The sequence below is a fragment of the Elephas maximus genome, chromosome 3 (genome assembly GCF_024166365.1).
Source record: "Elephas maximus indicus isolate mEleMax1 chromosome 3, mEleMax1 primary haplotype, whole genome shotgun sequence".
NCBI lineage: Eukaryota > Metazoa > Chordata > Mammalia > Proboscidea > Elephantidae > Elephas > Elephas maximus.
The window spans coordinates 191,360,428-191,429,577 of record NC_064821.1 but is presented as its reverse complement, the minus strand read 5'-3'; the positions used below and the strand labels follow the sequence as shown (position 1 = coordinate 191,429,577).

The window sequence follows — 69,150 nt, the reverse complement described above, 5'->3', positions numbered from 1 at the left end:
TGTCCTAGTATTATACATTGATCTCTTAAAATGTCACTCCTTAAGCCACTTCATGATGAGCAACACCCTATAGTTTTTAAAATCACTGCTAACCCTCCTGAGTCACCTTTCTTTTTCTGAAGCTGCCCTAAGTCTCTTTCTGAGATATAGGAAGTTCCCTGGGCTTATTGGCAAGACAGAACACATCTCTTAAGTCCGGTGTTTCTGGGAAGATTGTTAATCACTTTGATTTATGTTGGTTCCTGTTAGTACCAGTTTCACAGAGCAGCATTTTTCATCCTTGGCCCTCCATTCTGGCAAGTGGCAGAGCCCGGCTTCAGACCCAGATCTGTCTGACACCAAGGCCTATGTGCTTTCTGGGCCAGCAGCCAGCCTCCAGGCTGTGGGAGGCTGCAAAGAGTCAGCAGGCTTGGGTAGAAGTGTCCAGGGCTCCTGAGTCAGGCTTTGGGAACGACAGGCCTCTGTATACTGACTCCATGTAGTGAGTTGTGGGTGGGGGAGGTAAATCCCCAAACCCGAGGTCAGACAGTGCAGGGGGATGGCCCCGAGAGTGGCTGTGCTCCTTCTAATCTGCTTTTACCTGGACAGGAATGGTGGTGGGGTGGGGGTGGGAGGTCCAAGGTTGGTGGCTCTGGGGGCACAAGGAATGGTTTCATCCTGGCCAAGTTCCCCTGAGGAATGGCACTTGTTAATGGCATAGACGGAAACAGAGGGGTCAAGAAGGAGGAGGCCTGAGTGTTGAGGATTCTTAGGATGTTAATTGTTCACATCCTTTTTACTTCTGAGTTCTGAGAAAAAGCCAAGCAGGGCTCAAAATCTCAGAAGCAGACCAGAGAATGTAATTTAGAGCTACGGCCTAAAAGATCTTTCTGGTCCTCTCCTAGGAGTCCCTGTGTGGTGCAAATGGGTAAGCACTCGACTGCTAGCCAAAAGGTTGGTAGTTTGAACCTACCCAGAGGCTCCTCAGAAGACAGACCTGGTGATCTGCTTCTGAACGTTCACAGCCTTAAAAATCCTAGTCTGCACACAGGGGATCGCCATGAGTCTTAATCGACTCAATAGCAACTAACAGCAACAGTCCTCTTCTGCTCTTCCCCAACTGACTTTCCCCACCTCATCACAGGAGCAGCTCCCAACAGCCGACCCTGTGGGGTGGTGATGTCCTCAGTGGAGGTGGGAGGTGTATGGGGAGGGGCGCCTCCTTCATGAGGTGAGGAGCAGGTTGAGAAAGAGGAAGCCACATCCTAGAAGGTGCAGAGCTGAGCCTGCTAGGAGCCAATCCATCAGTCTCACCTCCTTCTGGGGAGGAGGGGAGGAGCCATGGAGAGAGGAGTGGAGCGGCTTCTCCCTCTGAAGAACCTTTCTGAGGAATGCGGTATGAAATGGTGGGGACACCCTCCCCATAACACTGGTTTTGGCAAGAAGGAAGTTTATGGTGACATTGGAGAGAGCTGGGTCTATAGAATAGTAGGCCAACAAGTCAATAGTAGGTTCAAGGGATGGAGGTATAGGATTTAGACCCTATGTCTGGAAATGTGGAACTGAAGGGAAGGAAAAAGGATGGTGGTTCCATCTGTCCATTCACCAAACACCTGCTCTGTGTCAGGCATCAGGGATACCAGAAATAAACAACACTTAGCGTCTATTTCCCAGAAACCCAGTCTAGTGTAGGAGATAAATGAATAGTCATGATTAAGCATTAAAAATGCTATTAAATGCACAGAGACCAAAGTTTATGAGCGGTTACCGAGGTGGGAGGGAAGGGAAGAGGGGGAGTCACTGTTTAGGAGGCAGTGAGTTTCCGTGAGTGGTGATGGAAACTTTGGCAACAGACGCTGGTGAGGGTTGCACAACACGATTCGTGTAATCAGCGTCAATGAATTGTACGTGTGAAACATGTTGAATTGGTGAGTGTTGTATCATACATATTTTTACTGCTATAAAAAAAACATTTTTTAAGTGCCATTTTAGAATGATGGGCAAGAGGCTGCAGAAGCACATAGGAAGTACGCACCTAACTGTGTGTGTGTGTGTGCACGCGCACGCTTATGCACTCTCCTGTATGGGACACTGGGGAATAGATTCAGGATGCTGCATATCAATGATCTTTGAGCTGAGTTGAAAGGATGGTTAGGAGATTGACAGGTGGACAAACTGAGGAAGGGCTTTCCAGGAAAGGGAATGGCATAGGCAAGGGCTTGGAGGTGTGACAGAGCATGGCACATAGACCAGCAAAGTTGGTGTGCCCAGGAAGCTGAGCCAGGTTGGGTAGCCAGCTCCCAAGAGTTATGATGGTTCATGAAGTATTTTAAACGGCTTTTAGGAAGATCACCCTGGTGGCAGAGCCGAGAAAGGGTTAGAGTGGAGGACGAGGTTAGAAGCAGAGGGAAGGATCTGATGGGCTTGTAGTAGTCTGGGAGCAAGATGATGGGTCCAGGTCTCAGGCAGTGTGGACAGAGCTGAGGGATAGTTAGAAGGTGGAAGTAATAAGTAGACTCACTGCATATCTGGAGGGCAGTGAAGGGAAGCAGGAGGCTAGGAGAACGGCCAAGTTTCTGATTTGAGTCATTGGGTGGGTGGTGGTGCTATTTGTGGCAAAGGAGGTGGAACAGTCTGAAGAAGTTTTCTTTTAAACTAATTTTAAAGCTAGGAAAGGCCAGAGTACATTTGGAGGCAAGAGGAAAGGGGGTCGTTGAAGATGCCAGAACCAGAGTGTAGGCAGAGGGGAAAGGCTCCTGAACACCGGGTGAGGTGGAAATGAGACCAGTAGGCTGGGGTGAGGTGGGGAGCAGATGGGCAGAGGAGGGAGGCTGGTCTGAGTAGGAACGCTGAATGTTAGAGCCCTTGAGGACTATCGAGGTATGGAGCTTCCAAAGGAGGCTTAACGTCATGACTGCTCGTGTTTGTCACGCCTCGTCCCCTTAGTAAGCGTGTGAATTTGGACAAACATCCCTGAGCCTCAATTTCTTCATCTGTAAAGTGGGGTAAGATTGTACCAGCTTTCCAGGATTGTTATGTGAATTCAAAGGGACGAATACGAAAAGCACCTGATACACAGTAGATGCTCCGTATGTCAGTCTGTACCCCTTCAGCAAAGGGAGTGCACAAACCCACCACAAATGGCAGATCTAGAATGATCAGGATACTGTGTGATGATACGGTTCTCTCATGCCGATCATGCTATCAGGGGATAGTGATAAAAAAAAATTTTGATTAATAAAACCAAACAAACAAAAAAACTTGTTGCTGTTGAGTCGATTTTGACTCATGGCAATCCCATATGTTTCTGAGTAGAACTGCCCCATAGGGTTCTCTTGGGTGTAATCTTTGTGGAAGCAGTTTGCCAAGCTTTTCTTCCGTGTAGAGCTGCTGGGTGGGTTGGAACTGCCAACCATTATGTTAGCAGCCGATGGAAAACCACTCGTGCCATCCAGGCTTGATTAATAAAGCAGGTGAAAGAAATATTTAATGCCGTTTTGAAAGAAAAAAATATTTCAACAAATATTTTTTTTTTTGGCGGGGGGAGGATGATAATAAAAGGGATCCTTGTGGTGAAAACTTAAGCTTAGAGGTGTGGTGTAACTGATCTCAGGTCACACAGTGAGTCAGAGACAAGGCTGGGACTCAAACCTGGGGCTCCAACAATGAGGTCATGTCTCTTTCCTGGGGCCAGGGGGTGAGGTGGGCAGAGCTTGACAGAGTTTAGTTCTTCACCTCTGATACCTACTTCCCTCCTACCCTTAATCCTAAGGCTTCCAGGTATCCAGCTTCTATTTCAGAAGTTCCCCTGGCTTCTCAGCAGGAACTGTCTGGGAAATGCCTTTTATGTGCAGGCAGGTGTGAGGGGTGTGGGTGTGGGAAAGCTCCTTGGAGATGAATCAGCACTGCCCCCTCCTGTGTGAGTTAAGAGCAGGGCAAGGGAAGGGCTGGCAGATCCGGGAGGAATCCAGGGGAGAGCAGCGGAGAGACAAGTCCTGCAATGACACGCCTCTACCACCAGGGGGCACGAACCGGACGGGAAAAGAGCTTGTTAGGTGCCACGGAGTCAGTACCGACTTATAGCGACCCTATAGAACAGAGTAGAACTGCCCCATAGGATTTCCAAGTAGCAGCTGGAGGATTTGAACTGCCGCCTTTTTGGTTAGCAGCCAAGCTTTTAACCACTACACCGCCAAAAAAAAAAAAAAAAAAAAAAGCTCCAGGTAAAGAGTAGTGGGTAGGAAACTCCAGGCATCTGGAGTGGGGTGAGTGGGTGGATGCAAGGACTCAGCCTCTCAGGTTGGGCTTGGGAAGAGCCACTGTCTTGGATGATGGCCCCACACTGCTTGCCTGTGTCCTGTCTTCTCTGCCTTTGTAGAGAACTGGAGAATGTCAGTTGCTCAAGGTCACACAGCAAGTTGTTAGTTGCTATGAAGTCGATCTAGATTAGTTTTGACTAAAACACTGCCCATCCTGAGCCATCCCCAAGATCAGTTGGGTTTATACTGACTGATTTTAGGAAGTAGACCACCAGGCCTTTCTTTCTAGTCAGTATTTGTCTGGAAGCTCCCTAAAACCTGCTCAGTATCGTAGCAACGTGCAGGCCTCCACTGAGAAGACAGGGGTGACAGCTGGTGAGGTGCATTGTCTGGGAATCAAACCTGGGTCTCCCGCATGGGAGTTGAGAATTCTACCAGTGAACCACCACTGCCCCTTCACAGCAAATTAGTGGCAAATCGTTATGATTCTCACCAGTCCCAGGAAGGTGGCCATTTGGTGAACACAGTCCTGACTTGGCTCCTGAGATGGAGATACCCTGAATATGGACGGGCCTCCAGGTGCTGCCCCCAGTAAGGAGCACCTCCTTGTCTGTTACCCCAGCTCTCTCTCTCATCTTGTTCCTTCACAGAGTCCCTGTTTCTGTGACTGGATTTTTCTTTGACCTTTTCTCCCAGCTCCCTTTTATAGTCATTCGCCCCCTCTATTTCTCTGTGGGTCTCCATCTGACCGCCTCTTTGTCTCTCCTTTCTGTCTGCCTCCTATCTCCATCCCTGCCTGCTAGGGAGTTTGCTCAGCTCCCTCAGTGGGTCCCTGGAGCCAGACGTTTCCTGCAGTCATCCCCAGGGATTTATCGCTCTCTCAAGTTCTGTTTTCCAACCTAGTGTCTCAGTTCCACTCCTGGGATTCAGAGAAGTTATGATTTGGTAGCATAATTAGTGGTATGACTTTAGGAGCTGAGAAGACCCCCTGGCTCCTAAATACCACCCCAGTACTCTCCCCCATCCCCCACCCCCTCCCCATTGCCATTAAGTAGCGGTAAACGTGGGTCGTGGGTCAGCACCGGTGTGGGCGAGACCCAGTCCTGCTTATGCAGAAATGAATAAGACCCAGTCCCTGCCCAGTGAGCTCACCATGGGGGTGGGGTGGGGTGTGAGAGAGAACAAGTACGCAAGTGATTCAGTCTAAAGCAGTTTGCTGTGAGTATACATGAGACGGACAAAAGGAATGTGTTGTACATAACAGAACAGGTACAGACCAAATCCAGTTGGGGCTGGGTGAAGGCTCCGGGAAGCAGGTGGCATTTAACTGGACTTTGAAGGACAGGTGGGACTTCGACAGGAGGGGGTATGACAGGGCACATTCTAAGCAGAGGAATCGGCATGAGCAAAGGCCTGGGGACTGGAGCAGGTACCATGTGTTCAAGGCACAGTGAGCCAGGCAGTTCAGGTGTATGCAGGTGGGCTGTCGAGCAGGTGGGCCCAGAGTTGGGAGCACCTCACTGCCAGGCTTCACAGAAGAGCCATGGTGATGTCACTGGGGTTTCTGAGCAGGGAGGGACCTGCTACAGTCTTTAGTTCAAATGGAAGAATTGCTGTGGAAAGCAACCAATGCCCTGCGCCCCAGTGGTCCCTAACCTCAGTGTGAGGGATTTTTTAAATTTAATTTTATTTTTTATTGCGCTTCAAGTGAAAGTTTACAATTCAAGTCAGTTTCTCATACTGTAGCTGAACACCACTTGGGTTCTTGCCCTGTCTTATTAGCCGATTGAAATAAGACGGACACTGATTGCAATGGAACCAAAAAGTGGCAAGTTTATTATCTGCGCATACAAGGAGGGCGTGGGGTCTAGTGACCTTAAGGCTATGTGCTCGCTGACTAAGGGGGCTGGGGAGCTTTTTGTTTCCGATGGCGTCAGGGGATTGGGATTGGTACCCGGAATTTTCTGCCTTTAGCCCTCCCATGCCTATATTTGGGGGCGGGGGGGGGTCAGTTGAAGGATGTGATTTCAATCTGTGTGTGCTTCAAGGTGTAACTAGGGCTAGTCAGTGGATGGAGCCACTACCTGCTGCAACTTCCTGCTCAAAACAAGCTTGTGGTTAGCAAGACAAAGAGGGGGGGAAGGGGTGTTGATTGGGGTTTTCAATATGGCTGAGCAGCCTGTTTCAATACAAAATCATATATATACACACATTGTTATGTGACCTTAATTGCTCTCCCTGCAATGTGACAGCACACTCTCGCACACCGCTTCCCTCCACCCTGTATTTTTCGTGTCCATTCAACCAGCTCCTGTCCCCCTCTGCCTTCTCATCTATCCTCCAGACAGGAGCTCCCCACATAGTCTCATGTGTCTACTTGAGCTAAGAACCTCACTCCTCACCAGTATCCTTTTATGTCTTATAGTCCAGTCTAATCTTTGTCTGAAAAGTTGGCTTCAGGAATGGTTTTAGTTTTGGGCTAGCAGAGAGTCCAGGACCATGACCTCTGGGGTCCCTCCAATCTCAATCAGACCATGAAGTCTGGTCTTTTTACTAGAATTTGAGATCTGCACCCCACTTTTCTCCTGCTCCATCAGGGATTCTTTGTTGTGTTCCCTGTCTGGGTAGTCAGTGGTGGTAGCCAGGCACCATCTAGTTCTTCCAGTGTTAGGCCGATGGAGTCTCTGGCTTATGTGGCCCTTTCTGTTTCTTGGGCTCATATTTTCCTTGTGTCTTTGGTGTTCTTCATTCTCCTTTGCTCCAGGAGGGTTGGGACCAATTGATGCATCTTAGATGGCCGCTTGCTCTTAAGACCCCAGATGCCACTCACCAAAGTGGGATGCAGAACGTTTTCTTAGAGTGGGATGCAGAACATTTTCTTAATACACTTTGTTATGCCAATTACCTAGAGGTCCCCTGAAACCATGATCCCCACACCCCTGCCCCTGCTACTCTGTCCCTTGAACTGTTTGATTGTTGTATTCAGGAAAGTTCTTAGCTTTTGGTTTAGTCCAGTTGTGCTGACTTCCCCTGTATTGTGTGCTGTCCTTCCCTTCAGTATGAAGGATTTTTTCTCCAAGCCCTACCTGAGAGCAGGTTTTGATGGGCAGAGAAGGCAGCACAGAGATTCAAGTGCCTTGGGGAGAAAGGGACACTGAACAGGCATGCGAGGTTAGAGGAGGACACTGGGGTCCCAAGGCCTGACTCCATCTACCCTGCCAGTGCTGGTCCCTAAGTCCCACAGTAACCCCTAGGAAGAGACCGCCAGGCTTCATGGCCTGGTTCCTGGTCAGTTCTCAGCCTGAGGCTTCTCTGTGGTGGCATAGTGCAGGGCTCCCTGGGGGCGAGGCCGGTCAAGGGTCTCTGCACCAGTGGTTGTCCTCCAGGGCTGGGCTGGGGTTTCTGCCTGCTGCTCTGTGACGGCTGCTGCCCTGGCCCTGAGGGAGGAGGGTGGTGCCGCTGAGTCACTGCCTGGGCATCTGGGCCTGGAACCACTGGGTGAGTCACCTAGCATGAGGGGGGCCCTGGGGGTGAGGGAGGGGAAGGGAGCGCTTGACATCTGGAGGCGGGGGGGGGGGTGGGGGAGCTGGCCTACAGGAAGGGCGGTGCCCAGACTAAGATGGGGATAGAGCAACAGCAGTAGGGGAAGGGGGGCCTGGGAGGGGGCGGCATGAAGCCTGCTCTCCCTGACAACCTCTCCCTGGGGCTGGGTTCTGAATGGCCACAGTGTTTGCCCTTGTGTGGGTGTGGGGAGGGCATGTGCGCAGGTGAGGTTGTTGGGGAGGCCGGGCCCTGGCTGTGGCCTCTACCTCAGGTCTGGCCTCCTGGCTTGGGAAACTGTCTACCCTCTTATTTTCAGCTCTGGGTAGGGGTGTCTCCCTACTCATAGCCCCCCACACCCCCATCCCCAGGAAGCTGAAGAAGAGGAGGCTTACATTTTCCTTTTCTCCCTTTAAATCCTCCTGGGAACTTTCTTACCCTGTGCACAGTCCAGCTCTAGCCCCACCCCAATCCGACAGCACACCCCAGCCCCAAATTTCTACTGAGGTTGTTTGCAGAGCAGTCCAGGTCTCTTTTTGCTTCCCAGTCTCCTTCCAGACCCCTTCCTACCCGAAGGAGTCTTTCAAGGTGTTTTAAAACACCCCCAGTTACCTCATTACCTCATTACGAGGCATTCTGGTGCCCACTATTAAAAGTAACTTTGTTTCCTGCACCCTCTGAAGTCAGTCCTGCCTTCCTGCTCCTGACACAGCTATCTTCTCTGGCACCCAGATTTCTAATGGTGGCCCCTTCTCTCTCTCTCACACGCACACACACGGACTCACACATTCACTCACACACTTACTCAATTCTGCTCATTGGATATACAAGAAAACCAGGGTCCCATGGAGTTGGAGTGGCAGGGAGGCCCCTGGTTTAAGGCACATGCACCCTGGGCTGTGAAGGCCAGGCGTGGTTCTGCAGCCCCGATGCAGGAATGAGCTGTGACTCTCAGGCATGTCCTGAGAACAAGGCTGGCAGGAGTCTCCAGGCCCCGGGAACATGGGCGGGTGGGGGGGTTGAAGGGTTTGGGGGTGCTACATCCTCTCACCCCGTGCTGGGGCTCCCAGGGTTTGGGCCCTGCTGCCCCTCCTCCGTGACATGCCCACTCCCTGCTGTGGCTGGGTGGGCTCAGGGGCTGCCCTGGCTGGGTCTGGAGCCTCCTGGAGCGCTTCTGGAAAACAGCAGCCTCTGGGAGGGAGGGGACTCCAAGGGAGTGGGCGGGGTGGCAGGAGGCCAGCTTTGGCAGGATCAGGTTGGGACAGGTTTGATTCCCTCAAAATGCTTTGTTGGGGGCCAGTGGAGCTGGCATATAAATTCCTACTCTGGGTGCCTGGCTGCTTTGCTTTCCTTCCTGGGTCTCTTCCTGCTACCTGGTCTGGTGAGTACATCTGTCTTGCTGAGGCAGGGATAGCTCTGGGCCCATACTGCCAGCTGGCCTTCACACAGGTGGGTGAGAGCAGGAAGCAGCAGTGGGCAGTCGGGGTCTCCGTTTTTGTCCCTCTGTCTTTTAGTCACCATAGTTTGCTCACTTTGGCTTCCTTGATGAGAGCAGCCTGAAGCCTCTCTGGGTCTCTCCCATTTGGGGCACCCACTGTGGAGTGTCAGATTGAGGGGTCTTATTTTAGGTTCCTCTGTGTGGTCTCAGTCTGGGAGTCCCTCTGGGGTTCTCTCAGTTTGGGGGTCCCTCTGTGGCTCTTTCAGTCTGGGGATCCCTCTGAGGCTCTCTCAGTTTGGGGGGGTCCCTCTGTGACACTCTCAGTTTGGGGGCCCCTCTGTGGCTCTCTCAGGTTGGATATTTCAGTTTAAGAGCCCTTCTTTGGGGGTTTAGGCCAAGGAGTATGAGGTGTGTGTGTGTGTGTGTGTGTTTTTTTTTTTTTTTTTGCAAAGTCCTGGATTCTAGCAGGACTGAAGAACAAGAGCCAGGAATCTCAAGTGCCTGGCCCGCCTGAGTCCTGGCCCTGAGTAGCAGCATAGCTCTGCCCACTGTAGCTTTCCACCCTCTCTTGCCTTGGTAAAGGCAGGGTTGGTAGGATGGGCCAGGGCTTTCTCTGCCCCAGGCACCAGGTTCTCTGACCTCACCCTGGGACCTGCCTAGCCTTCCCAGGCTAGTCTGTGCAAGCTCAGAGGCAGGGCCTCTAGGTCTGTCCTTGTGTCCCCAGGGTCTGCCCTGATCCCAGGGCACTGGACACTTAATTTCTTTGGTTCCAGTCCCAACAGATAGCCAGCAGAGGTGTAATGAGGGAGGAACAGAAGTGGGCACTTGCCCCTGGGCACAAGTCCAAGGGGGCACGAGACCAGGCATGGAATGACACTTCGAGGTACCACAAATATGAAAGGCGACTGACTAAGGCAGGCAGACTGGGGGGGGGTGTGGGGGGGGGAGGCGTTTCTGCTGACGCAGCACTGCTGTCAACCTCTATTCATGTTGAAATTGGGGTGCAATTTAGAGATTGCTCCTGGGTGCTAGTTATCCTTGTTAGGTCCATAATAGCCAGGACCCTTCCTGGTAGAGAGGATGTTTGGTTGCCCCCACGCTACCCAAACTTGCCCTGTCTGCATAGTGATGTCACCCTACAGCTCAGGGGCCTTTGATGTGAGGAGAGACATTGTCCCTATCCTTTGAGAACCCTCAGTCTGAGGGAAGAGATGGCCCTGCCCCAAGGGAAATTCCAGTTAGATGGGAGAGAGGCACCCTCTGGCATTAGGAACCCTGGTCTGAGTAGGGAAAGGACTCCTCAGCAAACTTCATACCCCTAGGCTGTGGCCATGCCATTGCCCAACAGCTCGCAGAGCCCCCACTGACTGGCTGTGGAGACGCCCATGGACCCCAGTGCTTAACACAAAGGCCACTGTTCTGTGGAAGGAGCTGCACAGACAGGAGTCAAAATGGGGTCATTCTGTCATTTCCCTCCCCACAGAGATTCAAAGGGGGCAGCCCTACCACTGGGGAGCCCCAAGTGGGATCAAAGAGGACATGAGGCCCAGTTAGCAGTGAGCCTCTGACTTGATGTGAGATGGAGATACGGCCCCTGCCTTCAAGGAGCCACAGTCTGAGGGGGAGACACAGCCCCTGCCTTCATACTCAGAAAGGAGTTTGGGAGGTAGTTTGGATCCCAATGGAAGAAATGGGTTCTGCAGTTTGGGTGTAGGCCCCAAAAGCCTTGGTGGTGTCACAATCACCTGACACCTCTGTGGCCTCAGATCCAAGATGTCCAGTCCCCTGGAACAAGCACTGGCTGTGATGGTCACCACCTTCCACAAGTACTCAGGCCAAGAGGGTGACAAGTTCAAGCTGAGTAAGGCTGAGATGAAGGAACTTCTGCACAAGGAGCTGCCTAGCTTTGTGGGGGTGAGTGCGGCAGGCCGGGGTGGGGAAGGCCTCTGATGTCTTGGTGTGTGAGTGTGTGGCTCAGGGTATATCTTCTCTCCACCTTCTCCTCCCAGCCCTACCCTCATGCTGATGTAGACACCAGGGTGAGGCCAAGACCCCCACCCACTGCCCTACCTTCTGCTTCACGGCCCCATGGGAGTGGGAGTAGAGGTCCACATTCTATTAAAGTCTGTATTAATGGCTGTTCTCTGCAGCCTTCTAGAGAACAGGTGTGCTGTCAGGGTCCTCAAAGTCCACCTGTCAATCCCCTCATTGTAGAGTTGAGCAAACCAGAGCCCAGCTTGCTCTCTTCTTCCATATCTTTGTGCCAAGCTAAGGTGTTTAGGGAGAGAAAAGTCCAGACAAAAACGTGCATGCTGGAACATTTTGCAGACAGATTTAGCCAACTTTCAGTTTGCCCCTTACCACATCAACTCGTGGATAATCTGTAAGTCAGGTCTCAGGCTTTGAAAGTAGAAGGCATGTCCTTCTCCCCTCCCCCTCTTTCTGGTTAAACTTTTCTAATTTGGTTTCATTTTTCCTGGTATTAAAAACAGTTGGCCTTTTCGATGCATGCTACACATGGATGAACTTTGGAAACATTGCGCTGAGCAGAATAAGTCAAATGCAAAAGAACAAATACTGTATGACCTCACTTTAAACATGAAATAAGCAAACATATGGAAACCTAAGATTATTAATGGTTACCAGGAATGTCAGGAAGGGAGAAAGGGAGAGTTTTTGTTTGGGGGACATTGAGTTTATGTTAATGGTGGTAGAATATTTTGGAACAGAATGGTGAGAATGTTGGCACAACATGAAAAATGTAATCATTGTCATCGAATTGTAAATGTAAAAGTTGCTGTGTTGGCGAATGTTTTGGTGTGTTTATTTTGACTGTAATAAACATGCACACACACACACACACACACACAGAACAAACACGCACTCACACACAAAAAGAGCTTGCCTTTTCTGAATTCCCCCTGCTGGTGATGGGGGGCAGCAGTGGCCCCAGAAATCTTTAGTTCCCTCATCAGCAAAATGGAGGTAATGATACCTATTCAGTGGGTTCCTATGAAGACTGTAGCAGATACCGTGCTTGGAGGAGTACCTGGCATGCTCCCCACTCCCAGCAGGGCAGGATTGGAGACTCTCACCAATGAATGTCCATATAGCCTTACTCACTAAGCCCTCTTAGTAGCTCCTAGGGGCTCCCTTCCCACCACTTTCCCCACTGTTCAGTGAGGAGGGAGAGCTGGGCACCGGTCAGTGTGTGTGTATCTCTGCTTTTGTGTTTGGTACGGAGATAGAGGTGGGGGCCAGCTTGATGATGACTACATTCTCTCTTGCTTCAGGGGGAGGTGGATGAGGAGGGACTGAAGAAGCTGATGGGCGACCTCGATGAGAACAGCGACCAGCAGGTGGACTTCCAGGAGTATGCTGTGTTTCTGGCCCTCATCACTATGATGTGCAATGACTTCTTCCAGGGCTTCTCACAGCGGGCCTGAAACAGAGCCCTTGACCCCCTGTCCATGGGCCTTTCTGGTTCAGGAGGACTCTCTATTCCTTTTAGTTTTGCACTCAATAAACTTTGTTTTTGAAGATAATATTGTAGTTGCTGAGTGATGTTCTGTAACCTCATTGGCTCAGTTGGATGCTGGAAACTGAAGGCCTCCTAGATCCCATCTCCTTCTGGGCCCTGGTTCTCCTTCTGAAATCTCCCCAAGGCCTTAGGTTCCAGACTTTTAGATTTCAAATGCAAGTAACATTCTGGACATTGAGATAAGTTGCCAACATTGTATTTTATGAAATAAAAAATATTTAAAAAGGCAAATACCATAATCAATACTATCATTTCCTAAAAAGAAAAAAATTTACACTTCCAACAAAAGAGGAAGGACAGAACTTGACATTGAATACTGTGAGCAATGAGTTGTTTTAGGATCTGCTCAAGAGACATAAGTTGGTCTAATCAATCCTGCAAGCCTTGGTTGTAAGAACTTCTTGTAAGTTTTCAGGCCATCAGCAGTATAGCTTTTTCTTCCCTCTCTCTTTTTTTTTTTTTAAGCTGTATTTCTTTTAATATCTGCTCTCAGATTGGTAGCTGTAGTTTGAGTTCATTCCTTTCCTGTTGGTCTTTGCTGAAAGCTACAAGGTGTTAGCTCATGTCAACATTCTACCATTTTCCCTAAAACTATACTCTAGGTACATAGAAGACTGTTTGACCAAGTGCTTTGCCATCTCATAAATAGGTTTGCCAGTTTTCCAGTCTCCAAAGGTTAGAGCCTCATATTTTATTGCCTTCCTTTCTCCATTCAGTCAATTCCACATTTTAGTTTCTTTTTTATTGATGGATCCCGCTAGTTATCACATTCTCTACTAGTTGGGGATGTATTAAATTATAAGCTACAGTAAACCTGACTAACAGTGGTTTAAATAAATTGTGTTTAATGTCTCATACAACAAGAAGTCTGGGGTAGGCAGTTCAGGTTTTGATTTAGTGATTCTGCGATGCTGCTTTGGTTATCTGTTGTTGCATAACAAACCACCCCAGTACTTGGTGGCTTAAAACATAAATTTATCATCTCTCATGGTTCTGTGGGTAGACTGGGCTCAGTTGGTGGTTCTCATCTGAAGTCTGTCATGTGGTTGCAGACAGAAGTTGGAGGTGGAGCCATTTGAAAGTTCAACTTAACTCAGCCTCCAAGAGAGCTCACTCAAATGCGTGGAAATTGATGCTGGTTGTCTGTTGGGAGCTCAGATGAGGCTGTCAACTGGAGTGCCTACCTAACCTGTTGCCACAAATCGATTCCAACTCATAGTGACCCTACAGGACAGAGTAGAACTGCCCCATATGGTTTCCAAGGAATGCCTGGTGGATTCGAACTGCCAACCTTTTGATGAGCAGCCGTAGCTCTTAACCACTACGCCACCAGGGTTTCCTATGATCTCCGTTATGTGGCTTGGGCTTCTCAGAGCATAGCAGCTGGGTTCTGAGAGTGTGTGTTCCAAAAGTGAGTATTCTAAGAAGCCTAAATGGAAGTCTGGCAGGATTCTTAAGACTTAGCCTTGAAAATTCCAGAACATCATTTCTACTGCATTCTATTGATCAAGCAAGTCAGTAAGCCTGGCCCAGATTCAAGGAGAGGAGAATCAGATTTTCTATCTTAATAGGAGGAGCAGCATTCATGAAACTGCAATGACTACATTTCGTATCCCCCCCATATGCAAAATATACTCACCTTCTTCCCAAGATCCACAAAGTTTCAGTCCATTAAGACATCACCTTGAAGTTCAGGATCTTGTTATCTAAGTTAGCTCCAGATAAAGAAGAGGCTTCTCAGGTGCAGTATGGGTGGTCAGTATGGTTTCTTTTGGTCTTCAGACCTGTGAACAACACACCCAACATACAATGGTGAGACAGAGATAGATAACTGCAATAGACACTCCCACTAATTAAAAATGGGGATGTGTGGATTGGAGGTGCTAAGTGGCCATTGGTCCAATTCTGACATTGTCAGACACATGTCACCAGATTCTTGATTATGGCCTAGTTCTGCTTCCTATAAATGGTTCTTGGCACTTGGCACCACACTCTAGGCTTTTGGCTTTATTTTCTGAATTAACTCTTTTTCATAAGAATGTCTGTGTTTGTAGCTGAGTATCTTTCTCAGCCTGCTTCCTGCCAACAGGAACTTGAAGACTGAAAAGCTTCATTTTGTTTTGAGTTGTCTCTGCTCTTTCAGTCCAAGACAATATAATTCCTTTAAAAATGTTGTGAGCCTCATAAAAAGACCAGACTTAGTGGTCTGACTGATACTAGAAGGACCCCGGCGGTCATGGTCCCCAAACCTTCTGTTGGCCCAGGATAGGAACCATTCCCGAAGCCAACTCATCAGACATGGATTGGACTGGACAATGGGTTGGAGAGAGGTGCTGATGAGGAGTGAGCTACGTGCATCAGGTGGACACTTGAGACTATGTTGGTATCTCCTGTCTGGAGGGGAGATGGGAAGGTAGAGGGGTTTAGAAACTGACAAAATGGTCATGAAAGTAGAGGCTAGAAGGAAGGAACGGGCTGTCTCATGGCAGGGGAGAGTAATTGGGAGTATGTAGTAAGGTGTATATAAGTTTACATGTGAGAGACTGGCTTGGTTTGTAAACTTTCACTTAAAGCACAATAAAATTTATTAAAAAAAATGTTGTGAGCTTCTTTCATAACAAAATTATGAACTCACTTAGCCAGAACAAAGGCACACCTACAAATCTCTTGGAGATTGGCCCCTCTCTACCGTAGACTGAGAATTAGGGTTCTATGAGACAATGTTCTTAAGATTCTTAAAAGCCCTCCTGTCTGAGAGAAAGAATCCAAAAGGCACACCTCTAAAATTAGAAACAATATTGTTTATCTGATAAGGTCTCCAAGGCTTGTCCTTAAAACTTTTTGAGGTCTCCAGGCCTCAAATTCTCGTAAAAAGACCAGACTTAATGGTCTGACTGAGACTAGAAGGACCCCGGAGGTCATGGTCCCCAGACCTTCTGTTAGCCCAAGACCGGAACCATCCCCAAAGCCAACTCTCCAGACAGGGATTGGACTGGACTATGGGATAGACAATGATACTGGTGAAGAGTGAGCGTCTTGGCTCAAGTAGACACATGAGACTATGTGGGCAGCTCCTGTCTGGAAGGGAGATGAGAGGGCAGAGGGGGTCAGAAGCTGGCCAAATGGACACGAGGAGAGAGAGTGGAGAGACGGAATGCGCTGTCTCATTAGGGGGAGAGCAACTAGGGGGTATATAGCAAGGTGTGTATAAATTTTTATATGAGGGACTGACTTGATTTATAAATTTGCACTTAAAGCACAATAAAAACAAAAACAAAACTTTTCGAGGTCTCAATAAAGGGCCTTACTTACCTTTGTCTTCATCTTTACTCTGAGGCCCTTCTTACTGGCGGGGCCCTAAACTTGATCTTTGCCCTGAGAACATTTCTTATTTTAAGAGCATTTTGTAGCTGGTGAGACTATCCCATGTCTTCTATCTTTCCTGTAAATTCTTCTCAAAAACTACTAAAAAACCAACTCCTTCTTTAGTTCATCTCTCTCTTGTCATATTTTATTATAAGCAACTAGAAGAAACCAATTAAAAAAAAAAAAAAAAAAGAAGAAGCCAATTAGCACTTTAAATATTTTGCCTGCAAACCTCCTCGGGCAGATCCACGAGTTTGTTAGGTATCCTTTCCATTTTCTGAGTTGTCACAGACAACACTGTTGCCAGACATTCTACCACTATATAATGGGTCAGTTTTCTCTAGTCTCCAGTAACAATTTCCTCCCTTTCCTTCAAGTCATTACTAACAGTTTCCTTGAGGTCCTTCCAGCTTCCACCCATTGCCTGGTCCCAACACCAATGCCCCATGTTTTAGGTTTTTATAATAGCAGTATCCCACTCTTGTAGGTTTTTGCTGAAAGATGCAAAAAGCCAACTCATGTTAGCTTTCTAAACCTTTCCTACTATGTCTATCATCATACCTAGGTTCCCATTTGGTCTGCATCCCAAGGTATACCAGAGGACGGTTTGACCAAATATTTTGTCATTTCCTAAAAAGGTTACCAACTTTTCAGCCTGGGTATGTTAGGTACGCACATCTTATTGTCTTCGTTCCTCCACTCAGCCAATTCCATATTTTAGGCTCTTTTGCTTGAAGACTCTACCTCTCGATACCAAATTTTCTACCAGTAGGAATTTATTCATCTGTAAGTTGCAGAAAACCTAACTAGTAGCAGTGGCTTTAATTGTCTTACACAACAAGAAGTCTAGGATAGGCAATTATGGACCTATTCAGGAGCCCAGAGATGCCATCTGGGCCCTGGAGGTTTTTCATTTTCCTGCTCTGTAATCCACAACACTTATGCTTTTGTTTTCATGCTTGTTGCTTCATGATCACAAGATGGCTGCTGTACCTCCAGGTCTCACTGTTCATGTTCCATGCTGGGAGATGGAGTGTCTGTAAAAAGCTTTTCCCTCAAGAGTTACTGCCCTTTTATTATGGAAGGTGTACCCTCCTCAAGGACTTCTACCTACATCTCTTTGGTCTTCAACCAAGTATTTTTTACCTGGCATGTGCAACCTGGAAAGAAAGAAAAAAAAAAAATCTAAGTTCTAATAATAAAATAGAGGGGATGGATAGTGGGCAAACAATAGGTAGTGTTTTACTTAATAATTTCCTTACTTTTCTTACTTCCCTGAGAAACTCTGATGCTGAGAACCACGTAAAGAATAGCTCAGACTAGAGATCCCCAGAGATGGAAAGGAGGTGAGTTAGAGGGTGCCAGGACCACTCTCTTGTTCTCGCCTATTCTTTTGCCTTAACTGCCTGTCTGGGACTGGTGAAGCAAGGCCAGGCAGCCCCTCCAGGATAAATGGTCTCTTTTCATAGCAATAAAAAGAGATAAGCCCATCTTCCTAACGCCCTGTAGGAAAAAAAAAAAATTTTTTTTTTTTTTTTTTTGTAGGAAAGGGAGCTGGTAAATACAGGTCAGGGAATCATGATGGTCATAATTAACATTTCTACAGCAGGTCTCAGAGCTCCTTTCCTGTCATTTCAGCTTCATGGTACCCCCGGAGGAGCTATCATTAGGCCCTTTTTACAAAAGAGGAAACTGAGAGGGAGTAACATCTGTCTCTCTGGCCTGGTTCTCTGCTAAGCGGGTTCAAGCTTCATCTCATTTAATCATTACAGCAATTGGGCGAAGAATGTGCTAGTATTTTCTGTACTTAACAGATGAGGAAATAGAGTAAAAAACAAAAAACAACATAAACAAACCCCCAAAAAACCAAACCCATTGCCACCAAGTTGGCAGAGTAGAACAGGCCCTTCGGGTTTCCAAGGAGCACCTGGTGGATTCAAACTGCTTAACTTTTCCCTAACAAACAAACTTGTTGCCGTAGAGCCAATTCTGACTCCTATGGACCCTATTAAAAAAAAAAAAAAAACCCAAACCCATTGTAGTTGAGTCGATTCCAACTCATAGCAACCCTATAAAAAAAAAATTTTTTTTTTTTTTTTTGAGAGGTTAAATGAGCAGTAGCGTCGGGACTTGACCCAGGTCTATAATAAAAGTCACCACTCCTATGGGACACTGATGTGGCAGTCTGGGTCTTCTTCCCCTTCCCCCCAGCCAACCCCAAAGTCCTGGGCTTTCCTTGAGGTGAAGGGGACCTTGGTCAGCAGAGTTCCGACATCCTGATCTCCCCAATCTGAGCCAATGGAGGAGTTGGGCCCAACTTGATGGTGGTTCAGATTACTACAGTCTGAGTTCTTTTGGGCCTTAGGCTCACAATGGGTCCTAGCTTCTGCTGGGGCTCAGTCCCAGGTTCTAGGGCTGTTTTGGCTGCTGGAGACTGGCCTCAGCTGGCTGCCTCCGGAGCTGCTCCCAGGTGCCTAGGCTCTGAAGGGTGTTGGTTTCCTTTCCTTCTGGGTATTTGACAACGTAACAAACACCACACTTTCCTCCCAGGCCCTCCTCCCAAGTTTCTGTTTTGAGGCAGAGAGATTTAGAGCCTACAAAATGGCACCGTTCAAAGGGCGGTTGGCTGGGTTCTCTCCCACTTCTTCCCGGAATTGCAGCTAGGAGGAGAGCCTCAGGAATACACATCTCACTTCCGTTCGTGTCCTGGCCCTATTGCCACTCTGGCCTCTGTTCTTTTGGGTCAGGCCCTGGAATCCTACTGATCCTCCATGAAAAGGGAGACTATGGACAAAGGTGGATTCTGTGGCAAGGGAGTGACTGAAATAGGGCTCCTCATGCTCCCATCTTTAGAGCACTGGATCTCCCCACTGTCTCACTGCTTCCATCTGTGAAATGGGCACGCTCAGGCATTGGCTTGCCAATCAAAGGAGGTACTAGGTCCAAGCCCCACTGTATCTCCTTAATTCTACTTCACATCCTCTTCTCCCCAGTTATGGAGCAAAAGTCTCCTCGGTTCCAGCCCCAGTAATCAAATACCCCTTCTGAAGCCCTGCTGGCATAGTGGTTAAGTGCTATAGCTGTAAACCAAAAGGTCGGCATTTTGAATCCACCAGCCACTCCTTGGAAACTTTATGCGGCAGTTCCACTCTGTCTTGTGGGGTCGCTATGAGTTGGAACCAACTCGATGGCAAGGGGTTTTACCCTTCCCCTGAATGTGGCTGAGAGAATGAGGAAGGAGGTCAATCAATCTGACAAGGCTCATTGATCACCTGAGACTACGGGATTGGGGGCAGGATCACCCTCCGTGGAGCCCTTTTGACACAAACACATGAAATGTCCAGGTGCTCTAGGATGCTTCTTACGTATGATATCTGACGGAGGTGCAGAGCCAGACACTGACCTTCAGGGGGGCAGTGCAGTTTCCCAGGAGATGATGGTGATAATGGGAAGAAAGAGGGAGGGAGAGAGAGAAAGACGGAGAGGGTCAGTGCTGTAGAAGTCCTGCCAGATCAGATAGCACCTGCTCTCACCCTTCATACACCCTCACCCTGCTCCTGCCTGCAGGGAGAGATTCTTATCCTCCAGGTGCGGTGCATTTTTCAGCGGTCAGCTCAACATCTGTACCAGGGGAGTTCTGGGAAGGGGAGAGGCCAAGGGGACCAGGCTCTGTCCAAAGGTGGAGGACTGAGTGTGTGGCCAGTAGGGGCTGGGAAAAGGGGAAGCTGGTTCCTGTCTGGGCCTTAGAGGGATGGTTTTTGCGGTATGCATTTGGAGCCACGGTGGGATACAGGGTAGTTGCTGGGGAAGAATTTTCTGCAGGGCAGGGAGGTTCCAATCACAAGAAGCATTTGGGCAGGCAAAAGAAGTTATAGCTCTACCCTCTACCTTTGTGGAGGTACAAGGCTGCACTGAATGACCTGGTGAGCAGGGGCTGGCCCTCTCCTTCCACATCCCCTTCCTGCCCTCCATGGAGGTGACTGAGCCTTCGTTTGTTGAGTTAGACTCAGATCTCTGCCCCGGCATCGTCCACGGTAATGGCAAGTGATATGAAGTACTTTCACAATCTTTATTACATTGAATTCTTTGGGTTGGAATCTTCTGAACCCATTCTGGAGTCAAGGAAATTAAGGCCCAAACAAAGTAAGGCACGTGCTTGGGGTCAGATGGCAAGAGGGTGGTGGAACTTGAAGTGAGGGTCAGGGTAAGTGTTCCTCCCACAACAGTCCCCAAGCCCAAAGTGCCTGCACGCATCCTTTCTGTTCCCCCACCCACTCCTCAGCTACCTACCTTCCCAGAGGGAGCTCCTGCCCCCTCTTCCGTCTCAGCCTCTCCAGCTCTCCCAGTCAGCAAACAAAAGTGCTGCTTCCTAGGGCTGTGCGGCTGAGCTGAGAAGGCTAGTGGGTAAGGAGCCAGGCTGCTGGGTTCTTCCCTGACCACTCATATATGGCCTCACCATTGTTTTCTTTCCCATATCTCTGGTTTATTTTTCTCTATAATGTTTGGATCACTATTACACATTTATTTTTTATTGTCTGTTTTCCCCACTGGATTGTCATCTCCCTCGGACCAGGGACTTCACCTATTTTGTTTATATCTATACCCTCAGGTGCTGTCAAATCAATTCTGACTCCTGGCAACCCCATGTGTGTCACAGTAGAACTGTTCTCCATAGCCTTTTCAATGACTGATTTTTCAAAAGTAGATTGCTAGGCTTTTCTTCCAAGGCACCTGTGGGTGGACTCGAACCTCTAACCTTTCAATTAGCAACTGAGCTTGTTACCCACCGTACCACCAGAGCTCCAATGCCTAGTATACCAAAAAACCCATTGCCATTGAGTCAATTCTGACACATAGCCACCCAATAGGACAGAGTAGAACTGCCCCATAGGGTTTCCAAGGAGCGCCTGGTGGATTCGAACCGCTGACCTTTTGGTTTGCAGCCATAGCTCTTAACCACTGCTCCACCAGGGTTTGCAGTGCCTAGTATGGGTACCTCTAAATATTTATACGAGCAGTGAATTTATCTTAGGCCTACTACTTACTAGTTATGTGACCTTGGGCAAGTTACCAACTTCTCAGCATTTTTTGAGCCCTTTCTATGTGCTAGGCACTGTTTCTTCTATGAGCTTTGTATGTAAACACTCATTTAAGTTCCACAGCAACTCTTTGAAGTAGTTGCCATTGTTATCCTCCATCACTGACAAAGGAGGAAAATGAGACCCTGTCTTGGTCATCTACTGCTGCTATAACAGAAATACCACAAATGGATGGCTTTAACAAACAGAAGTTTATTTTCTCACAGTCTAGGAGGCTAGAAGTCCAATTTGGGGTGCCAGGGGAAGGCCTTCTCCTTCTGTTGCTTCTGGGGGAAGGTCCTTGTCATCAATCTTCCCCAGTCGAGGAGCTTCTCAGCACAGGGACCCTGGGTCCAAAGGACGTGCTATTCTCCTGGCTCTGGTTTCTTGGTGGTATGAGGTCCCCCGTCCCTTTGCTAGCTTCTCTTTCGTATCTCAAAAGAGATTGACCTAAGACAAAACCTAATCTTGTAGATTGAGTCCTGCCCCAGTAACATAACTGCCGCTAATCCCACCTCATTAACATCATAGAGATAGGATTTACAACACATAGGAAAATCACGTCAGATGACAAAATGGTGGACAATCATACAATGCTGGGAATCACGGATTAGCCAACTTGAGACACATTTTTTGGGGGACACAATTCAATCCATTACAGACCCAAAGAGTGATGTGGCCTGCTTAAGGGAGGTGGCTGGGGGCAGAGCTAGAATATCATAAAAAAAAAAAACATAGGCAGGAATAAGTGCTTGACCTAGATCTGAATTAATTGCTGGTCCAGGGTTTTCCTCACGTCTGCTGAGTGACCATCCTTTGGTCTCTGCTCACCCCCCTTCGCATAATTCCTTGCCTATAAAACAAGGCTAATCACAGCTCTCCCTCCCATTTTCCCTCCCCCATTGCTCTCTCCCATCACGCACGTGGGGCTGAGTCTTCAAGGAGATAATGGTATCCGCAAGGTTTGGGTGCTTGAGGTGAGGTCAAAATCTCATTAAAGACTTCTTCAGAGTCATGGGGGCAACCTCTTTTCCCTCTCCCATGCTCTTCTGGGTCTTGGGTTCTTTTCCTGTGAAGCGGGCAGGGGGCCTCTCAGGCTTAGAGGATGGGGGAGAGACTAGGGAAGCATTATGAAGGGATTTCCATTTCTGGAAAAAACTAACAGCGAAAAACCACTAAAATTGCTGGATAGAATTTCAAAGTCTTTTTTGAAGCAGCAAAGTGCTGACAGGGGAGTAAGAAATGAGTAGGCCACACTCTGAAGTGGAAGCCAAGTCCAGGAGGTGACCAGAGCACCAAGGCCCTGAGGGCACCAGCCAAACCAAGGCACCTGAACTTGGCTTTGATGGTTGCCAGAGAGGAATGACCTCGGGTTCACCTGAGGAGGGGAGACAAATGGGAGGCCCTCCATAATGCTGGGACCCCAGAGAGCTACACGTTTAAGCTAAAAGTCAGAGGAAACCCCACCTGACCCCTGTGGGACTGCAAGAAAAGTTGCCTTGGTGCTAAACAGAGCAGAAGAGGAAAGGAAACAGCCCCTGAGTAACTCTAGACACACAGCAGCCCAGATTCATCTGTATCACTTAGTGGGGCAAGGGAGGGCAAGAAACTTAAGCCCAAGCTTCTGCAATTGCACTAGGAGGAACACATCTTTATGACTTCATCCTACACCTCAAAGAAATCCCACAAAGATTTTCCCCAGGGAACTGAGCAGTTCATATTCGAAAGAAAATGATGAAGCACCGAAAAAGTGATCTAGGGATTAGGCAGGGAGGATATCTCAGGTCTCGGCCTTCTCATCTATAAGTGAAAGGGCTCAACCAGGTTCTCCTGAAAGTCCTTGCTCTGGCAAGGGGATTCTCTGGAGAGCCAGCTCAGTGAGGGAAAATTGTTTCCCCACTTTGTATTCTTGGGGTATCTCCTCAGAGTGAAGAGCTAGGAGGATGGATGTACGGACCAGCCCAACCTATGTCCTCCAAACCACGTTGGAAGGAAAAGAAAAGGAGGCTGCACCCAGCTCCTGACTCTGGGGGAGGGCACGGGGCACTGTCTGAGACCCCAGACTGGGCCTTTGATGTGTTCATGAACAGGTGGGCAGCTAGGGCTGTAATAGAGGCTGCTGAGGAAGGAGGCGGGGAGCCCCTAGGGCATCCCCAAAGCTGACCTAGTTGAGTACCCCATAATTACTCCCTTCCTCTCTTGGGAAGCTACAAATAGGGATGCCCTGTCTCTAGGCTCCTACAACTGAAACGTCAACCCAGTGGTGAGTGCCAGCTGCTTGGGTCCTGCCTTGGGTAGGGTGTTGGGGAAACTCAGGGGCCCCCAATGGCCTGCCTCTCTCCTGGATCAAGGTCTGGGCATGGGGGCAGAAGGATGACCATGGCAGGGATTGACAGGGTGAGAGAAGTCAGATATGGTAGGCTGGGGGGTTCCCTTTGGCAGTGAGCGGCTGTCAGGAAGTTGGGCTAGGAGGTGTGCAGAGCTGGGATCTGGCTCTGGGTAGGGGCATGGGCTAGAAATGTGGGCGTTACCTTCAGTGAGCTCCCTCTGCCTCCTCCTTGCTTCTCTGCTTCATTCCTGGGGACGGGTTGAGACAGGCCAGGGCTGCACAGGAAAGAGAGGATTCCCAGCCAGTCTCCAGGCACCCAGCTTCTGGAATGGCAACAGTGGTGGTGCCAGGCAGGCTGGCGGGGGCCCAGAAGGGCATGCTGAACACCTCTGAGTTTCCCTTAGCCCCTAGGATCATGGCCCCTTCCTATCCTGGGCTCCTGGACACCCTGTTCTAATCCTTGGCTGTCAGAGTTAGAGCCCGGGCAGTTTTTGGTACCACCCAAGCCTTCCCGCCACCCACCAGCCACGTGGGCCATTTGCTCCACAGGGCCCACAAAGGGTGAATCATTAAGGAGAGAGCCTTGGTGGTTGCTGCTCTTCGTTGCAGGACTCCCGTCCCCTGGGGGAGCCAGGGGTGAGTCATTAGGCTCACATGGGAACAACTCTTGCCTTCCTGCTGCCTTAGGTTCCCCGGGCTAGAAGCCTCCTCCCAGAGAGTACTGGGTGGGGACACCGGAATTGGAGGAGGTGGGCAATTCCAGGAATGGCTTCCCCTCTAACAGGGCCTTCTATCTCAAGATCCCTGGGTCAGGGGATGGTCTCGGGTGGGAGGGTCAGGGGTTGGTAAATGCTGGAGCTGGCCATCTGGGTCAAGTCCCTGACCAGGCCGTGGGGTGGGATTAATTCCATTTTATAGGTAAGGCACCTGAGATCCAGATAGGATAAATGCACCATTGTCACAGTTAGGAGAGAGGTAGAGAGGATTCTAGAAGTTTTCCCTTTGGATGCAGCCTCCTTCAGTTTGAGGGAAGAGGGATCACTAGAGGAGTGGTGGTGAGGCGGCAGGGGTCCTCCTAGACTTGACTGTCCTTCTACTGCCCAGCGTCTGTAAGGGCCTGAGGATAAGGCAGCGCTGGCTGAGGGTCTCCTTGGGCGAGTTCGTAGGGAAGGAACTCTGGGTCCTGAGGGAGGAGACTTCTAGGGCCATGGGCTGCACCTACGGAGTGGGGCTGGGCCCTTCCTTGGTGTTGGGGACTGAGTAAAGGTGGGAGAGAACCAGAGAGTCCTGAGGGACTCTCTTGGTGGGGAGGGAAGGTGGAAGGGTCAGACAGACACTCTGTCTTTGAGGGGTTTTCAGTGAAATGAGGGAAATGAGACTCCCACCCAGGAAAATAACACCCAGGGGGCAGTAGTGAGATGAATTAGGAGGGGCTGGTGTGGTCAGGGAGCTCTGGTGGCACAGTGGCTAAAGCACTCAGCTGCTAACCAAAAGGTCAGAAGTTCGAATCCAGCAGGTGCTCCTTGCAAACCCTTTATGGGGCAGTTCTACTCTGTCTTATAGGATGAGTTGGAATTGACTCAATGGCAATGGGTTTGGTTTTTTTTTTTTTTGATTGGTGTGGTCAGAGAGGGCTGCTCAGAGAGGGGGTAGCTTGTGGCCCAAAGCCTAGGGGAGAGTAAGATGGTCTGGGAGCAGTGTCTGGGGAATGCAGAGGGCAAGGTGAGCAGGGAGGCTGGCCTGGACCTCCGCCGTGAGTCACACCCTTGTTCTGTGACAGTGAGGATGACCAGACCCTTGGAGCAGGCGGTGGCTACCATCGTGTGTACCTTCGGGGAGTATGCAGGGCGCTGTGGGGATAAGCATAAGCTCTGCCAGGCGGAGCTCAAGGAGCTGCTGCAGAACGAGATGCCCACCTGGACCCCGGTGAGCAGCCCGGGGCCCATCCTCCTTCCCCATCCAGTGAGGAGGTACTGCTTGGATTCTGTAAAGAGAGACCTGGGGACAAGTATGAGCATAGGACAGCAGGAAGGGTGGAGGCTAGACCGCATGGAGGTGACAGCAAGGGGACTGACACAGCAGGAACCTCAGTTTCCTAGTCTGTGAAATGGAAGAACAATCATCACACCTGCAGCCTGCAGGGTTGTTGCAAGTATTGCCCGAGAGCACTGTGAAAAATGTCTGGCTCATAGCAGGCACTCAGTGGCAAAAAGTAGGTGTTCAATAAATGATGTGAGAAGGAGGTTTTGGGAGGGGGATTGAAATGGGCTCATCATCAGAACAGGTAGGCTGAGGCTGGCCCTCCCAAGGGACGTGGATTGGGATGGGGTGGGAGCACCTAGGAAGGGAGGGAGGACAGGAGTGTATGAAGCTGCTTGGCCCTCCTCATCTTGCCCCCTACACCCCTCCCTTGCACAGATGGAGTTTCGAGAGTGTGACTACAATAAATTCATGCGTGTTCTGGACACCGACAAGGACTGTGAGGTGGACTTCGCTGAGTACGTGCGTTCACTAGCCTGCCTCTGTCTCTACTGCCATGAGTACTTCAAGGACTGCCCCTCGGATCCTCCCTGCTCCCAGTAGCCTCTGCTCCAGAGGAATGGGCCAGCCTGGAGTGCAGCGGTCTGGCCCACCTCTGCCCCTGAGGTGGTCCTGGGCAGGTCACCATACCCCTCCCTGCCCTCTGGCCTGTACCTCTTTCAGTCTAGAGTCCCCCAGATTCACCCCTGATACGTTGACCCATTTTACAAGGAAGCTCAGAGATCTGAGGGACCTTGCCAAGGATGCACACCTGGTGGTGGGTAGAGCAGCGACTGGCTCCATCCTGCCCTCTGAGGGCTGCACCTTCTACCTGGGGCCTGTGGGCCAGGGTGGGAAGAGGTGGGAGTCTGTTTTGAGGAAGTTAAGGCTCAGCAGAGTATGGGCACACAGGAGACCATGGATGGGAAAGGGCCTATTAACTCCTAATAAAGAACTGGTGTCAGCTGGACTTGGTTTGGTTCTTCTGCTGAGATTGTTGCTCCTTTCTGGTCTTTTCCAATGAGGACAGGAGGCTGAGGGGAGGAGCCCTGAGTTCCCAGAGGACCCTGAAGGTAGTTTCAGACCCCATAGAAATGAAAGGGGCTGAAGTTTCCAGTAGGTGGGGCAGGGTCACACACAGGACTCCAGTCCTGGGAGGACCTGAGAAAGCCTCTCTTTCTCTGGGCTTTTTGAGGGAGAGGTCCCCTTGGGCTTTCATGGAGGGCAGGAGGGCAGCCTAAGCTTCCTTGGGGACCATGTTGCTGAACTCTGCCCAGTCAGGATATTCTGAGCAGGAGGGGAGGGGCTGTTGGGGGTGGGTGGGTGGGGTGTTTGTTCCCAATCTGGGCTGTGGTGGCCCAGAAGGCAGTAGTAATAGGATTAGGGTGTCTGAGGTGTCTGCTCCCAGCCTGAGCTGGAGGGGGAAGGGATACCTTGAGGAAAGCCTATCCCTGAGGCCAAAGCTACTTTATCCCTGAGCTTACACCCAACCCTGGGACCTTAACATTGACCCCTGACTCCCTCATTCTGAACCATTTCACCTCCAGTTCTCCACCCCAACCTGGATTTTTCATTTCTGACACCCACTGGAACTCTAAACTCCCCATCCTGACAGTCTACCCCTAAGCCCCAGCCCCTTTCAGTCTATCCCTGTGCGCTCATGCCTGGCTCCCCACTCCTCACTGTCACTGCCTCACCCAGGACCTTTCTTTGCAAACATTCCTCAGGCATTCCCACAGCCTCCTTTGGGTTAGTCCATTCCCCTTCCTGACCTCTGGTTCTCCGACCCCCCGCCTTATTCAACCTGGTAGAGCTCCATTTGGGACATTCCTTGCAGCACTAGGCCTAGGGCTCCCCTCCCTTGGTTTCTGGGCAGCCATATATCCAGGGGAATTTCCCATCTGTCGCCCACCAACCCTAGCTTTCCTACTGCCTGGGGTGACTACTCCTTCCCTGTCTCTGCACATGCTAGGCCCCTCCTTCCGGCTTCCTAAGGGCTGAGCTCTATATGTTGGGTGGTGCCCACCCATGGAGGTCCTTGTCTGTGCCCTCTGTGCTCACCCACTGCCCATCTGTGCCTGCTGGGGGCTGGAAGGTTGTGTCCAGGCTGGGCTGGTTGAGGGGCCGTGGCACTTACCACATGGGCCCACGGCAGGAGGGCTGTCTCCACTCTCCCCCATCCCCTGCCATGGGCAGGGCCTGGCCAGGGTATAAATAGGTCAGACCGCTGAGCTTCCCCCATTTTTCTCTCTCCCCAGCCCTTTCTCTCTGCTCAGCGTTTCCTGTCGCTTGGTCTGGTGAGTTGTGGTCGCCTGACTGGCATGAAAGAGGTGTCAGACCAAGGCTCTGGGGCAGGAGAAGGGGAAGTGGGTGGGGGCCAGATATGGTAAATGGATCCAGATGTAAGATCCTGATGTGGAGGCTCTGGGGTGGGATGTGTGTGTTTGTAAGACAGAAAAACAAACACACAGAAAGGTCAGAGGGGGGCTGAGATGCTGGGAGTTGCATACACTGTCGCTGCAGTGTGTTTGGTGTGTGCGTGACCATGTGAAGGCACACTAGCTTGTGTTTGCTGGGTTGCATGAGACTGTGTGTGCATGGTCAGGTGTGGTAAGGCAAATGGAGGCTGAAAGCAACTGTGGGTTTCTGTCTGGTGGTGTCATGTGAGCCCTGCAAGGAGCCATGCAGCCCTGCGCCTCCCCTTCTTCCTCCTAATCCCTGTCTGTGCCACTTTGTCCTGCCCTGCCTCACACCAGGCACAAGGCGGCTGGTTTTTTCCTGCTATGGGCCCCTGGGCAGGCTTCCAGGGGCCGCGCCCAGCACTGGGAGCAAAAAGAATGGGCTGGGGCTGGAGGCTGTGGGCTGGCTTTGGGGGTGAATGAACTGACTGAGCTGTGGAAAAAGCGTTGTTGTTGAGCCACCGCCCTGGGGAGACCCAGCCTGAATCTCCAGAGCCCGTGCAGTGGGCCCTGCACATGTTTGCTACTCCAAGCATGTATTTCCTGCTCCACATGCCCACCTCCACCCCTAGAAGCTGAGCCCACCTTCCTGGGCTCCTCCCACCATGGAAGTAGTATCTCACCAAGGGATCCTAGAGGGATGGGGAGTGGGGTGGGGCACTGTGGACACATAGCTGGGGGTGGGGTAGATAAGGGTGCCTCTCCCCCAGATCCTGACAGCTGCCATGGCACACCCTCTGGAGAATGCCCTGGATGTGATGGTGTCCACTTTCCACAAGTACTCAGGCAAGGAGGGTGACAAGTTCAAGCTCAACAAGTCAGAGCTAAAGGAGCTGTTGACCCGGGAGCTTCCCAGCTTCTTAGGGGTGAGTAGGTGCCACCTCGGAGGATGCCCCCATGGGGAGTTCCCACGCAGGAAGGACAAGGCCCTGGAAGGCATGGGTCTTTTGTAGACCATTAGCTATGGAACGGGGCAGTGGGAGATGGGGCAGAGAGCTCGCATTGGATGCCTGGCGCAGAAGCACAGTGAACACCCCCACTCACTGACTAGTCCCAGACAGGAAGCAGACTGAGGCTGAACAGGTAGATGATGGCCTAGATACTATGCGATGTTTTGCACTGACTATATAACCTAACTGGAAGGAAAACTGAAGCTTAAAGAGGCTAAAATAACTTCCCAAGGCATCTAGAGCACAAAACTGAGATTTGAACAGACTGCCTGAGTCTTGCGACTACTCCAGGAATGGACGATCTTTGAATTTCAATTTGTCCTGTGAATGTGAAGATACAGTTATGGAGACACCTCATACCCCTACAGACCTTCCCCCAAATGATAACAGCTTCCATTTGTATCAAACTTTATACAGTTTATGTATTGCTTTCATGACCATTACCTAATTGAATTTTTTTAAATTGTAGTGAAAAATACACACAACAAAACAAAGCCAATTCAACAATTTCCACATGTATAATTCAATGACATTGATTCATTTCCAAATTATTCTACCACCATTAACATAAACCCCTCAGGAAAACTAATTGGATTCTTAACCCTGGGAGAAGATGTTGTGGCCCCATTTTTCAAGTGACAACATCCAGGTACTCAGGAAACTCTTCCTCATCCCAGGGACATCCTCTTCCTGTTGTAGCTTAGCCCTGAGGGTTGGAGTTTCAAAGGCCGAGACCCCTAAGAGAGTGGCTATGTAAGCCTTTGGAGCTCTGAGTTTGAGGTGGAAACCTGGTTCTAGTCTTGGCTCTTCCACTGGGCTTCAGTTTTTACCTGTAGCCTCTTCTTCCTCCAGAAAAGAACGGATGAAGCTGCGTTTCAGAAGCTAATGAGCAACTTGGACAGCAACAAGGACAATGAGGTGGACTTCCAGGAGTACTCTGTCTTCCTGTCCTGCATTGCCATGATGTGTAACGAGTTCTTTGAAGGCTGCCCTGATAAGCAGCCCAGGAAGAAATGAATGTTCCTCATATGTGGTCGGGGGCTCTGCTGGCTGGGGTCTCCCCTGCAGGCAGTGGGGGTGGTCACTTACCCCGGCTCCTCTAAGCATGTGCATGATGCGGAGCAAATTCAATAAAGATTCTTGAAAACCAAGAGCCTGCTGGTCTGGGGGCTAAGGGGGATACCAGGGGAGGTAAGGGTTTGTGGGATGGTGGTGGGCAGTGCTGGTAGTTGAAGTGCAGTTTTATGGGGAGCTGACTAGTGAAGATGGGGGAGGGGCGTGGAGTGACTGAGGGTGTGCGTGTGTGGGAGGCGACAGCTGACTGTGGATGGGGCTGAAGGCAGGGAAAGGGGCCACCAGAAGCTTGGAATGCCCAACTGTGAGATCTTAGCCAGCCCATTCTCGCCTCCCATCCTGTTCCAGCCTTGCCTCTGGCAGGGACTCTAACTGAGGCTGGGATGGGCTTGAAGGTCACATCTGCTCCTAGATGGGGGTCTGGAAAAAGAGTTTGGGTGCCCTGAGGGTAAGGGGGGGGAGGGAGGAAATAAAGTTGAGTCATGGGGAGGGAGTAGCTGAGGCCGGGGTGTGTGTGGGGGAGGTTTTCCTGAGCCAGAGGGCTGGCTTTCAGGCCTGACATTTACAGTCCACTGGCTTCAAACCACAGGGATGGATTAATCCTTTGCTGCCCATGTTTGGATCAGGGAGGCGATACAGAGAGAGATTGGGCTGTTTGCAGCAGCATGAGAATATAGCCATTCTCCAACCCGCTGTCCCTGCTCCAAAGTCCCATGGGATGAGATCTGTTACCAATTAGGGATCATGGCTTTCAGAGAAGGACAAGGGGCCTTGGGAAGGATGAGTGGAGATTGGTGGCTAGGGTGGGAGTGAGGGAGATGGTGGGGAAGTGACCATATTTTTTGAGACAAAACTTCGGACATGATCTGATAAATGAAATTGAGATTTTTTTTTCCCAGAAAATGTCAGGCATGATGTTGCTTTGATTAAAAAAAAAAGATTAGGGTAGGTTAAACCCAGTGGGTTCCAGTGTGCAGTGGACAGGATTGATGTTGGACCTCAAGGCCATGCCTGGATGGTATCGCGTACCTTGATGGAAGACATGAGTCGAGGTCAGGTTCAGAGGCAGCGTTTGGTCCCCTTGACCTCTCAAGCTTTTCCTTCTTCCACTCATTACACTGTGTTTTTCTCTTAAGTTTCAGAAACATGCGGTAGGTGACTCAGAGGTTCCCTCAGAGTTTGGCCACGGAAACTTGGGAAGAATTTTGATCCAGGAAAAAGTTTGCTTTCTCCCCCTTCTCTTTCCCTCCTTACTCCTCCTCCCCCAGCCTGTGCCGTCCCCAGGGACTCCCGCTTGACTCACTGCTTCGGAAACTCCTGTTGCCTAGCAACCAGTCCCTGCTGCCTTTCTAGCCCTGCCAGCTAGGGGTGAGGGTAGAGTGGGCAGTGGGGAAGTCCCAGGCAGGCTAAGGTGATACTGTGGCAACCATTGGTTGCTAAGCTTCTAACTTGGTAATGGTCTCATACTCGGACTGGTTGGTGTCTTATCCTCTTTGGAATGTGGGCAACTCTCTCTTCTCCCTACCTGATCCATGACTGCACCCTGAACCTGGACTCTGCCCCATCACTAGGTCCTAACCCTTCCCTGGATCCCCTCGCCAATTCCTGCTTCTTGTCCTCCAAGGGTCTCCAACAATTCTTTCCCATGAACATCAGTGAGGTTTAGAAGAAATCGTTTCTTTAAAAACACCTTAAATACTTTAGGCTCTGTACTAGCCAGTGACCTTGCCCATGCCCTTGACAGGAAACATCTTCCCTCACAGATCCCCACCTCCAGGTGCATTTGCTCCGCTCTTGGGGTGACTGGGAGGGTGGGTAGTAGTGTCCCAATGTGGAGAGCGGTCTAGGGAATGGGGAGACACCCTGAGTTTGACCCACACCACCTGGATTTTCTTTCCAGGCAGCCTGATTTCCCCCCTTACTCCTGGTTGTCCCATCAGATTGTGAGTTCTGATTTTTGGATTGGAAAATGTTTCTGGCTCCAAAGACTTGTGTGTCGTGATGAACTCAGAGTGCCCCCATTCCGTCTGTCTGTAAACGAGCAAGATGAGATTGGTGGAGGGGGTTTCTCCTCACCTCCATCCCAGGAGGCTCTGACCTGGGCCTTTTCATGTCCCTGACCCCTTCTCATTGGTCCTTTCTTGTCCTTGGTTTCCTGGGGACTGGAGCAAGGGAATAAAGGCAGAGAGCAGTGGGAGGGAACCTGTTTCTGCCGCTGCGATTCTCTGGGCTTGCTCCTTCCTTTGGTGAGTCCTTCCTTCTCGTGTCCATCATCCGGTGGGGCGAGCTGGGAGATGAGATGAGAGGGTGACAAGCTGTGTGACCCTCTGCAAAGGGAGGTCTGGCCTGATAAGTGGGTGTGTGCTCAGGGAGGAATGGGTTAGAGTATGTGGAACTGTGGTTACCAGAACTTTCCTGAGAAATTCTCTGGAGGTGAGGGTGGAGATCAGAACCAGCCAGGATACCCCTGCAGACGCCCAGAGTCCCTTGCCTCTGACTGTGGTCCTGGTTGAGTCTCCCTGAGGTGGGGAGAAGCTGAGGTTTCTGGGCAGTGGGAGGTAAAAAATTACACGTGGGCTTTGGGCTAGGGGTGAGATCCAGCACCTTCTCCTTTCTTGCTCAGTATCCTCCACTTAGCTGCAGCCCCTAAGTTTCTTGGGTGTTGCCTCCTTCCTCCCTAAGGGGGAAGTGGTTTTCAAGTCTGAGCCATAGGAGCTCCAGCTGCCTCTTCCCTTGGATGGGGGTGGCTGTGCTGGTGGAATTGAGGGCTCCATTTAAGCCCAACCTCTGGATCCAAGTCTCAGAATGATCCTGGCAAAGCATAAGTCCATCCCCCAGGCCTCTTGGCCAGCTCATGTGTGTGCAATTCTCTGGACTAGAGATTGGAAACCAGCTGGGCAAGCCCAAGTGCCTCTCTCCTGCTTCCTGTTGAGACCTTATCTCTCTTTCCAGGTCCAGCCCCCTCCAACCCCTGGATTCTTTTTGCCCTGTTCCCCACTTCTGTAATGGGATACTCCCCAGTATCAGATCATTCAGGCACTGGGGCAAAGGAGAGTGACTGGGGCGGGGACTTAAGCAGTGCCCAAGCTCAATGGGGCAGAGAGAAAATCCTGATGTTTTATGTGCTCCACAATCTGTCACCAGTTCTTTTCAGGAGGTCAATGTGTCATCCCTCTGCCCTAGTCCCTTTTTTCAAACATCTCCAAAGCAGGAGAGTCTACAGTCTCCTTTGGTGGCTGCTGGTCTCATCACTCTGGCTGCTCCAAGGTTTGCCTTGGTCTCTTCATAGCCTGTCCTGATGCATCTGAGTCCAGTTGCTGGTGGACCTCCATCTCACCATGGGGTCTAGACTCTGGTTGTTTGAAAGAGGGTCTTGTAGGTGGGCTGTTGATGGGGGGAAACACAAGATCTGGCTTCCTGAAGAATGTGATCTGTCCTTCACCCTCCAGAGTTGCAAACTGTGATGGAGACTCCTCTTGAGAAGGCCCTGGCCACCATGGTTACCACTTTCCACAAATATTCAGGGAGAGAGGGCAGCAAACTGACCCTGAGTAGGAGGGAACTAAAGGAGCTGATTAAGAAGGAGCTGTGTCTTGGGGAGGTAAGTGACTATCCCCTCATCCCCACTCCAAAGTCTGGGTGCTTCCTGTAGGCAGCAGGAGGGGGAGGAGACCAAAAAAAAAAAGAGAAAGAGTTAACACCAATCCTACTGCCAGAGGCCTCTCCCTGTGAGGCAGGAGGCCCAGCCTCCTCGTCTCCATAGAGATCCAATATGAAGGGACATCCACTGCTGTCCTCAGGGTTCTTGAGCCTAAGCCAGGGCAGGATGGCTGAAGGCTGTGGAGAGAGACAGAGGAAGAGAGTGGACATCTTGGGTCAATACAGCTTTAGGTCTCTGTGCTGGGGGCAGGTCAGGGTTTCACTGGTGAGGAGGGTCTGTGTCTGGAGGATGGAGCTACGCCTGTGTGAGGGGTTCGAGAAAGTGAGCAAGGAATCTGGGGTGGTGGGGCCAGGCTGCTTAGTGGTGGCAGAACCTGTGAAAATAATCGTGGGGGATGAAGGAATCCAGGGCATCCAGGTTGAGCGGAGCGCATCCTAAGGGCAGGGACCCTGCCTGAGTCTCCTCCATGTGCCTGGCATATCGAGGGCTCTCAAATAGTGTTGACAGGGGAACCAAAATGATAGTCCTGCTAATTAGTGAACACAGAGCAGGAAAGCAGATTCTAACCAGATGAGGTGCTGACAGAGGGGAGGCCCATGAGGTAGATACTATATTATTTTTACAGTTAAGAAGATCGATGCTCAGATACTGTCTTAGTTAGCTAGTGCTGCTGTAACACAAATATTACAAGTGGGTGGCTTTAAAAAACAGAAATTTATTTTCTCACAGTTCTAGAAGCTAAAAGTCCAAATCAGGGTCTCAGTCGTGTCAGTTCCTTTCTTGTCAGTAGCCCTGGGTGTTCCTGGGTCCTTTGGTGATCCGTGCATGGCATCTGTCTTCTCCCATGTACATGTTTCTGTGTCTAATCTGCTCTTTTTATAACTCAGAAGTGATTACATTCAGAACCTCCTACTTTGGTATGATCAAATTAATATAACAAAGAAAACCCTATTTCTAAACAGGATCACATCAACAGCATAGGGGCTAGGACTCTAAAACATATTTTGGGGGACACAGTTCAATCCATAACAGATACATTATGTAATGGGTTCAAGGACACTTGGCTAATGAGAGGCTGAGCCAAAATTCCAAATTCCAGGCCGGGTCTATGCACCACCCTCCCTTTTCTCTTTAAAATTCACCCCACATCCTGGACCTTGATGGGCCTCCTCAGAGAGAAGCTCCCCAGAGCAGGCTTCTATGGGCAGGGGACTTAAGCAGGCATGGGTGTCACCAGACCTGCTCTCTGGCCTTCCTGCCAGGTTCTCTGCATCCTGGAGTTAATGAGGGCAGAGGGAGGGGCCAGGGGCCCAGCAGGGGTTAATTACAGGGGGACAAAGACCTGGGGGAGGGCCTGGCTATAATAGGAGCCCAGGCTCGGGGCAAGGATCACGTCAGTGTGCTGTTTCCATCTCTGTATGTGCCGACATTCTGTCTCCTGTGGAAATCCTTGAGCTGAGGGCAGGATCTGCTTGTCTGTATTTTCTTCCTGTTCTACCCTGGGGCCCTGTCTCCCAGTGGATGGGAGGGCAGGGGACCAGGCAGAGGTACTGCCTCCATACCAGCTCTCCAGCAAGCTCAGAGGGATGGGTGGCTTTTTGGCTTCAAATCACTGTTCTCACACAAAGATGTCTTGTCGGGGTTAATTCTCAGTTAACCCTTAAAAGGGGACAGAATAAGTCAGAGACTTGTATACTTCTCGATGCCACATAATTAGTGCCATTTTCATTAAGAAAAAAGCCTTTGAGTTGATTCCAGCTTATAGTGACTTTATAAGACAGAGTAGAACTGCCCCATACGGTTTCCAAGGAGCATCTGGTGGATTCGAATTGCTGACTTTTTGGTTAGCAGCCATAGTTCTTAACCACTATGCCACCAGGGTGTCCACCATTTTCATTAGGCGTTGGTATAAATTCTATATTATATCTTTGGATGGGGCAAAGTATGGAGGGGAAGGGTGGCTAGCTTAGCTTTCCTACTACAATTTATTGAGATTTGGGAGTCAGGTCACTGAGCTCTACTCTGTGCCAGGCCCTGGGCTGGGTGTGGTGAAACTCTGGGGGCTGGGGTGCTCACATTGCTGCTCACTGGGCGGGGGGTCACCCTGGGGCTGCCTTCCTGGGGATGGGTGGGGCCGTGCAGCGTTTGGGCAGGGCTGGGAGGGGTTGCTAAGCTGTCCCTCCACCTGGGCCCTTCCAGAAGATGCAGGAGAGCAGCATTGATGACCTGATGAAGAACCTGGACAAAAACAGCGACCAGGAGATCGACTTCAAGGAGTACTCAGTGTTCCTGACCACCCTGTGCATGGCGTACAATGACTTCTTCCTGGAGGACAACAAATGACCCGGCTCCCTCTGCCCTCACTATCACCCCATGTCCTCAGCCTCTGCAGCTCTGCTCACAGGCCTCTTCAGACCTGACCCTCTTCCCAGATGAACCCTGCTCCAGCTTCCCCTTCTAGCAGAGGAAATAAAGATTTTCCATTCCAGGTGTTTGGAGATTGGTTTTGAAGGTGTCTGGAGTGCTGGGGAAACCCTAGTGGCATAATGGTTAAGAGCTATGGCTGCTAACCAAAAGATCGGCAGTTCAAATCCACCAGGTGCTTCTTGGAAACCCTATGGGGCAGTTCTACCCTGTCCGATAGGGTCACTATGAGTCGAAATCGATTCGATGGAAACATGTTTTTTTTTTCTGGAGCACTGGTGGTACAATGGTTAAGAGCTCAGCTGCTTTTGGAATCCAGCAGCCACTCCTTGGAAACCCCACTGGGGCAGTTCTATTGCCTTATATGGTTGCTATGAATCAAGGCTTCTTCTTGAGTGGGCTTAGCCAGCCTCTGGGTATCTCCCACCTCACTTCCTGTTCTTCTGAAGTGTGGAAGTCACTAAGCTGGTCCTGGCTTAGTTTTGTCCTCCTGTAAAATGGGGAAGTTGGATCAGGCTTCTGCTTGCCTTCCAGGAAGGCCACTAAGATGCAGAGAAAGCTGAGGGAAAGTGCTTGGAGAAAGAGAGCAATGGGGGTGGTTGGGGTGTGGTTCGGGTGTGGCTCCTGGTCGCAGTGATGAGCAAGCCTGTCTGACTTATCTTTACTCACATGAGGCCACCCTCACAATGCTAGAAGGGGACATCTGGCCTGGCCACCATGTAGGCCCCTTTCATTCTTCTGCATTTTCCCCTCAACACCCAGCTCCCCATCATCTCTGGGATCCATCCAGTGTTTCTTGCTCTCTTCCCACTCGCCCCTATCAAAGTCTTTTCTTGGGAGAGGACCTGAAAAACCTTTTCACTCAAGAGTAAATAACCAATGATGCAAACAGGCTTGGCTCAGGCATGTGTGCACAGTAATGAGCAAGAGGATCTAAGGGTAGAATTCCAGGCGGTGGGGGAGGGGGAAGAAGGAAGTGGGAGTGGCGGCAGAGATTTCTCGGTGGGGGATGAGTTCTTCTAGATAGCCTTTAAATCATATGCTGTGGACCACTGGCCGCTCCTCCCTCCCCCATCTAGGGTTGACCCTGCGCACTCTCTGTGGGGCACCAGCAGCCCGTGAGGGCACCACTCTCCTATCCCTGTCTCTCTCTTCCCCCACTGGCGCTGCGGGGACACACACACACACCCACACCCACACTCTGGCACGCAGATAGCTGAAGAAGCATCTCACGACTGTCGCCACCCCCATGCCCTCCTCCGCCCCATTCCGTGTCACCACCACAAACTGAGCAAGGGCGATCAGGCCAAGCTCCACGTCACTCTGCTCGCAGCGGTCCCCACTAGACGCCCCTATCCTTCCACTAGGCGCCACCATTTACGTTCCAACCCGGAGCCGCCCCAGGGCAGAGGCGTAGAAAGCTGGGGGGGCTCGGGGCATGTGTGGTGTAGTGTAAGCCACGGGCTCGGGGTGGGGCGGGCGTAGGGCGGGCCTGGCGCGCGGGGTGTGCTCTCGCCGGGCGGGCCTCCCGGACAGGGCCCGCTATAAGGCCGGCCCGATCTGCGACACGGACCATCCGTCGACCGCTCCCTTCGCGCTTTGCTGTATCAGTGCGGTGAGTTCTCATCGCGCCGGCCCGTACTCCGGCCCGGGGCCCAGCCACCCCTTCCCCATCCCGGCGGCGGTGGGCTCTGTGGGCTGCGGACAGCGCGTGAATGCAGACTGGGCCCGTCTGTGGAGCCCCTGAGGGGCTGGGAGAGTCAGGAGCCGCGGGAGCGCCGGGTAGCCCCAGGCTAAGGGATCCGGTTAGGGCGGCTCCCCTGAGTGTGCCCTTTTGGGGTGCAGGAGGGTGTGTCTGAGGGTGTCAGCGCCACCGTGGTGGCCCCGGGAGGCTGCAGGTGTGTGGCTGTGTGTGCAGTCCCCCTCTGCTCCCTCAGTTATACTCCCCAACTTCCTCCAGAACCCCTGGAGGATAGGTCTCAGCTGTGCCCAAAGCACTGGCCCTTTGTGCTGCTTGGAGCCCTTGAACCCCTCTGCTCCTCAGCTCTGAGCCCTCTCAGCAGGACCCTGATCTCTTGGCCCCAAAGTCTGCCTTCTTCCTCCCCCTCAAGCCCTGGGCTGCGTCCTGATGCCACCTGTCTGTGGTGAAAGGGAGTGTGTGTGTGTGTGTACTGGGGGCAGAACTCTTGGGGTGTGGGTGATAAGAGGTCCCTGTTGCCTATGGCCTGGCCCTCTGGGCACTGACCAGCCCCTCTGTCCCCAGCTCCAAGCCCAGCCCTCAGCCATGGCGTGCCCCCTGGACCAGGCCATCGGTCTCCTTGTGTGCATCTTCCACAAATACTCTGGCAAAGAGGGTGACAAGAACAGCCTGAGCAAGAAGGAGCTAAAGGAGCTGATACAGAAGGAGCTCACCATTGGCTCGGTGAGTGGGCCTCCTCCCCAGACACCCACCTCTTGCCCTTTAGAAAAAGAATTAGGAGAGAGAGGTGCCCGGTGCATTCGAGTCACATTTGTCCACATTTTGGGGTCTTGGTGCTGGTCCCTTGGTAAGCAGTGGACCCACTCCTCTGAGAGGGTGGGGGACACTCTCAGCCTGGTATTCGCTCCTCCTGAGAAGCACGAGTGAGGAGAAGCAAACCCAAGGTGAGCCCAAGGAGGCACTAAGGTGGATCCTTAGTGACAAGTGAGCATAGGGCCACTTGTATGAGATGGCTGCCTGGGAGGGGGGATTGGAGGGAGATCTGAAAGGGAGAGAATCCAGGGTTCTCACCACTACTGAGCCTGGGTTTCTCACTCTAACACATTAGAAGCTTCAGGATGCTGAAATTGCAAGGCTGATGGATGACCTGGACCGGAACAAGGACCAGGAGGTGAACTTCCAGGAGTATGTCACCTTCCTGGGAGCCTTGGCTATGATCTACAATGAGGCCCTCAAGTGATGAAAATAAATTCAGAAGGTGGAGACACCCTCTAGGGCGCCCGTGTGAGTCAAATCCAGTGGTGGGTAATTGTACAATAAATATTTTTTTTTTTTTGGTCAAATCTATACCTGTGTCCTGGCTTTCCAATGATTTCTGCTTTCTCTTTCTGCGTGGTGCCAATCAGAAGGTTTACTCACAGTCAACCTCTGGGAGTGATTCCCAGGTAGGAAAGTGGTGGCCCCACCCTGACCAGGCTAGCTCACAAAGTGACTTAGAAAAATATGCCCCCTCTAGGTGAAGCTATCTTCAGGAAAAGCTCAAATGGCCCCCAGCTGAGACGGTTCTGGGGCAAGCTTAGAGAAGGAAATGGTACCTGGGTGGGCTGTCATGGGGGTCAGGGCCCCTGAAAGTGGGACAGAGACAGAATCCCAGCAAGTTCCAAGAAGAGGGGAGTTTTGCTCTGGGTGTGGTAAGAGGGGGAGGGTGGGAAGGGCCCTGGGGCAGGGCTGGTCTACTTTCTCACGGCCTGAAGAAGGGGCAGGGGGGGCACATCTGAGATGCCTGAGGCCTGGCCCCGGGAAGTTTGAGACCAAAGAGGACACTGGATGGCTGAGCATACTCTGGCTGCCCGTGCTCCAGCTGGAGGTGGGGGCAACACACTTTAGGAGTCTGTCCCAGCACTCTGGGACAAGGTCCTTTTTATTGGGGGTGGTGGTCTGAACAGCGGGCAGCTGCAGGAACTTGTGATCATGGGGTGCTTACAAATGGGGCCGAATGAGGACCCCTGGGGCTGGGCCAAAGGTAGCTTCAAGTCTTTCAGTCAATATTGACCCAACTCGACTCTGCATCTTCCGCGGAATGAATCATCCCAGTTATTCCACCAAAGCTAAGCCTGCCCCTCAGCTCCCACTGTCTGAAGGCGCTCCTTGGAAACTCTATGGGGCAGTTCTACTCTGTCCTACAGGGTTGCTGTGAGTCGGAATCGACTCGACGACACTGGGTCTGGGTCTGAATTAGTGTTTTCAGGCATGAGGGAGAGGGAAGGGAAGGGTAAATTTTGCTTCGGGCCATGGGACAGTGGCCCCAACTCTCCTCCCCTCAGGTGCCTCGTCTGAGTTGGACAAGTTCCTCTCTAGATTCTGGAGGAAACAGGTCTCGAACTCAGATGGAGATCACATCCTGCTTCTCTTACTCACCTTCCTGCTTCCCTTAGGGCCCCCAAGTTTGTAGAATTAAGTCTTCTTCGTCCTTCACTGGGTGGGGATTGGCGAACCATTTCAACAGCACGGAGAGCCGCACCTTATCGGAGAGCCGCACCTTATCGGAACCCCTCCTCCTCCAGGTTCCTTCCCTTCCCCACACGGGGGTTGGGACCCGCTCGGGCCCCGCCTCTGCCCAGCCACGCCCAAGCCTTAGCTCTATTCAGTTTCCTCCGAAAAAGCACTTCTCCCAGTGGACAACATTTTGGGGCTCGCAGGGAGCGCCCTCTTGTGGGAAGACAGCATGACTGGGAAAGAGTCGGGTTGGTTTTCTCCAGTCTCTGAGGAGGTTCTCACAGTGGAGATGCTGGTGATGGGGCCATAGCCTGGTTGTCAGGGAGCCTTCTTAATGCAGAGAGAGACAGGACTTGGGCGCCCAGGGAATGCCAGGATGGAGGGATCGTTTGGTTCCTAGCATCATCCCTGCCCCCCCGCAAAAGAAAAATCAGGGCGTCCAACCGGGTTCATTCTGACTCCAACCCCTGCTGAGAATTTGGGTTTCTAACAAGTTGCCAGGAGATGCTAATACTGCTTGATAGGGACCAATTCTGAGAACCAGTAGGAGAGCCATGGTTCTCAACATTTATTATACATAAGAATCACCTGGGAATCTTGTTAAACTGTAGATTCTGATTCAGTATATCTGGGTGGTGGAAATGCAAGTTTGCAGCAGGGGTTCGAACTGGAATGAACCGGTTTGAAGCCCTGAAAAAAATATAAAGGAGCCCAGCTTCAATTAAGGCATATCGACTATGAGCAAGTCAACGAAAGAATTTGCAAAGACAACTAGCATCTGAACCCTGCCCCTCCCCCAGCCCTGTTCTCAAGGGTGAGAAGACCTGTGTGCAAATCAGTGCTACACTAGGAGAGGGTTGAGGGGTTGCTTCAGGGGGCGAAGATGCCTACTGTGGGGTAGAGGCACTCGGTTCCCTGTTGCAGAGGCTTCTCACTTGTTGAATGGGGATAATATGTAAAACATAAATCTTCTGAGGCTCACAGAGACAATGGGTACTGTCCAAGGAGCTCTGGCGAGTGGGCGGGCCAGGGATTGAAGAGAAACCACAAAGAGCACAGCCCACTTGCTGAACAAACAGGCCTGTCTCCTTCTGCTTGTGTTTCTCAGGGGCAGTGGAGGGCAACAGGAACATGGATTTAAAAAAAGAAACAAAACCAAACAAATGGCAAATCTTATGTTTGCTTGGGGAGCTTTTTTTTTTTTTTTTTGTGGGGGAAGCAGTAATCTGGTTGTAACTTCGTGGGTGCAGCATTCAAAGGGTGGAATTGAGTGTGGAGAGATGCACAGACTGGTCATTTTTACTGCATTTGCCTCCAGCTGATTTAAAGTAGGAATTGAATCCCTTGAGCTCACTCTGTTGAGGAGTTGTCTGGGTTTAGAGGAGGAGAGACTCATGTGAGCAGGGGGCTTGATGCCCCATCCCTAGGAAGTCTAGTTTACCATAAGGCAGGGCAGTAAAAGTGGCCCTGTGTTCCTCCTAAACCCCTCAGTTGAGGCTCAGCCTGGGGAGCAAACTCTACCCTCTCTGTGTAATTGACATTAATCCTGTAACCTAGTCACCCTTGCAACGCTGGTGGCCTAGTGGTTAAGAGCTACGGCTGCTAACCAAAAGGTCAGCAGTTTGAATGACCAGGCACTCCTTGGAAACTCTATGGGGCACTTCTACCCTGCTCTGCAGGGTCGCTATGGGTTGGAATCAACTCAACGGCAATGGGTAGTCACCCTTCCACCCAGTGAAGCTGAAACAGCAGCACCACAGCCCATTTCTATAAGCTGGGGGGTGGGCCCCAGATAAGGAGGGGTTTAAGACGGGTCACTGTTCTGTACCAAGCAAATCTGAAATTGTGAAGAATAATGCCACTACCTTACATTTGTGTACCTGAAAAACCTGTTGCTGTCGATATAGTGACCCCATAAAACAGTGCAGAACTGCCCAGTAGGGTTTCGACTGGTGGATTTCAACTGCTGACCGTTGTCCTTACATGTGTTGTAAATATCCTCTGTCAGTTTGTGCCTGGTCTTTTCGCTCTCTTTAAGGACTGAAAATTAAGAAGGTCTAAATTTAAATATCTTTTCAATGACCTTTTGCTTTCTTCATGTATAATGTCCTTGATGCCATTCCACAACTCGTCTGGTCTTCGGTCATTAGTGTTCAACGTGTCAAATCTATCCTCGAGATGCTCTCTAAATTCAGATGGGATATACTCAAGGTTGTATTTTGGCTATCTGATTTTGTTCAGTTTCTTCTTGAACTTGCATATGAGCAATTCATGGCCTGTTCCACGGTTGGCCCCTGGCCTTGTTCTGGCTGGTGATGTCAAGCTTTTCCACTGTCTCTTTACACAGATGTAGTCGATTTGATTCCTGTGTGTTCCATCTGGCGAGGTCCATTTGTATAAAAAAAAAAAATTTTTTTTTTTTTTTTGTATAGTCGCCATTTATGTTGGTGAAAGGAGGTATTCGCGATGAAGAAGTTGTTGGTCTTGCAAAATTCTATCACTGGATCTCTAGCATTGTTTCTATCACGAAAGCCATGTTTTCCAAATACCGATCTTTCTTCTTTGTTCCCAGCTTTTGCGTTCCAGTCACCAGTAATTATCAGTGCATCCTGATTGGATGTTCGATCAATTTCGGACTGCAGAAGCCGATAAGTCTTCAATTTCTTCATCTTTGGCTGAAGTAGTTGGTGTGTAAATTTGAATAATAGTCGTATTAACTGGTCTTCCTTGTAGGTGTATGGATATTATCCTATCACTGACAGCATTGTACTTCAGGATAGATCTTGAAATGTTGACGATGAATGCAACGCCATTCCTCTTCAAGCTGTCATTCCCAGCATAGTAGACTATATGATTATCTGATTCAAAATGGCCAATACCAGTCCATTTCAGCTCACTAATGCCTAGGATATAGATGTTTATGCGTTCCATTTCATTTTTGATGATTTCCAATTTTCCTAGATTTGTACTTCGTACATTCCAGGTTCCAATTATTAATGGATGTTTGCAGCTGTTTCTTGTCATTTTGAGTCATGCCACATCAGCAGATGAAGGTCCCGAAAGCTTTACTCCATCCACGTCCTTAAGGTCGACTCTACTTTGAGGAGGCAGCTCTTCCCCAGTCATCTTTTGAGTGCCTTCCAACCTGGGGGTCTCATCTTCCAGCACTATATCAGACAGTGTTCTGCTGCTATTCATAAGGTTTTCACTGGCTAATGCTTTTCAGAAGTAGACTGTCAGGTCCTTCTTCCTAGTCTGTCTTAGTCTGGAAGCTCATTTGAAACCTGTCCTCCATGGGTGACGCTGCTGGTATCTGAATAAAGGTGGCATAGCTTCCAGCATCACAGCAACATGCAAGCCCCCACCTTATGAGAAACTGACAGACAAGAATAGATTTGACATGTTGAACACTAATAACCGAAGACTAGAGGAGTTGTGGAATGACATCAAGGACATCATACATGAAGAAAGCAAGAGGTCATTGAAAAACAAGAAAGAAAGAAAAGACCAAGATGGATGTCAGAGGAGACTCTGAAACTTGCTCTTGAACATTGAGCAGCTAAAGCAAAAGGAAGAAATGATGAAATAAAAGAACCGAACAGAAGATTTCAAAGTTCAGCTCGAGAAGACAAAGTAAAGTGTTATAATAACATATGCAAAGAGCTAGAGATAGAAAATCAAAAGGGAAGAACACACTCAGTGTTTCTCAAGCTGAAAGAACTGAAGAAAAAAGTCAAGCCTCGAGTTGCAAATGTGAAGGATTCTATGGGGAAAATATTAAATGATGCAGGAAGCATCAAAAGAAGATGGAAGGTGTCTTAGTCATCTAGTGGTGCCATAACAGAGATACCACAAGTGGATGACTTTAACAAAGAGAAATTTATTTTCTCACAGTCTAGTAGGTTACAAGTTCAAATTCAGGGCGTCGGCTCCAGGGGAAGGCTTTCTCTCTCTATCGGCTCTGGAGGAAGGTCCTTGTCCTCAATCTTCCCCTGGTGGAGGAGCTTCTCAGGTGCAAGGACCCTGTGTCCAAAGGATGCACTCTGCTTCTGGTGCTGCTTTCTTGGTGGTGTGAGGTCCCGAACTCTCTGCTTGATTCCCTTTCCTTTTATCTGTTGGGAGATAAAATGTGGTGCAGGCCACACCCAGGGAAACTGCCTTTACCTTGGATCAGGGAGGTGACCTGAGTAAGGGTGGTGTTACAATCCCACTCTAATCCTCTCTACATAAAACTACAATCACAAAATGGAGGGCAACCACAGAATACTGGGAATCATGGCCTAACCAAGTTGACACATACTTTTGGGGGGATGCAATTCAATCCATGACGGAAGGAATACACAGAGTCATTATACCAAAAAGAATTAGTTGACATTCAACCATTTCAAGAGGTAGGATATGATCAGGAACTGATGGTACTGAAGGAAGAAGTCCAAGCTGCACTGAAGGTATTGGCAAAAAACAAGGCTCCAGGAATTGATGGAATATCAACTGAGATGTTTCAACAAACAGATGCAGGGCTGGAAGTACTCACTTGTCTATGCCAAGAAATATGGAAGACAGATTCCTGGCCAACCGACTAGAAGAGATCCATATTTATGCCTATTCCCAAGAAAGGTGATCCGACTGAATGCAAAAATTATCAAACAATATCATTAATATCACACACAAGCAAAAATTTGCTGAAGATCATTTAAAAGCGGCTTTTTTTTTTTTTTTTTTACTATCGACAGGGAATTGCCAGCAATTCAGGCCGGATTCAGAAGACAACGTGGAACAAGGGATATCATTGCTGATATCAGATGGATCCTGGCTGAAAGCAGAGAATACCAGAAGGATGTTTACCTGTGTTTTATTGACTATGCAAAGGCATTTGACTGTGCGGATCATAACAAATTATGGATAACACTGCGAAGAATGGGAATTCCAGAACACTTAATTGTGTTCATGAGGAACCTTTACATAGATCAAGAGGCAGTTGTTTGGACAGAACAAGGGGGATACTGAGTAGTTTAAAGTCAGGGAAGGTGTGCATCAGGGTTGTATCCTTTCACCTAACCTATTCAATCGATATGCTGAGCAAATAATCTGAGAAGCTGGACTATATGAAGAAGAACAGGGCATTAGGATTGGAGGAAGACTCATTAACAACCTGTGTTATGCAGATGACAGAACCTTGCTTGGTGAAAGTGAAGAGGACTTGAAGCACTTTACTAACGAAGATCAAAGACCACAGCCTTCAGTATGGATTATATCTCAACATAAAGAAAACAAAAATCCTCACAACTGGACCGATAAGCAACATCATGATAAACGGAGAAAAGATTGAACTTGTCAAGGATTTCATTTTCCTTGGATCCACAATCAACACCCATGGAAGCAGCAGTCAAGAAATCAAAAGATGCATTGCATTGGGCAAATCTGCTGCAAAGGACCTTTTTAAAGTGTTGAAAAGCAAAGATGTCTCTTTGAAGGCTAAGGTGCGCCTGACCCAAGCCATGGTATTTTCTTTTTAAAATATTTATTTATTTATTGTGCTTTAGGTGAAAGTTTACAAATCAAATCAGTCTCTCATACAAAAAGTTATACACACCTTGCTGTGTACTCCTAGCTGCTCTCCTCCTAATGAGACAGCACATTCCTCCTCTCCACCCTGTATTCCTCGTGTCCATTTGACCAGCTCCTGTCTGCCTCTTCCTTCTCACCTCCCCTCCAGACAGGAGTTGCCCACATAGTCTCAAGTGTCTCCTTGAGTCAAGAAGCTCACTCCTCACCAGTATCATTGTCTATCTTATAGTCCAGGCCAATCCCTGCCTATAGAGTTGGCTTCGGGAATGATTCCAATCTTGGCCCATCAAAGTATCCAGGACCATGACTGTCAGGGTCCCTCCGGTCTCGGTAAGACCATTAAGCCTGGTCTTTTTACGACAAGCCATGGTATTTTCAATCACATCATATGCATGGGAAGCTGGACAATGAATAAGGAAGACGGAAGAATTGACACCTTTGAATTGTGGTGTTGGCGAAGAATATTGAATACACCACGGACTGCCAAAAGAACAAACAAATGTGTCTTGGCAGAAGTACAACCAGAATGCTCCTTGGAAGCAAGGATGGCGAGACTACGTCTTACATACTTTGGACATGTCGTCAGGAGGGATCAGTCCCTAGAGAAGGACATCATGCTTGGTAATGTACAGGGTCAGCAGAAAAGAGGAAGACCCTCAACAAGATGGATTGACACAGTGGCTGCAACAATGGGCTCAAGCATAACTACAATTGTAAGGATGGTGCAGGACTGGGCAGTGTTTCGTTCTGTTGTGCATAGGGTCACTATGAGTCGGAACTGACTCCATGGCATCTAACAACAACAAATTTCAATGTAATTAAAATTAACATTCTTTTCTTGGTTTGCACTATGTTTCAATATTATTTAGGAAATTCTTTGCTACCCCAAGGTAATAAAGATATTTTCCTATATTGTCTTCTAAAAAGGTTTTTATAGTTTGCTCTTTATGTAAGTCTTTAATCCACAAGAAATTCATCTTTGTTTATAGTGTGATGTATGGGTAAAATTTAATTGCTTTTTACATAGATAAACAATCATTCAAGAAAAATGTGTTGAAAAGTCCATCCTTTCTCCATCCCTATGCAATGCTGGGTGTGTAATAAATATATGTGTGGCTCTGTGTTTGGGCTCTCTTTTCTGTTCCATTGAGTGAATGGTCTATTTCTATGTTAATATAATGCTGTCTTAATTGCTACATATTCATAAAATTTCTTTATATTTGGTAAAGGAAATATTCCACCTTGCTCTTCTTTTTCAGGGATATCTTGGCTATTCTTGGCTCTCTACTTTCAGATATACTTTCTAGGGTAAGCTTGTCAAATGCTACAAAAAAACTTTTTGGGATTTTGACTGGCATTGCATTAATTCTATAGACCAACTTATGGAGGATATTGAAACTTCCAATCCATGAACATAATTTATTTCTCCGTTTATTTAGACCTTCTTTGATGTCTTTGAATAACATGACATTTTCACCATGTAAGTACTTGACTAACAATTTTTTGACATTGTTGCAAATGGCATGTTTTTAAAAAAATATTTTCTGATTGTTATTGATACAGAAATGTAATTGAGTTTTGTACTGATTTTATATCCAGAAACTTTGTTAATCTCATTATTTCTAATAATTTATCTTTAGGTTCTCTTGAGTTTTCCTCAGAGCCAATTATATCAAATCTGCAAATAAAGTTTTTATTTTTCATTCTTATGCCTTTTATCTATTTTCTTGGCTTATTGCACTGGTAAGGACCTCTAGTACATTGTCGAAAAGAGGTGGTAGTGGGTACTCCTGTCTCGTTCCTGATCTTAAAAAGAAAGTTTTCAGTGTTTTGCCATTAATATGATGTTTGCTATAGGGTTTTATTTGTAGGAACTTCTTAGATCAAGAAATTCTCTTTAGTCTCAATTTCCTCAGTTTTAATTTTTAAAACCATGAATTGATATTGAATTTTATCACCTTTTCTGCATGTATTAAGGTGATTGTTCAAATTTTCTCCTTGATTATGTTAATGAAACGAATTATATAACTTTATTTTCTAATATTAAGCTAAGCTTATATTCCTGGGACAAACCCATGATCATGATATTTATAAGTTTTTATACATTGCTGGATTGGTTTGCTAGCATTTTATTTCAGATTTTTACATTTATATTCTTCAGTAAGATTGGCCTGTAATTTTCCTTTCTTTTATTTTCCTTGTCAGATTGGGATATAAAGGTTGTGCTGGCCTTATAAATTAAGTTGGGGAGGGTTTTTATTTCCTGTTTTGTAAAACACTGAGATTATTTGTTCCTTGTGTGTTTCATAAATCTCATTGGTAAAACTTGGCAAGAGTTTTCTTTGTGGTAAGAGTTGAAATTACTGACTCAATTTTGAAAGTAGTTATTGGGTTTTTTAGTTTATCCTTCTTGTGTTTGGCAAGTTTTTTTCCCAGGAATTTATCCATCTCATTTGTGTTTCAGAATTTATTGATATAAAGTTATTTATTACACATACACTATCTATTTATTTGAAGCATTTATAGTTATGTTTCCTTTTTTGTTTCTAATATTGTTAATTTGTGCTCTTCCTGTCTTCTTATTTTCCTTGGATAATATTGCCAGACAATTGTCTTTTTTTTCTTCTGGCCTTTTTGAGGGACCAGCTTTGGCTTTACTAATTCTATTATGCTTGTCTTCTATTTCATTAAATTTTGCTCGCTCTTTTATTTTCTTCCTGGTAATTTGTGTTTATTTTGAGATGGCTCACTGATTTTTAGACTTTTGTCTTTTCTAATACATGACTTTCCTGTAAGGACTGTTTTAGTCAGGCCCACAAGTATTTACATTATGTTATATGAATATGGAGCCCTGGTGGCACAGTGGTGAAGAGCTTGGCTGCTAACCAAAATGTTGATGATTTGAATCCACCAGCCACTGCTTGGAAACCCTGTGGGACAGTTCTACCCTGTCCTATAGGGTGGTTATGAGTTGGAATTGACTCCAAGGCAATGTTCTTTTTTTTTGGTTTATATGAATATATAATGTAATACATCAGTTCTAAGCATTTTCTAATTTTCTTTATGATTTTATATCCTACCATGAGTATTTTTTAGAAGTCTATATTTTAATGTTAAAAAATATGATTTTTTTTTTCCTAGTTATCCCTTTGTCATTGGTTTTTAACTTAAATGTATTGTGGTCAGATAATAGGTAACATATGGTATCGATCCAAGGAAATATGTTGAGCCCTCTCTGTTTTGTTCTAACACGTAGTTGATTTTCATGAAAGTTATGACTGTGCTTCAGAAGAATCTGTATCGTAGTTCTCTGTCTTCTTGTTTTCTTACTGAGGATTCTCAGTTGCTTAATCTCTCAATTACTGAAAGAGGTAAGCTAATATCTCCTGCCAAAACTGTGAATTTATTAATTTCTTTTTGTAATTCTGTATTTGTTTTATATATTTTTAGGCTGTATTATTAGGTGCAAACGAATTCAGAATTGCCATCTTCTGAAAAAATTTTTAATTAATATGCAGTGACTATTTTTTATCTCTAATAATGTTTTTTATATATTATATTATCCAGCTTTTGTTTGGATATTTGTGTGGTGTATAGTTTTTTCATTCTGCCATCAATCTTTCTGATTCCTTTTGCTTTTGACTTGCCTTTTTCCAACAGCACATATATGGATTAAAAATATCAGATCTGATAATTTTCTTTTAACTTGAACAATTAGGAAACCCTGGTGGCGTAGTGGTTAAGTGCTACAGCTGCTAACCATAAGGGTCAGAAGTTCGAATCCACCAGGTGCTCCTCGGAAACTCTATGCGGCAGTTCTACTCTTTCTTATAGGGTCGCTATGAGTCAGAATCGACGGCACTGGGTTTGGTTTTTTTTGGTTGAACAACTAGTTCATTCATGTGTATTGTAATTACAATTATTGTAAATATAATTACTGTATTGTTCTTATTTCTACATCTTAGTTTGTGCTTTCTATTTTCCACCTTTTCTGTTTCCTTTTCTTATCTTTATTGAATTTCTTGTAGATTGATTGAAGTAATTTTTTTCCATTCCATTTTCCTTATTAGTCTGGAAGTTTATATTCTATTCCTATTCTTTCAGTGGCTGCATATTGAATTCATTAAAGTATAAAATAATTCAATATTTTTTCTTCTCCTGAACAAATGAGGACCTTACGATACCTTAATTCTGATCACCCCCTCCTGATTTATCTGTTATTTTTGTCAAGCATCTTAATTATTTTTCTTTTCTGCCCCACAAACCATCATTGTTATTATTTTATGGAGTTAATATAGATTTAAATTTACCCACACATCTGACAACCTTTTTTGTTCAATTTTTCTTATGTTTGAAGTTCATCCTTAAACATTTTCTTATCTTTTGGTTGCAGATTCTCTTAGGTTTTGTTTATTTTACTCTTGTCCTTGAAAGCTATTGTTGTTGGTTTGACAGCTATTTTCTCACTGCTCATTTATTATTCTACTTTCTTGTCTAGTCTATTTTTGCTGTTGAGAAGTCAGCTGTCAGTCTAATTTTTACTCCATAGTAATTCCTCTTTTCTTTCTGACTACTTTTAAGATATTATCTTTATCTTTGGTTTTCTGAAGTTTCATTATTATGTCTTGAGGGTTGGATTTCTTTGTATTTAACCTGTTTGGGACTCATTAGTATTCCTGAATCTGTGGATTGGTATTTTTTCCTCAATTCTGGAAAATTCTCAGCCATTGTCTCTGTAAATATTCCCTTGGCTCTGTTCTCTCCCTCTCCTCACCTCTCTTCTCCTTCTGGAACTCTGAATAGATACATTAGAGTTTTTAGTTCTCTTCTCCATGTGTCTTAACCTTTCTTTTATGTTTTACATCTTGTTGTCTTTTTGTATTACATTTTGGTTGACTAATTTTCTCTAGTTCACTAATTATCTCTTTAACTCTATCCAATTTGTGGTTAAACCTATTCACTGAGTTTTAAATTTTAATTATTATATATTTTTTATATATATATTTTTTAATAACTTTCATTAAGCTTCAAGTGAACGTTTACAAATCCAATCAGTCTGTCACATATAAGTTTACATACATCTCACTCCCTACTCCCACTTGCTCTCCCCCTCTTGAGTCAGCCCTTTCAGTCTCTCCTTTCTTGACAATTTTGCCGGCTTCCCTCTCTCTCTAACCTCCCATCCCCCCTCCAGACAAGAGTTGCCAACACAATCTCAAGTGTCCACCTGATATAATTAGCTCACTCTTCATCAGCGTCTCTCTCCCACCCGCTGACCAGTCCCTTTCATTTCTGATGAGTTGTCTTCGGGGATGGTTCCTGTCCTGTGTCAACTGAAGGTCTGGGGAGCATGGCCACCGGGATTCCTCCAGTCTCAGTCAGACCATTAAATTTGGTCTTTTTATGAGAATTTGGGGTCTGTATCCCACTGATCTCCTGCTCCCTCAGGGGTCCTCTGCTGTGCTCCCTGTCAGGGCAGTCATCGATTGTGGCCGGGCACAAATTATTATATTTTTATTTCAGTTCTATTATATTTCATTTTATTTTATTTCTATATTTGATTCTTCAAATGTACTTTTTTTTTTAATAGACTCTTGCTTCTTACTAATCTTTTTACCTTTATCTTAGTTATCTAGTGCTGCTATAACAGAAATACCACAAGTGGATGGCTTTAACAAACAGAAATTTTTCTCTTGCGGTCTAGGAGGCTAGAAGTGAGAATTCAGGGTGCCAGCTCCATGGGAAGGATTTCTCTCTCTATTGGCTCTGGGGGAAGGCCCTTGTCATCAATCTTTGGTGGCTGAAGAGTCTCTCAGCACAGGGACCCTGGGTCCAAAGGACGCACTATTCTCCCGGCTCTTGTTTCTTGGTAATATGAAGTCCCCTGTCTTTCTGCTCGCTTCTCTCTTTTATATCTCAAAACAGATTGGCTTAAGACACAACAGTATCTTGTAGATTGAGTCCTGCCTCATCAATATAACTGCAGCTAATCCCATCTCATTAACATTGCAGAGGTAGGAAAATCACATCAGATGACAAAATGGTAGACAACCACACAGTATTTGGAATCACAGCCTAGCTAAATTGACAGATTTTGGGGGGGGGGGGGCACAATTCAATCCATGACAACCTCCTTATTTATTATTTTTTTAAAATAATTTTTATTGAGCTTTAAGTGAACGTTTACAAATCAAGTCAGTCTGTCACATATAAGCTTATATACACCTTACTCCATACTCCCACTTACTCTCCCCCTAATGAGTCAGCCTGCTCCCTCCTTCCAGTCTCTCCTTTCGTGACAATTTTGCCGGTTTCTAACCCTCTCTACCCTCCTATCTCCCCTCCAGACAGGAGACGCCAACACAGTCTCAAGCGTCCACCTGATACAAGTAGCTCACTCTTCATCAGCTTCTCTCTCCAGCCCATTGTCCAGTCCCTTCCATGTCTGATGAGTTGTCTCCGGGAATGGTTCCTGTCCTGGGCCAACAGAAGGTTTGGGGACTATGACCGCCGGGATTCCTCTAGTCTCAGGCAGACCATTAAGTCTGGTCTTTTTTTGAGAATTTGGGGTCTGCATCCCACTATTCTCCTGCTCCCTCGGGGGTTCTCTGTTGTGCTCCCTGTCAGGGCGGTCATCGGTTGTGGCCGGGCACCATCTGGTTCTTCTGGTCTCAGGATGATGTAAGTCTCTGGTTCATGTGGCCCTTTCTGTCTCTTGGGCTCATAATTATCTTGTGCCCTTGGTGTTCTTCATTCTCCTTTGATCCAAGTGGGTTGAGACCAATCAATGCATCTTAGATGGCCGCTTGTTAGCATTTAAGACTGCAGACACCACAGTTCAAAGTGGGATGCAGAATGTTTTCTTAATAGAATTTATTTTGCCAATTGACTTAGATGTCCCCTGAAGCCATAGTCCCCAAACCCCCGCCCTTGCCCCGCTGACCTTCGAAGCATTCAGTTTATTCAGGAAACTTCTTTGCTTTTGGTCCAGTGCAGTTGAGCTGACCTTCCCTGTATTGAGTGTTGTCCTACTTTCACCTGAAGTAGTTCATATCTACTAACTAATCAGCAAATAACCCTCTCCCACCCTACCTCCCTCCCCCCTCTGCAGAATATTTTCTTAATAGATTTTATTATGCCAATTGACTTAGATGTCCCCTGAAATCATGGTCCCCAAACCCCTGACCCTGCTACACTGGCCTTCAAAGCATTCAGTTTATTCAGGAAACTTCTTTGCTTTTGGTTTAGTCCAGTTGTGCTGACCTCCCTTGTATTGTGTGTTGTCTTTCCCTTCACCTAAAGTAGTTCTTATCTACCAACTAATTAGTGAATACCCCTCTCCCACCCTCCCACCCTCCCTCCTCTCATAACCACAAAAGAATGTTTTCTTCTCAGTTTAAACTGTTTCTCAAGTTCTTATAATAGTGGTCTTATACAATATTTGTCCTTTTGCAACTGACTAATTTCACTCAGCATAATGCCTTCCAGGTTCCTCCATGTTATGAAATGTTTCAGAGATTCGTCACTGTTCTTTATTGATGTGTAGTATTCCATTGTGTGACTATATCATAATCTATTTATCCATTCATCCGTTGATGGGCACCTTGGTTGCTTCCATCTTTTTGCTATGGTAAACAGTGCTGCAATAAACATGGGTGTGCATATATCTGTTCGTGTAAATGCTCTTATTTCTCTAGGATGTATTCCGAGGAGCGGGATTGCTGGATCGTATGGTAGTTCTTTTTCTAGCTTTTGAAGAAGCTCCAAATAGATTTCCGAAGTGGTTGTACCATTTGACATTCCTACTAGCAGTGTATAAGTGTTCCAATCTCTCCGCAGCCTCTCCAACATTTATTATTTTGTGTTTTTTGAATTAATGCTAGCCTTGGTGGAGTAAGATGAAACCTCATTGTAGTTTTGATCTGCATTTCTCTAATGGCTAATGATCGTGAACATTTCCTCATGTATCTGTTAGCTACCTGAATGTCTTCTTTAGCGAAGTGTCTATTCATATCTTTTGCCCATTTTTTAATTGGGTTATTTGTCTTTTTGTAGTTGAGTTTTTGCAGTATCATGTAGATTTTAGAGATCAAACACTGATTGGAAATGTCATAGCTAAAAACTTTTTCCCAGTCTGTAGGTAGTCTTTTTACTCCTTTGGTGAAGTCTTTGGATGAGCATAGGTGTTTGATTTTTAGGAGCTCCCAGTTATCTAGTTTTTCTTCTGCATTCTTAATAATGTTTTAGATACTGTTTATGCCATATATTAGGGCTCCTAACGTTGTCCCTATTTTTTCTCCCATGACCTTTATCGTTTTAGATTTTATATTGAGGTCTTTGATCCATTTTGAGCTCATTTTTGTGCATGTAGTAAGGTATGGGTCTTGTTTCATTTTTTGGCAGATGAATATCCAGCTATGCCAGCACCATTTGTTAAAAATACTGTCTTTTCCTCATTTAACTGTTTTGAGGCCTTTGTCAAATATCAACTGCTTCTGTGTGGATGGATTTATGTCTGGATTCTCAATTCTGTTCCATTGGTCCATGTATCTGTTGTTGTACCAGTACCAGGCTGTTTTGACTACTGTGATGGTATAATAGGTTCTAAAATCGGGTGAAGTACGGCCTTCCACTTTGTTCTTCTTTTTCAGTAATGCCTTATTTATCCGGGGCCTCTTTCCCTTCCATATGAAGTTGGTGATTTGTTTCTCCATCTCATTAAAGAATGTCATTGGGATTTGGATAGGAATTGCATTAAATGTATAGATCACTTTTGCTAGAACAGACTTTTTTAAAATGTTAAGTCTTCCTATCCATGAGCAAGGTATGTTTTTCCACTTATGTAAGTCTCTTTTGGTTTCTTGCAGAAGTGTACTGCAGTTTTCTTTTTATAAGTCTTTTATGTCTCTGGTAAGATTTATTCCTAGGTATTTTATCTTCTTGGGGGCTACTGTAAATGGCATTGATTTGGTGATTTCCTCTTCGATGTTCTTTTTGTTGGTGTAGAAGAATCCAACTGATTTTTGTATGTTTATCTTATATTGTGATACTCTGCTGAACTCTTGTATTAGTTTCAGTAGTTTTCTGGAGGATTCCTTAGGGTTTTCTGTGTATAAGATCATGTCATCTGCAAATAGAGATCCTTTGACTTCTTCCTTGCTAATCTGGATGCCCTTTATTTCTTTATCTAGCTTAATTGCTCTGGCTGGGACCTCCAACACGATGTTGAATAAGAGTGGTGATAAAGGGCATCATGGTCTGGTTCTCGATCTCAATGTGAATGTTTTCAGGCTCTCTCCATTTAGGGTGATGTTGGCTGTTGGCTTTGTATGAATGCCCTTTATTATGTTGAGAAAATTTCCTTCTACTCCTATTTTGCTGAGAGTTTTTATCATGAATGAATATTGAACTTTGTCAAATGCCTTTTCTGCACGAATTGATAAAATCATGTGATTCTTGTCTTTTGTTTTATTTATGTGGTGGATTACATTAATTGTTTTTCTAATGTTGAACCACCCCTGCAAACCTGGTATGAATCCCACTTGGTCACGGTGACTTATTTTTTTGATATGTTGTTGAATTCTATTGGCTAGAATTTTGTTGAGGATTTTTGCATCTACGTTCATGAGGGATGTAGGTCTATAATTTTCTTGTGGTGTCTTTACCTGGTTTTTGTATGAGGGATATGGTGGCTTCATAGAATGAGTTTGGTAGTATTCTGTCCTTTTCTATGCTCTGAAATACCTTTAGTAGTAGTGGTGTTAACTCTTCTCTGAAAGTTTGGTAGAACTCTGCAATGAAGCCGTCTAGACCAGGGCTTTTTTTTTGTTGGGAGTTTTTTGATTTGATTACCTTTTCAATCTTTTCTTTTGTTACGGATCTATTTCGTTGTTCTACCTCTGTGTTAGTTTAGGTAGGTAGTGTGTTTCTAGGAATTCATCCATTTCTTCTAGGTTTTCAAATTTGTTAGAGTACAATTTTTCATGGTAATCTGCTATGATTCTTTTAATTTCAGTTGGGTCTGTTGTAATATCACCCATCTCATTTCTTATTCGGGTTATTTGCTTCCTCTCCTGTTTTTCTTTTGTCAGTTTGGCCAGTGGTTTATCAATTTTGTTGATTTTTTAAAAAAAACAGCTTTTGGTCTTGTTAATTCTTTCAATTGTTTTCCTGTTTTCTATTTATTTTAGTTCAGCTCTAATTTTTATTATTTGTTTTCTTCTGGGGCCTGAGGATTTCTTTTGTGGCTCTCTTTCTATTTGTTCAAGTTGTAAGGATAAGTCTTTGATTTTGGCCCTTTCTTCTTTTTGGATGTGTGCATTTATCGCTATAAATTAGCCTCTGAGCACTGCTTTTGCTGTGTCCCAAAGGTTCTGATAGGAAGTGTTTTCATTTTCATTGGATTCACTGAATTTCTTTATTCCATCCTTAATGTCTTCTATAATCCAGTCTTTTTTGAGCAGGGTAATGTTCAGTTTCCAAGTGTTTGATTTCTTTTTCCTGCTTTTCCTGTTATTGATTTCCACTTTTATGGCCTTATGGTCAGAGAAGATGCTTTGTAATATTTCAATGTTTTGGATTCTGCTAAGGCTTGCTTTATGACCTAATATGTGGCCTATTCTACAGAATGTTCCATGTGCTCTAGAAAAGAAAGTATATTTGGTTGCTGTTGGGTGGAGTGTTCTGTATATTTCTACGAGGTCAAGTTGTTTGATTGTGGCATTTAGATCTTCTGTGTCTTTATTGAGCTTCTTTGTGGATGTTCTGTCCTCCACTGAAAGTGGTGTGTTGAAGTCTCCTACTATTACTGTGGAGCTGTCTATCTCACTTTTCAATGCTGATAGTTTGTTTTATGTATCTTGCAGCCCTGTCATTGGGAGCATAAATATTTAATATGGTTATATCTTCTTAGTGTATTGTCCCTTTAGTCATTGCATAGTGTCCTTCCTTATCCTTTATGATGGATTTAACTTCAAAGTCTATTTTGTCAGAAATTAATATTGCCACTCCTGTTCTTTTTTGATTGTTGTTTGCTTGATGTATTTTTTTCCATCCTTTGAGTTTTAGTTTGTTTGTGTCTCTAAGTCTAAGGTGTGTCTCTTGTAGGCAGCATATAGACAGAACTTGTTTTTTAATCCGTTCTGCCACTCTCTGTCTCTTTATTGGTGCATTTAGTCTATTTACATTCAGGGTAATTATGGATAGGTATGAATTTAGTGCTATCATTTTGATGTCTTTTTTTGTGTGTTGTTGACAGTTTCTTTTTCCCACTTAATTTAATGTGCTGAGTAGATTATCTTTATATATTGTCATTTGCTCATGTTTATTGTTGATTTTGTTTCTGCTGAATCTCTATTTTTTTCTTGTATATTATTTTGATGAGTAGGTTAGTTTGTCTCATTTGTGGTTACCTTATTATTTACCCCTATTTTTCTAAATTTAAACCTATCTTTTATTTCTTTGTATCACCGTATCTTCCTTTCCATATGGAAGGTGTATGATTATATTTCTTAGTCCCTCTTTATTATTCTAATGTTATCTTCTTTTATATAATAACATTGCTGTTACCCTGTTTTGAGCTTTTTTTTTTTTTTTTTTTAATAATCTTGCTTTGTTTTTTTGGATTTCCCTATCTGGGTTGACTTCTGGTTGCTCTGCCCAGTGTTCTAGTCTTGGGTTGATATCTGACATTATTGATTTTCTAACCAAAGAACTCCCTTTAGTATTTCTTGTAGTTTGGTTTTTATGAACTCCCTAAACTTGTGTTTATCTGGAAATGTCCTAATTTCACCTTCATATTTAAGAGACAGTTTTGCTGGATATATGATTCTTGGCAGGCAATTTTTTTCCTTCAATTTTTTTAATATGTCATCCCATTGCCTTCTTGCGTGCGTGGTTTCTGCTGAGTAGTCCGAGCTTATTCTTATTGGCTCTGCTTCTTAGGTGACTTTTCGTTTATCCCTCACTGCTCTTATAATTCTTTCTTTATCTTTGGTTTTGGCAAGTTTGATTATAATATATCTTGGTGACTTTCTTTTAACATCTACCTTATGTGGAGTTCGATGAGCATCTTGGATAGATATCTTCTCATCTTTCCCGATATCAGGGAAGTTTTCTGCCAAGAAATCTGCAACAATTTTCTCTGTATTTTCTGTTATCCCCTCCTGTTCTGGCACTCCAATCACTCGCAGTTTATTTCTCTTGATAGAGTCCCACATGATTCCTGAGGTGTCTTCATTTTTTAAAATTCTTTTATCTGATTTTTCTTCAAATATATTAGTGCCAAGTGATTTATCTTTGAGTTCCAAGATTCTAGCTTCTACTTGCTCAATTCTGCTCCTCTGACTTTCTATTGAGTTGTCTACTTTTGTAATTTTATTGCTAATCTTCTGAATTTCTGATTGCTGCCTGTCTATGGATTTTTCCAGCTTATTAAACTTTTCGTTATGTTCCTGACTAATCTTTCTAATTTCTTCAATTGCTTTATCTGTGTGTTCCTTGGCTTGTTCTGCGTATTGTCTCATTTCCTTCCTGATGTCTTGAAGGGTTCTGTGTATTAAACTTTTGTATTCTGCATCTGGTAATTCCAGGAATGCACTTTCATTTAGAAGATCCCTGGATTCTTTGTTTTGAGAGCATGTTGAGGTGATCACGGTCTGTTTCTTTATGTGACCTGATATTGACTGTTGTCTCCGAGCCATCTATAAATTATTGTATTAGTTTATGCTTGCTTACTGTGTCATAGCTTTTTGCTTTGTTTTATTTTGGTATGCCCCTTTGGGTTGCTTGAGTGAGCTAGCTTGATTATTTTCACCTTTGGAGCTCTGACATCTTGTCCCCAGATGGCTAGAGCTGTTATCAGGAGTCCATTCAGTTTTCTTGTACGAATTCAGCTCAGGTTTCCAGGTAGGTGATCATCAAGTGTGTGGTACAGGCTCTGTCCTACAGTCTTAGAGGGGCAGGGGTAATTGGCATATATATCGGTATCTGATTGCATCAGGGGGTTATGCTCTGAACAAGGGAGGGGGCTGAGAACTGACCTCTGAGTGTCTCTGAGGAAAGAGCGTCCCTGTTCCCTAGATCATGCAGGTGGGTGGGTTCTGCAGATGGACCATGGGTGCCCAAAGTTTTTGGTTGTAAGGACTGGGAGGTACCAGTTATCTTTGAACCCCTGTTGCGGGTGTCTGGGTGACCTGAGTGGAGCTACCAGTCCTTAGGTCCCTGATGTGGGTAGGTGAGGACCTTGTTTAACAGGCAAAGCAATGTCAAACATCAAACACCCACTTCTCCAGCACACAGCTGAAATGGTTGGAGTCTACCAACAAGGGTCTATTCTCCTGAAATAGGTCCACAAAGGTCCATGCAGGAGGGAAAGGTGCTCAAAGTCCACGGATGGTTTATGCCTGGCCAGGAGCTGCTACTACCCTGAGCTCCCCCTGTTAGTGGAGGTAGCAAATTATCTTTTCCCCCAAATGCAATTTTTTTCCTTTCCCAAGGCTGGGAGGATGGCTGTAGGTGCTCAACAGTGCCTATCTCAGGCCCAGGGAATTCAGCCGCTGAAGCTGGTTTGCGGATGGGGGGGAGCGCATTAAAATATACGCAAGTACTTAGCTTTTGCTGACAGCACCGTTCTTCTCAGGTTCCAGAGGTGTGAGTAGGCTGTGTGGCTGGCTGCTTCTCCCTGAGAAAACTGTGGCTGAATGCTAGTACCAGCCTGCCACCGAAGCTCCGAGAATGGTGCCTGAGGGCTCCACGTGATTCAGGTCCAGTAACTCTTCTCCGCTTCTGAGTGGTCTCTTCCCTGCCCCTCAGTTCGTTTTCTAAGCTTGCCTTTGAAGCTCAGGGCTCCCAGCTTGTCACAAATATACTTGTTTTTTTTTTTTTGGGTCTTTGTTGTAAAGAGGGCTCGCTGGAAGTGTCTGTCTATTCTGCCATCTTGGCTCCGCCTCTGTGTTTTTTGATTTTTGACTGTGAGCTCATATTTCTGGAAACTTTATCTGTGGAAATGTTTTGAGGCTTCTGGGTTGAACCTGGGTTATATTAAAGGAGATTTGTATTTGTTTCCACCAGGTGCCTGGGGATACTCCCTACTGGGGCCGCTTAAAAACAAAATTATCAATTTGAAGATTTTTTGAAACATCTTGTAGTGTGAATTTTGGGTGCATACCTGAGAGATGACTGATTTGAGGTTAAATTGTTGGGGAGTGTTTTTTTTCTCCTCCACTCAGCACCCAGATTAAACAAAAGAGATTTTCCTTGAGCCTTTAGGTAGGTAGATTTTTTTCCTATTCACCTCTACTCTACAGATAAGACTTTTAAAATTTCAGCTTTGTGTATTTTTTAATTAGATAGAATAGTATTGTTTGAGGTATGGTAAGGTCAAGAGAGGGAAGCTGGAAACATTAAAAAATTTATTCATAGCCCAGTATTGCCACCCAGGGAAAACTGAAGGTGTGGTCACAAGGCAGAGATGGATAATGACTGTGGGTAAGCATTTTACTGTGGTTTTCACAGGAAACATGACGGGGGAGATCAGAGCATTTGGGGATTTTATTAGTCAACTATATTTGAAACCGACACCTTGGGGCTTGGTGCATTTACCAAAAGGAAAACTGAGGAAGCCTCTTATCTAGGTGTAGCAGACATTGTGGAGAAGAGTTACTTTATGTGGATGTTAAAACATTATATTACAGAAGCTCGGAAATATGGTTAATACAGTGTGTCTCTGTGTTTTTCCCAATAAACTTACTGCTAGAGAAGGTCTTGTGCTTTGTTTTCTGTTATTTCACTCTGAGAGGCCATGAAACTAGAAGGTCAATTTCACCAACTTTGGAAAAAGCTCTTAAGGCAAAACACAGATTCAAAAAAGCTCCTCTTATTTCTCTAGATTCCTGTTTTTATTTATAGTTGGCCTCTGAGTATTTCTTACTAACTTGTTTGTTCACCCTTTAAAAAAAGGGTTTTCATATTTTATGCAACATTTCGAGTTGTTTCTGGCTGGCCAGAGTACCTATTCTGCCATTATTTATTCTTTCATTCAACAAATATGTCTCAGAGAGTGTCTTCTGTGTGCCAGGAACCATCTTGTTGCTGAGGCTGCCCTGATGGATAAGATCTACTTTCTGCCCCAAAGGAATTCCCTGCCTCGGGCAATTCAGAGGAAGTCATTTCAGTTTAATTAGATGCTTGGTTTTAATGGATATCATAGCTGCAAAAGGTATCTCACAAAAATACTTCTGCCCAAATCGAAACATTAAAACGTTGTTGGCTATACTTTCTATATCATGATACTAATCCATTCCATATATACGCAATTGTTTTTATTGTGAAATTTGGCTAGTCAATATCTATCTCTGTTGATGAAAATTTGTTGTTCTTACAAATGAATCAGGTTTATCACTTTTATATTTTAATTATTAGGTTCAACAACCACTGAAGTTCTTAATTTTGAAGATTTTTTTAAACAGCTTAGAAAATTATGCTCCCTAGTTTTTAGAGTGTATAGACACAAGGGTTTTCATAGAAGACCCCAAATAGATGACACACTTACATTATTATTTCTTTCATAGTTGAAACACAGTTATAGAATTTACATGATACTGTAAGTTGAGACAAGTTAGAAACAACTGAATAGAAAACCCTCCACATTGCATAGTTTGTTCTAATGGTTCTTTCTTAAATCTGTGATAATAGTTCTATGCATCTTCGAATGCATTTTCTGACAAAGGAATGCATTTCAGTTTTTAACCATATTATTTTCCATGCTTTTTTTTTTTTTTGAGGCATTTTTCCTTGGAAGGAAAAAGCATTTCTCCGGATATATGTATCTTTTTGTCTTTTGTTATAAGGAAACCTAGAAAGAAGATTCTTAACAGTTATCAGTATGCTTGGTGACACAATAAAATCGTTATCACATAATTTTAAGTGCTGATAAAAAAGCTGAAGTTTTTTGTCTTCATGTTCTGGATATTTAGTTTTGAAATGTGTTGCTAATCACAATGCTCAGTAGTATAATATCTCAAGGCATTATATATATATTGTAAAAATGGCATGGGCGTGACGTCTGACCTCTTCTCTCTTCACAAGGAGGAATCAAGATCAACAGCCCAAGGCTGATTCCCATGAGGTGGGGGTCAGACATGCCATCTCTCTCCACCATCTTTACCAATTCTGACACTAACTGTCCCTCCCACAGCACTCTCTACTTCTGTGCTGGGTGTGATAATTCATTGCAGTGGTCACACAGAACTCACGGACAATACTTATGATTATGGGGTTTATTAGGGAAGTAACAGGTTATAATTTAGGTTGAAGAACTCTCAGGTTACAGTTTTTCCATCAGGACAGCCTCTTCTCAGCTGTGCTCGAAGGCATGCCTCTCTGACCCTGGGCCTCTGCCCTGCTCAGAAAGTGTTACAAAGCACTTTTAGTTCTGCCAGTAAGTGCCCCAAGGCATCCCACTCCGCCAATAAACTTCTGCCTGAAGGTGCTCAGCCCTAGCTCCATGGGCAAGCAAACCTATCTCCACCAAGTATCCAGAGGAACCCTACTCTCTCAGCAAGCTTCCTGCCCAAAGGCACTCAGCTTTCTTGCTCTGTGGGCCAGGAAGCCCATCATGCTGTCTCCTGCTGCTCGTGTCTCTCTGCCATGGCTTCTAGCCATCTTCAGTGTTACAGCTCTCTCTCTCTCTTTCCGTCTCTTGGTTCCAGGAGCTTCTCAGCACAGGGATCCCGGGTCAAAAGGATGCACTCCACTCTTGGCCCTTCTTCCTTGGTGATGATGAGATCCTCTCTCTGCTCTGGAATTGGCTCTCTTTTAAGCCTAGCAGGATGGCAAAAATGACAGTCCCCTTAGTGGGCCACAATTACCTTATGTTCACAGTCCCACCCAAGTGATTGGGTGGGGGTTACAAGGCTATATATAGTAGGTTGAGTTGTCTGGGAAGCTGACTCTCAGATACAGTTTAGTGTGTAGGATGTTAATTAGGGAGAGCCCTCAAGATCAACACCTAAACAAGGGAGGAGAAGGAGGCAGGATTGGGCACAGGGAGAAGTTGAGTAACAATACTGTCCCGATAACAGTCTTGGCTGAACCTCTGGGGAGCTCTGGACTAAAATGGTCCATCAGGGTTGTCCTTTATTGGGTTGAAATGGCTTGGGCTTTTAGTCATTGGATATGGGCCATCTGGGAAAGTGTGTGACCTTAGGCCAGGACATTCTCTCCAGCTGAGACAATTCCTGAAGGGCCTGACAGCATTTGCAGAAGCTGGGGTAACTAGTTGTTCATTGAAGGGGGCTCTGTTTAATGTGAGGTTTTACATTAATGATAAAACCAAAACCAAACACACCGCTGTCCAGTTGATTCTGACTTATAACGACCCCACAGAGTTTCCAAGGGTGTAAGTTTCTATGGAAGCAGGCTGCCACATCTTTCTCCTGAGGAGCTGCTGGTGGCTTCAAACCACCAGTCTTTTGGTTAACAGTTGATTGCCTTAGCCACTGTACCACCAGGGTATAAATGTGTTTTTCAAATTATTATCTTCATAATTTCACTTATTTTTTCCCCTGAGTTCTTGTCAGATCAAATTAGATTATTGTATTTGTTATTGATTTATTGTCTCTCAACTTCAAATCATCCTCCCCCTCTCCCCTTTTTTTTTTGCCTGCTTTGCAGAATTGGATCTGGGCATTCTAAATATTTTTCCTTTGCCAGCTGACATGATCTTAAGCTTTGTAAGTAAATGGCACAGGAGAACCATTGTAGAAGGAAGGGGTTTTCTTCCTGATTCCACGTTGCTGGTGGGTCAGCTCCTGTAGTGGTGATAGCTTTTTCAGCACCAGGCTCCTGCAGTTCACAGTGGCCAGCAGCTTTTCCTGGCATTGTATCCACTCAGTAGTGGCATGTCTCAGATGACACATTTCCTCACAAACAGCCTTCCTGAGCACTCTAGAGGGCGAATTCCCAACAAGTTCAACCAAAGAGACACTACAGTGACTTCTCTACCATTGGTGAGCCATGGCTGTGTCCTCTCCAAGAGGGTCTAGATCTCAGGCCTGAGAGGATGGGAGGAGGGGAAGGACAGGCTCTTCCTTCGGTGCTCTATCTCAGCCTGGGGTAGTGGCTGCTTCTTGTATCTGCTATTTCTATATTCTTTAAACAACTCCCTTACTTCTTACTAGCCAATTCTTCGTTACTTCAGCCCTTTGTTACAGTTAATTCTTTATAATAAGCTTTTCCTATTCAGATTACTGTGTGGTTTTGCTCTCCTTTTTGGACATAGACTAATAAAATTATCATTTTTTTAAATAATTTTTTTTATTGTGCTTTAAGTGAAAGTTTACAGTTCAAGTTAGTTTCTCATACAAAAATTTATACACACATTGTTGTGTGACCTTAGTTGCTCTCCCTATAATGTCACGGCACCCTCCTCCTTTCCATCCTATATTTCCTGTGTCCATTCAACCAGCTCCTATCCCTTTCTGCCTTCCCATCTCACCTCCGGACAGGAGCTGCCCATTTAGTCTCATGTATCTACTTAAGCTAAGAAGCACACTCTTCACAAGTATCATTTAATGTCTTATAGTCCAGTCTAATCTTTGTCTGAAGAGTTGGCTTTGGGAATGGTTTTAGTTTTGGGCTAACAGAGAGTCTGGGGGCCATGCCTTCTGGAATCCCTCCAGTCTCAGTCAGACCATTAAGTCTGGTCCTTTTACTAGAATTTGAGTTCTGTTTCCCATTTTTCTCCTGCTCTATCAGGGGCTGTCTGTTGTGTTCCCTGTCAGGGCAGTCATTGGTGGTAAGCCAGGCACCATCTAGTTCTTCTGGTCTCAGGCTGATGGAGATTCTGGTTTATGTGGCCCTTTTTGTCTTTTGGGCTTATATTTTCCTTGTGTCCTTGGTGTTCTTCATTCTACTTTGCTCCAGGTGGTTTGGGACCAATTGATGCATCTCAGATGGCCACTTGCTAGCTTTTAAGACCACAGACACCACTTGCCAAAGTGGGATGCAGAACATTTTCTTAGTAAGCTTTGTTACGCCAGTTGACCTAGATGTCCCCTGAAACCATGGTCCCCAGACCCCTGCCCCTGCTATTCTGTCCCTTGAAGTGTTTGGTTGTATTCAGGAAACTTCATAGCTTTTGGTTTAGTCCAGTTGTGCTGGCTTCCTCTGTATTGTGTGCTGTCCTTCCCTTTGCCTAAGATAATTCTTGTCTGCTATCTTTTTTTTTATCTAGATAGTGAATACCCCTCTCCCTCCCTCCCCACGCTCGTAACCATCAAAGAGTGTTTTCTTATGTGCTTAAAACTTTTCTTGAGTTCTCGTAATAGTGGTCTTATACAACGTCTGACCTTATGCGACTAATTTCACTCAGCTTAATGTCTTCCAGATTCCTTCATATTATGAGATGTTTCAAGGATTCATCATTGTTCTTTATCATTGCATAGTATTCCATTGTGTGAATATACCATAATTTGTTTATCCATTCATCCATTGGTGGGCACCTGGGTTGTTTCCATCTTTTTGCTATTGTAAACAGAGCTGCAGTAAACATGAGTGTGCATATATATATTTGTGTGAGGGCTCTTATTTCTCTAGAATATATTCCAAGGAGTGAGATTGCTGAATCGTATGGTACTTCTATCTCTAGCTTTTTAAGGAATTGACAAATCGATTTCCAAAGAGGTTGTACCGTTTTACATTCTTACCAGCAGTGTATAAGTGTTCTGATCTATCCACAGCCTCTCCAATATTTATTGTGTTTTTTTGAATAATGCTAGCCATTTTGGGGTGAGATGGTATCTCATTGTAGTTTTGATTTGCATTTCTCTAATGGCTAATGATCGTGAGCATTTCCTCATGTATCTGTTAGCCACCTGAATGTCTTCTTTGGAGAAGTGCCTGTTTATACCCTTTGCCCATTTTTTAAATTGGGTTATTTGTATTTTTGTTGTTGAGGTTTAGCACTATCTTGTAGATTTTAGAGATTAGATGCTGATCCAATTTGACATAGCTGAAACATTTTTCCCAGTCTGTAGGCTGTCTTTTTACTCTTTTGGTGAAGTTTTTGGATGAGCATAAATGTTTGATTTTTAAGAGCTCCCAGTTATCTAGTTTGTCTTCTGGTGTTTGTGTATTGTTAGTAATGTTTTGTATACTATTTATGCCATTTATTAGGGCTCCTAGCATTGTTCCTATTTTTTCTTCCATGATTTTATCATTTTAGATTTTATCTACATTATTTTTAAACACAATTTAAGTTTTTTTTTTTTATGTTTCTTTAAATGTCTAGTTTTCTTTGGCAAATTTATACAAAAGAATGAATTTTTATTTTAGAAAATAGTTTATATTTACGTAACAGAGTGCTCTAAACTGACATTCATCAGGATACCTCCCTTTAACCCGTAATGGTTTATAACTTCCCTTTAAAATACACATGCATCTTTTAATTAAGTTGTCATGCTTAATTCTGAAAAAAAAATTATGAATTAAACAGCTATAAATTCTTCTTCATGTCTGTTGTAGTGTAGCAGTTCGTCATCTAACCCACAGTGGTTTATCAAGTCAGTAAGTCTTAGTTTCTTGTTCTCCTCAGACATAGCTGACTGCAACTTAGAAAGCAGTAGTTGGCTACAGTTTCTCCACTTCTTTTACTAGCAACTGTAACTGAGACAGGTCATTCTTTGATCTATATATTTTGACTAGTTTTAGCCTCGTCTCCTGAATCTGTTTCACCAATTTTGCTTCCCCTTCCTTTGATTTTTGTCAGGGAAGATTCTCATTGACAAAATCATTTTGGAGAGCATTGTACTACCCAATATCAAGTGATTTAGGTTCACATGCACTAATATTCTTGAAGGTATATTTCAAATATGTACTTTCTTCAAATTCACTACGATACCATCAGAATGTCCTGAAAGAGCCTAGTTAACACAAAGTTTGCTAAAAACAAAACAGCAATTCCCTGTTAAACTTTCAGAACAATAGCCACTAGAGGCCAACTATCAAATATTTACTCCTGCACCAGAATCTTGAGTCCAAAGGTCTGAAAAGGGCTCATTAACATAGTAAAAATCATTCTCTAGGTGGAGACTTAACAGGGTAATGAGACGTGAGATTAGGACTGTATTGCACATGTGTAGTATGTCAGAAGATGTAGGAACCTGTACTTGTAGGATTTGTTAAGAACTTCCTCCTTCCTCAGAGTAACCCAAGACAGGCAGAATCTGAGGCCTGCTTTCATCTCTGCCTCAGCTTGTACACACGCTCAGAATACATTCTCTCTTCGTCCCTCACCTGCTATTGTCTTTATTGGCCGGAGTCACACTGACCGGAACCCAGAACTTGAGCTGGGTAACGCCTACGTGTGTAAAAGTTTCTTGAAATTTCAAACACTTTTCTTCTGTTGAAGACACTGGTTTCCCCCCCAAAATCTGATCATTTTCTTCATTCTTTATCTTAAGATGTTTTACCACACTATAACAGGAATTTGGAGCCCTGGTAGCACAGTGGTTAAGAGCTCAGCTGGTAATCAAAAGGTTGGCAGTTCGAATCCACCAGCTGTTCCTTGGAAACCCTATGGGGCAGTTCTACTCTGTCTTATAGTGTCACTGTGAGTCAGAATCGACTCAATGGCAATGGCTTTTTTTAATAATAGGAATTTTTTATAATAGAGAGTTAAATGATGATCTTGTTTTTCTTCATTGTTGTACGGGGAGACGGTGGAATCTCACAGGTCTGTGGAGTGCTAGGTAAAATCATCTGGGTCTGATGAACTCTCCATCCTGAAAATGAAATCTTGATTTGTCTACCAGTCCTTGAGGGACCCCAGTCTTGAGGTGAAATTGAAAGATTCCCGACCTTGTGGAAAGGGAGCTCAAATGGGCTCCACAGCAGACCCCAGAATAAAGTTATCTCTCAGACAACCACTTGCTTCCTGGCATGCCACTCCCTCCACCATCCCCAGAATGTCCGTATTTTCTTTTTTTTTGAAAAGATGTTGTGACACTAACAAAACAAAACAAAACAAAACAAAACCCCAAACTCTACCATTCTCACATAGTTATTTCCATATTATCTTCATTGTACCTCTGTCTTTAGGATTTCCTGGCTGTGCAAATGGTTAACGTGCTCTGCTGTTAGGTGAAAGATTGGAGGTTCGAGTCGACCCCGAGGCACCTGGGAAGAAAGCCCTGGTCACCTATTTCTGAAAGGTTAGCCGTTGAAAACCTTTCGGAGTCCAGTTGTATGCTGGCACACATGGGGTCACCCTGAGTCACGGTTAACTCTATGGCAACTGGAAGACTCAGGCTTTTACCCTGTTATACTCATGGTGAGTATACTATTTGGCATTCTGCTATTTTCCTTTGGCCCATTGGCATAAACCTGCCCTTGCCACCTTTATGATCAATTTATTCTCCCAGGTGCTGTACTACCTCACTAGGTATCCAGAGGCTTCGTTTTTATAATTGTTCAAGGGGTGCTATGGAGAGCTGTTCTCATGGGTGTGTTTCCGGACTGTGTCAGTGTGACAACTGCCACTGGCCAGGATTTGCTTACTGGGTAATCAACTGGTGGGGCCCTTGGAGAAAAGAGAAGGAAGTTTGCACTTACAGGAAGTCCTGAACAGGGACTGGTCGGGTCTTGGACGTAGATAGTGTGCAGACTGAAGGGTCAGCTGGCAAGGGCTAGGTTCTACCACTCCTCCCGGATGTTGGCTAAGGCCCTTTGCATGTCCTCTTTTCTCAGCCCCATCACCCCCTGAACAATGAATGGCTGACCCACTGACAGTCCTTCCAGGTCTGCTTCTTTCACATCCTTTGCTCCTCAGGCTCCCAGGTGCCCTCCCAGATTCTTCATCCTTCCTCACCAGAAGTTCTGTCCTAAGTGTACCTACAACTTAATAGGAACAGAAAAACCAGTCCAGCCTGGAGGGCTAATTCGTAGTGACTGTTAAGTGGGAGCAAATGTCAATACCTGTATTTTGTTGTTTCATGCATTATTAATATATGGGATGAATACCTATATCCTGTGTAAAAATTTTTCAGAATTTATAACATTAAAAACACTGAAACTAGGTATTTGATGTATTCTGAATAAAAAATTTAGAAACACACTCCAGAACACCAAGTAAAACATAAAAATGGCAAATTAAACACACATTATTATTCTAATCTAAATTGGTAAATAAAATGAATTAAAAAACTCCAAGCAAACCCGCTGCTGTCAAGTTGGTTCAGACTCAGTGACCTTATAGGACAGAGCTGAACTGC

General features: G+C 46.2%; 5 protein-coding genes and 1 pseudogene across 7 annotated transcripts; 5 read left to right on the top strand and 1 right to left on the bottom strand.

Annotated features, from left to right (window-relative positions):
- The first annotated feature begins 9,038 nt into the window (after positions 1-9,038).
- On the top strand, positions 9,039-12,753 carry S100A2 (S100 calcium binding protein A2). 3 transcript variants are annotated; one of them, XM_049876014.1, is made up of 3 exons: positions 9,039-9,159; positions 10,983-11,130; positions 12,510-12,753. In XM_049876014.1, exons 2-3 carry the CDS (start codon positions 10,990-10,992, stop codon positions 12,660-12,662), a joined length of 294 nt encoding a protein of 97 aa, XP_049731971.1. In that variant the 5' UTR covers positions 9,039-9,159; positions 10,983-10,989; the 3' UTR covers positions 12,663-12,753. The 3 variants fall into 3 exon arrangements, with proteins under 3 accessions (XP_049731971.1, XP_049731972.1, XP_049731969.1); XM_049876015.1 differs by having other exon boundaries at positions 9,140-9,227; XM_049876012.1 differs by lacking the exon at positions 9,039-9,159 and adding an exon at positions 9,775-10,099.
- A 12,562-nt stretch (positions 12,754-25,315) lies between these two features.
- S100A3 (S100 calcium binding protein A3) lies at positions 25,316-26,113 on the top strand. The gene is made up of 2 exons (XM_049876011.1): positions 25,316-25,456; positions 25,949-26,113. Exons 1-2 carry the CDS (start codon positions 25,316-25,318, stop codon positions 26,111-26,113), a joined length of 306 nt encoding a protein of 101 aa, XP_049731968.1.
- Positions 26,114-27,757: 1,644 nt separating this feature from the next.
- S100A4 (S100 calcium binding protein A4) lies at positions 27,758-30,109 on the top strand. Its single transcript, XM_049876010.1, has 3 exons — positions 27,758-27,846; positions 28,719-28,874; positions 29,811-30,109. The coding sequence occupies exons 2-3, from the start codon at positions 28,734-28,736 to the stop codon at positions 29,973-29,975; spliced, it is 306 nt and encodes a 101-aa protein (XP_049731967.1). The 5' UTR covers positions 27,758-27,846; positions 28,719-28,733; the 3' UTR covers positions 29,976-30,109.
- Positions 30,110-32,255: 2,146 nt separating this feature from the next.
- Positions 32,256-36,228, top strand: S100A5 (S100 calcium binding protein A5). Its single transcript, XM_049880545.1, has 3 exons — positions 32,256-32,278; positions 33,482-33,633; positions 35,893-36,228. Exons 2-3 carry the CDS (start codon positions 33,496-33,498, stop codon positions 36,034-36,036), a joined length of 282 nt encoding a protein of 93 aa, XP_049736502.1. The 5' UTR covers positions 32,256-32,278; positions 33,482-33,495; the 3' UTR covers positions 36,037-36,228.
- Positions 36,229-37,622: 1,394 nt separating this feature from the next.
- On the top strand, positions 37,623-39,163 carry S100A6 (S100 calcium binding protein A6). Its single transcript, XM_049880546.1, has 3 exons — positions 37,623-37,732; positions 38,381-38,539; positions 38,925-39,163. Exons 2-3 carry the CDS (start codon positions 38,402-38,404, stop codon positions 39,054-39,056), a joined length of 270 nt encoding a protein of 89 aa, XP_049736503.1. The 5' UTR covers positions 37,623-37,732; positions 38,381-38,401; the 3' UTR covers positions 39,057-39,163.
- Positions 39,164-66,366: 27,203 nt separating this feature from the next.
- On the bottom strand, positions 66,367-68,632 carry LOC126071485 (swi5-dependent recombination DNA repair protein 1 homolog; annotated as a pseudogene).
- Positions 68,633-69,150: the final 518 nt, after the last annotated feature.

Bases quoted from the DNA above. Each gene is read 5' to 3' on its own strand.
- S100A2 (XM_049876012.1), top strand. From the start codon at position 10,017: ATGAGGGAGGAACAGAAGTGGGCACTTGCCCCTGGGCACAAGTCCAAG. The intron at 10,100-10,982 runs GTACCACAAATA...CTGTGGCCTCAG, and splicing joins GCATGGAATGACACTTCGAG to ATCCAAGATGTCCAGTCCCC. The intron at 11,131-12,509 runs GTGAGTGCGGCA...CTCTTGCTTCAG, and splicing joins AGCTGCCTAGCTTTGTGGGG to GGGGAGGTGGATGAGGAGGG.
- S100A3 (XM_049876011.1), top strand. From the start codon at position 25,316: ATGACCAGACCCTTGGAGCAGGCGGTGGCTACCATCGTGTGTACCTTC. The intron at 25,457-25,948 runs GTGAGCAGCCCG...TCCCTTGCACAG, and splicing joins AGATGCCCACCTGGACCCCG to ATGGAGTTTCGAGAGTGTGA.
- S100A4 (XM_049876010.1), top strand. From the start codon at position 28,734: ATGGCACACCCTCTGGAGAATGCCCTGGATGTGATGGTGTCCACTTTC. The intron at 28,875-29,810 runs GTGAGTAGGTGC...TTCTTCCTCCAG, and splicing joins AGCTTCCCAGCTTCTTAGGG to AAAAGAACGGATGAAGCTGC.
- S100A5 (XM_049880545.1), top strand. From the start codon at position 33,496: ATGGAGACTCCTCTTGAGAAGGCCCTGGCCACCATGGTTACCACTTTC. The intron at 33,634-35,892 runs GTAAGTGACTAT...GGGCCCTTCCAG, and splicing joins AGGAGCTGTGTCTTGGGGAG to AAGATGCAGGAGAGCAGCAT.
- S100A6 (XM_049880546.1), top strand. From the start codon at position 38,402: ATGGCGTGCCCCCTGGACCAGGCCATCGGTCTCCTTGTGTGCATCTTC. The intron at 38,540-38,924 runs GTGAGTGGGCCT...CTAACACATTAG, and splicing joins AGGAGCTCACCATTGGCTCG to AAGCTTCAGGATGCTGAAAT.